Here is a 71,538-nt window from a genome sequence, read left to right on the forward strand (position 1 = left end):
ATAAAGTAAGATATAAATAAACGAACCTAAATGAATAATTGTGAGTTCCGGCGGATGCCAAAAAGGTGGTTTTCTTCAATTCTCTGTGCGCTCTCTCTACTGTTTTGAAGAAGAGAGTTTTGATACATTTATGCTCTGATTTTTTTCCCCTTTCTCTCTCTCTCTCTCTTTTCCCTGGGCCTTCTCTCTTCTCTCTGTTTTTTCTTTCCTCTAGACATAGCTCAGGAGGTTGGCCATTTTACTGGCAAACACAAAGCTTCAGAAGGCATAGACTCAACCAAATCAATTAGGTGAATTACGTTTTATTTCGAGTGCAAAAATCCACCATTCATTTCAACATGTAGCTTTTCATGCTTTCGTGACCTTGAGGTTGAATACAAATTCTTTACAGCTTCCTTATTTTAAAGCATGGCGCTGTTCTGATTTCTTTTTTTTTTAACTTGATAGATGAAAATCGAGACCAACTAAAAATGCTGAACGAGGAAGCCGTTGCTCCCTTCACAAAACGATTTGTCCTTGACCAGAAGATGCTCCTGGTGCCTTTCTGGCAACTTGATTGATAAGAGGTGGATAATAATAGAGCAAGGAAAACAAGGAGGTGGGGATATGGAGAAGCCAGTTGTAATCTGGGCTGCGCTGTCCTCTAGCTGTGCTGCATCGTGTGATAAGGTAAACTCTCTGTGTCGTGATTTTCCTACCGTGAAATGAGGGAGGGTTGGAGGGGCTGGCTGCCTGGGCGCCTCTCAGGTCTGACCCTTCTAGAGCCCGTCTACCAAATGCCACCCTCTCTCTGGTCACCCTTCTAAGGACTTAACTTCCCCCGAACAGATCCAGAGGTGCGGATTTGGGCACAAATAGTTTATTTGGGAGGTGATCCCAGGAAGCCTGGGGAAGGAGGAGAGAGACGGGGAAGAAAGCTGAAATAAAGGTGTGTGAGTGCGTGCTCAGTGCTGAGGGGAACTGGGGCACAGCTGAGCCCTGGGCCTCCCGGGGGGCTGTGAGAACACACCTCAGCATTGTCCCATGAGGGAGCAGGGTCTTTATTCATCACGTTTCACTCTTCATCGGTTGAGGTTACTCCGGGGGCGTCACCTCCACCTTCCGACCTGCCCCATTCTGAGCTGAGCGCTGGTCAGTAGTCAGAGAAAGCCTTTGGGCAGAGAGACTGAACATCAGCATATTGGGAACTGCTCACCTGGGCTGTAAGTGGCCCGACTGGTAGGAGGGGTCAAGGAGATGGCAGGTGGGCGGGGGAGGGGGGGCGTGCACCAATAACTCCCATGATGCTATCATTACTCCAGGCTTGGTGTGAGGAAACTGAAGTTCCGGGGGGGTGAATTAACTGCCCCAGATCACAGAGCCCTAAGTGGTAGAGTTGGGATTTGAACCTAGGTCTGTGTGACTTAGCCTGAGCTATTAACTCCGCGCTTTCATCCCGCCAAAGGCAGGGTTTAGCTCCAAGCTGCCCTCCGCCCCCCAGCTCACCCCTCTCCAATGTCTCCGTGATGAGTTCCAGGACACGGAGGGGCCAGTTCTGAACGCGGAGCTGGGACCCCAGGCAATCACGAAGCTTCCGCCTTCCACGTCGGTTAGCTGCATACATCGCTCCCAGACACCTCTCGGTCGATAAGGTTCAAGGCTCTCCAACGCTCTGAGCTTCAGTGTCCTCATCCGGACCGTGGGGGAAAGGATGAGACGGGCACCCCCCTCACAGGATCACGGAGACGTGCAGAAAAGTAGGATAGAGCAGCCTCCGGCAAATAACAAGGGCCTGGTCACTGTGAGCTTACTATTTCTATCTGACCTTACTTCTTGCCTTATGCTACCCTCCTCTGTGTGCAAGCCAGCAGAGGCCAGATAGTTCTGTTGAAAGAAGAAAGAAAGAAAGAAAGAAAGAAAGAAAGAAAGAAAGAAAGAAAGAAAGAGAAAAAGGGAGGGAGGGAGAGAGAAAGGAAGGAAAGAAAGGAGAGAGGGAGGGAGAAAGGAAGAAGGAAGAAAGGAAAGAAAGAAAAGCCAGATCGTCTCATGCCTCTGTTCAAAATTGGGCTATGACGTTCCCTTCCCCTTGGAGAAAAGCAAAACCTTGACAGTGGCCGTAGAGGCACCTTGCTGCGTGGTCTGAACACCCCCGTTCTTGATTTCTCTGCCCCTGCTCTGAGCACTCTCCCCGAGCTCCCTCCACAGATGCCTTTGGTGATTCTGAAGCTCAGGGCATTTGCACTGACTGTTCCCTCCTTCTGGAATGTTCTTCGTCCGCGGCCATGTGGCTCACTTCCTTGCTTCCTTCCAGTCTTTGTCAAGTGGCACCTTCTGCAGAAGGACCGGCTCAACTACATTTAAATTACAACAACCTCACATCCCCATCCCACTGCGGGGACTCAACCTTTCTGTCTTTAGTGAACGCCAGCAGACTGTGTTTGCTTTGTTACCTCCTGATTCCTTCACGGTGGATGGTCTGTCTCCCTCCTACAGAAGAGTGGTTCTCAACCAAGAGCGATTTTCGCCACCCGCACCCCCCGCCCCCAACTCCATACATTTAGCAACATCTGGAGATATTTTTAGTTGTCATGACTGGGGAGAGGTGCTCCTGGCTTCTAGTGGGTAGAGGTCAAGGGTGTCACTAAACACCCTCCAGTGCACAGGACAGCCCCCACAACAGCGAACTCTCCAGCTCTAAATGTCAGCAGCCCCGAGGCTGAAGAACTGTGATACAGAACGAAGCTTCGCAAAGGGCTCTGGGGCCGATTTTTTTTTTCTTTATTGCTATATCCTGACGTCCAGACCAGTATCTGGCGCACTGCAGTCGCTCAAGAGATATTTAGGGGGTGAATAATCCCTAGAAATGGTCCCTAGAGTGAAGACTTCCAGATTCATCGATATCTCAAAATTCCTCTTCAGACCGGTTGCAGGAACAAAACTGCACAGGCACTGGCCGGACGGCAAGAAAGATCTAGGTCCTTGTTTGGAAAGGAATCGTTTTCACCGGAAAGAAAGAAAGATGTCCCTCCAACAGCCCCACCCGGAACTCACACATTGTGTTCTAAGTTTAACACATCTTGTGTTCTCTCTGCTGAAACCCTTGGCCCCAGCCCATAATATCCCTGAATCCAGGAAACCATTATGACTGATCAGGGTCAAAGGTTGCACCCATTGTAACAGACTTCCTCCATCACAGTTTTAAATTTGGAAAACGTCCTTATTGCTATTGTGTAGAATGGCAGGTCTCAGATAACCTCAGAATTATTTTTATTTGTCTGCCATGACCCACCGTCACTAAAATAAAAAAAAAAAAAGTTTAAAAAAGTTGCAGAGCCGAGGGGGCTTTCCTCAGAACATAATGTTAGGAGACAAGGAATCAGATAAGAGCCAGCTGATATTTTCAGCCTTTAACTGAATAAAAGGAAGAAGTTGTCAGATTCCCAGAGGGACCCCAAAATGAAATTCCATTTCTTTTTTTTTTAAGATGACCAGGATAGGAAAAAAGATCAGAACCCTAAAAGAGGAGCGATTTTAAGTGACAATAAGCACTTAAAACTTTAAGGAGATTATTCTAATACCCTTGGAAATTTCTGGAATGTTCCACCCGTCTTTGACATCGAGAAAGGTCACGGGACCCACGGATATGTCTTGCCATATAACACTGGGGCATCAGAGAAATCTCTGGATTTGAGCAGGAAGCCAAGAGGAGGCAAGGGGCAGGTCGTAAGAGATGCCAAGTCTCGGAATTACATACAGCAATTAAATGGTAAGAGGAAGGTTGTGTTGGTCAACAGTGTAGAACAATGGGACATGTGGCCGTTTGGTGGGAGAAGGCACGAGACAAGAAGGAGTAGGTACAAGGTCTTTGGTGTATTACAAGTTCAAAAAAAGTTGGTCCGGTCCATCCTACAAATGCTCATGGGGCCCCACTCTGTTTAGGGTTCGGTGCTAGAGGCTGGCGGTTCGAAGACAAGAGGTGCAAACGCATGATGCCAAATGCAGGGCCATGGACGTGGGGAGGTTTACATCCTTGCACTGCCACTTACTTGCTAGAAGAGCCTGATCAAGCTACTTAATCCCACTCAGACTTGGCTTCCCCATCTGTAACATAGGATTGAACATCGTAGTTACCTACCTCACGGGGTTGCCACTTGGCAAGGGCCCCCCCGCACACGGAAAGTCTTCAACAACGAATGTCAGTATTATTAGAAGACAAGGTCCCTCCCCTTAAGTTGCTCGTAATCTAATGGGGTCTACGTCATCGTAATCAAAAGAGCCACCAACATGTATCGTGCATTCGCTCTATGCCAGTTTCTATACGAGATGCTTTACGAATATTACTCCATTGGACCCCACGCAACCCAGGAACGTGGGATAGACGTAAGTGCTGCTCAATAAAATGCCTGGTTCTCCTGCCGTTAGGGCAGTTGCACTTCCCCAGGTCTCTTGAGTTTGGGCTGGGCCATGTCACTAGCTCTGACCAATAAGTGTATGGGAAAAATTATGCCTGCTGCTGCCTGCCTGGAACATTCCATCGTCAGTGCCTGACCTGGATGCATAGGACCCTCCCCTTGCCACCACGAGGAGTGCCTCTCCAGTTGGTGGGTCCTTGGCCGCCATTGGAACTGAGCCCCAGTTGCCCATCCTTGCCCACTGTTACCTCCTGTACGGGCTCCCCGTCCCTTCCTTTCTCATTTGGTCACTTCCCCCCTCAGTGCTTCCTCGAATCATTTCCCCTGCCCCCCAAACCTTCTTCCATTCAAATTCCAGTTGCTTTGAGGATTACCCACTCTGAAACAGCAATCGTGACCCATTTGATCTGGCAAACCCCGCTTAGAATTATCTAGAGATGAGCTTACCTCACTGTCAGATCCACAAAGCGGGTGTCGACCTAGCCCGCGAATCCAGTTTATCTAGAAATACCTTCTGTTTTTGTCAATGTTCTTTGGTTCCTCGTGGTCCAAGGATGAGGATGATAGGAGAAGATGTGCCAAGAGCGTGTAGCATAAAGAAAAGATAAGCTCGCGTTGTTTGAGCTCTAAGTCCATTGAGATTTAGAGACTGGTAATTATTGGAGCATGACTTTGCCCCTCTTGACTCTTACACAACCGTATACGACAGTTATGCTCGTCCCCACGCCATAGGTCTGGAACTTGAGCACAGAAAGGTTAGGTGATCTGCCCGGTTTCCAGGACACCTGGCAGGTGTGGGGGACGAGATTCACTCCCCACCCTAAGTCTCAAGTTCATGCTCAAAACCACGACGCCATATAGGTAAAGAGATGTACGTAAAGCACAAGTGTGTAGGATATAGGGGGACTCTAACCAACACGAAGAAGCTGCTGATAGCACTGCATGTTAGAAAACCTACCCAAGGAAAATCACGCCTTCTCCTGAGGATTAAAACCCTCAGTCACCTGAAATAGACTGCCTCCCGCCACCCACCCCCACCCCCTGTCGCCGGTGTAGATAAAATGACCAAGCATAACCTCCAGAGCCAAGAAGATACTCAGTCCACATTAGTATGTGAACAGCAGGGTGGGAGAAAGACAGGAGCGGAGGAGAGGTCGCATTTCTTCCCTCCACGTATCACTTTGCCGCCATACAGGTCAGAGGGCCAGAATCTCTCCTCGCTGAGGTTGCCCAAGCCCCTTCCCCATCTCCTTCGCCATCAGTTCAGATCGATCTCAAATGTATCACTTCTTCCAAGGGGGGGGGTGGGAAATGGCAGCCCCAGAGAGCCACCAGTCCCACCTCCCGGACTAGACGATTGTCCCATGATTATTACACTAGACATGTGATGTGTTCCAAGACTGGGCCATAGGAAGGGAACATGAAAGACCCATAAGTAAGTAGTAGGGAGAGCTGGGTGCCCAGTGGGAAAGGCCAGAGTAAATTCTCTTTCTAAACTGTTTTTTTAAAGTGTTTATTTATTTTTGAGACAGAGAGACAGAGAGCGAGCACGAGAGGGGGCAGAGGCAGAGAGAGGGGGAGACACAGAACCCGAAGCAGGCTCCAGGCTCCGAGCTGTCAGCACAGAGCCCGCCGCGGGGCTCGAACTCACCAACGGCGAGATCGTGACCTGAGCTGAAGTCAGACCCTTAACCGACTGAGCCACCCAGGCGCCCCTGGACTAAATTCTTTTTCCTGTGTCCAACAGGCAGGTCTTTATACATTTGGGGAAACTTGGGCTAGAGAAACGTCTTTAAAAGTCAGGGAAGGCAACAGAATTCCCTACTGTCGCATCCTCTGTCCTGCGATCCTTATCTGTAGGCTCACAGACCATAGCGGATCTGTGGATGCTTTGTCCCCACCCCCTCACTGCCAGAGACCTCTTCTTGCGAGCCAGAGCCAGGTCAGTGTGCAGAGAATGAGGCTGTCTCTGTCCTTGCATGTCCCTGAGAGCAAGCAGCTACTTAAATTTTGTAGCCCGGGCACCTTGCTCCCCCCACCCTGGTCCCAGGGGCGCGAGTGCTTGTCTCTTCCCGTCTAGGGCTTTCTCTACCTGAAGGAGCGAGTCCAGCCTTGCACAGGGCACTAGAGACGTGTTAAGGAGCTGATGAGCCCAGGGCAGCCCTCGACCCCACAAATGTAAGACAGAAGGTAAACACCCCTGCCTCCCTGCTTTTCAGAGGGGACAGCTCGGAAGCGTGTACCATGCCACCTCCCAGAAGCCCCTCGTGTCAGGCTGCCCGACACAGACAATAAAAATACAGCGAGCCCAGTTTCCGATCTCAGATAGACAAGGAGTAACCGTGTAGGAACGTCCCGTGTAATATACGACGTACTTACACTGAGAAGTTACTTGTTTTTCTGACATTCACCTATAACGAGGCCAGCCCTACCTCGCGGCCAACCCTACCTCGCGGTTGTAACTCGCTTATTCCATGCCCTTAGTTCCCTACCAAAGCTACCTGGGATCACTTCCCAGTTAAACTATCTGTCCTCAAATCCTAGGTACTTCCGGGAAAACCCAGCCTAACCCAGAGACTTGAAGCCACCTGAGGGTAAAGCGTGGGAGTTTCTCTGTCCAATACCCTCTGCGATTTATCCGGGCAAGAGCTGAACTCATCGCCAGGTCACCCAAGGGTGGTGTTGGTTCAAGCCAGTATTTCGTCCACCATTGAAATTCTTCTATTCTCTGGACGGTGGGAAAAGGGATCTCAGAGGATGTCAGCTTCGCTGGTGGATCTCGGGGTGGAGGAAATGTGGTCGTGACGCATCAGGCTCCAGCACTGGTCCCCAAGCCCCTCGTCTTCCAGGGAACAATTCATGTCACAGGAGGAGACACCAAGGGTTAGAGGCGTGCTTGGCCGTGTGGAGATCTACACCCGATTTACTCCATCCTCGATTTACTCCACTCTAAACGAAGACCAAATTACATAACAAAGAGAAACACTTGGAATGCCATCCCAGTCTTCGTAGGACATTCCTTCGTGATGGCCAAGAAGGCAGGCTCCGAGCTCTGAGATTGAGTGGGAGGCTTCATCTGCCACTTCCCAGGCAGATGACTTCACCTTGCGGAGCCTCAGTTTCCCCATCTGTCCAACGCCACACAAGACAGTTGGAAGTTTATTCAGGGACGTGAGGTAGCTAAGATCGCTGTTGGCGGTGATCGTGGTGTTTTATCATACTACCCTGTTGTTGAATTTGTTTCGTACAACCCTGGGCCCCCTCGTAGCTTTAGGGGCTCTGTTTCCAAGGCAGAAATTGGAAGCAAAGCCTGTAATGTGTCCGAGGATTTAAAATCACTTCTCCTGGCAGGGGTCTGTGGCTCTGAACATTTTGCAAGGGTTCTCCTTCAGGAAGGAGTCCCAGAGCCGGGAGAAAGAGTGAACACCTTCTAGCAATTCGGGCAACCATATTTCCTGAGCCTGTAGCTGAGCTGTGAGTGTCCCTTTAGATGGAACTTGAGTCCCTCCCTTTCCCCAGGTAGTGCCCAATGAGGCTAATTCACCTGCCTGTTCCCTGTGGGCATTTGAGTTTGTGACTTCTGATCCAACACTGTTGTGTTTCCCCCCCAAATCCTCAAATAATGTACGTGGATGATGTTTTACGTAGTCCCAGCGTCCCAAGCAAACCCAGTGGGAGTCCTTGTTCAGCGGCACAGCTAAAGGCAATTTCGGGATGTGCAATGAGCTCCTATCAGAGGCGAATTGCACTTTTCCTTCTAGTAAATAAAAAGGAATCCTGACTTTTGAACAACAGAAATCAAGGATCTGTCTTGTCTCAACTCTTCTAAGAGTTTTAAAAATGCAAAGCCGCCCCCCGCGCAAATCATCTCAGACCAAGCGTTGTTTTTTTTTTCTTTTTTCTTTTTAAACCTAGCCTAAAAATTGATCAGATCTTTAGTATCAGGCCACTCCTAAATTACGGCAAAGTAAGGCTTTCAACTCATAGTGGCTTTTTGCACTCATTTTTTTTTTTTTTTTACCGAAATCACATCTTGTTTGGCAAAGACTTTTTATTTTTATTTCCTTGATTCATAGGACCTTAATGAAAGCAAAATTCAACTTTACATCGGTCTTGTGTGAATTAGGGACCGTGTAAACAGTACTTAACAGTTCTAATTGAAGGTCAGTAAATCCCCAAGAGATTAAATGAGTCCTGCAGGGAGCCGTGTAAATCTCCCTCCCTTTTATGGCAGACCAGTCAAGCCCCCAGCCTGCTTTGTGCAAGGCTTAATAATGCATCTAATCAAAACCATTTTGCACCCAAAGGGGTTAGGGGCATAAATCACAATTACTCTTGGTGCTAAACCCTTGGCCCAAAGAGGCCCAATGTTGCCGAATACCATCAGGAATGGACTTCTAGCATTAGATGTCTGGTGTGGGTTTCCAGGTCTGACTGTCCAGCCTGCTTCTCCAGGAGAATCCAGATGGAGGTATAAAATCTGAACATTTCAACCGATCCCCTGCTTTCTCTCCGCTTCCTTGTACTCTTTGCTAGCTATTGCCTGATAAATAATAATAATAATAATAAGCAAACAAAAATCATTGTCCTCATCTGGATATTAGATGCAGGTGCTAAGGCACCCGTTTTGACATTCCTGTTTAATGTCACTCTTCACTTTGGTTTACTTTCAGTGTCAATGCCTAGAGAGACCCTTGAAGTGCCATGATTTCATTTATCGTGCCCAAGTGTGCACCTCTTTCAAAGAAGATGGTATAAAGTCCCCAGAACCTGGCTGAAAGGGACCCACGCAAAGAGCAAAATGAAACTCAGAAGCGTCAAGAAGAGTGCCTTTGGACCTGCCTCGGAATGGCAACATGAGGACAATGTTATTCCCCAGCACAGCCGTAAGTTGCCGTTGTGGACGAATGAAATCATAGCAACAAAAGGTGGTCTGCGGTCTTGAGGACTGGAGCAACCAGGGTAAGAAAGTTTTCAAGCTTTCCCCCCAAATGCAGATCTGATCCTTGGATCACGCATCTCGAATCCACGTTTTTCTCTTTAGTCACACGTAATGAAACTGAGCGAAGAAACCTGGCGTTCAAGTCCTGGGTTTACCCCAACTCCAGAGGCCGCCCCCTGTCCTTTTAACGCACCGCTTCTTAGAGACACAGGACAAGGAAGATACTCCGAAAGACTCGTACAAAAGAGGAGTGACATTCAAACTGCTCAGGAACAGCTCTTCAAAGGCAGAGAGCAAAGCTGAGAGAGAAAGTTCTGGAATATGACTAACTAGTTCAGGGATGTCAACTCATTAGGATTCTGAATCTTCTCAAGGTTTGTTTCAGGGGTCAACAAATCACAGTGGCCCTTGGCATGATGCCTCTATGCCACCCTGCATGTAGCCATCAGCTGGGGCGTCAACTGGATGCTCTTATCCAATATGGTGACTTGTTGCCCTGCCCCCGGTCTCTCTGGCCGTGCAGAATAGGAGTTTTTGGCTCCTCCTCTTTGTGTCTAATCTGTAAGTTGCCTCAGATGTTCTTGGATGACCTAGATTTCCCTCCAAAATGGCTTCCCACGTGTCTTCTCTCCATCACGCAACTTGTCTTCAATGACCTTGGCAACAGCTTCTTCCCTCGATATTTTGAAACCTCCCTGGCATGTATAACCACGTCTCTCCTTCTCTCCTTTTTTCCCCTTCCTCCTTCAGCCCTATTGGAGCATCTTGCCTTTGAATCTTTTATCGGTGCGTTAATTAATCATTCTGGGTTTCAGGGGTAAGGCGCTCTCAGGCCACCTCAAGGAAAAGGGCGTTTCCTGTAAGGTGAATGGAAACTTTACAGCTCCCTACTAAAACCTAACAAAACTCTGATTTTGACCAAGTATCCACTCCAGCCCCATGTCCAGATGTGGAAGCCGCCGAGTCTAAGTTCATAAGCATCTTTTGTTACCCAGGGAGACAACATTATCTAAACTGGTCCAATCTAACTGGAGGGAGCTTTTCGCGCATGAGTGTAGAACAGTTTCTTCTGTCTCGAGGTCTAGGACCAGGTAGGACCAACGAAGCCAGTTACCTCAGAGCTGTTTGTCACCGTGTGGTGACAATGAATGGAACCAGCCGGCCTGAGGATGAAGCCACAAACGAGGATGACAGAGTGAAGGATCTCCCGAGTTGTAGAGTCATCAGGGACATCATTGAACTGTCCACTAATCCATGCCTGAATCCACCCTATGTCTGGATTTCCATGACATGCCTATACACTTTAATTACTGTCTAAGTTTCAGTCTGGACTTTCTGTTCCTCCCAGCCAAAAGCATCCTAGCTGATGTGTAACAACACTTATTTTCAGAACCGAGAACTGAGACGGATTTCGCAGCTCCGGAACTGACCACTCTCTCTGCCTCTTCCTCCCCCAGAACCTGCCAACCCCATTCCCCTCTCTTCCTCAACAGTTCTTTCCAGCAGTTTCTGTCCAAACCTCGTCTGTCACGAGCCACCTCCCCAGCCCCGGCCAACCTGCGCTTGGGTCGCTGTCAGACGCACATCTGTGTCAAAGACTGCCCGCTGCCCCCCAGTTGCCATCCCTCCACTCTATTTTTAGTAGCAGAATCCATCCAGTTTAACTGGGCACATGGCTACCTCCATAGAGACTATATTTTTCAATTTCCCTTGGATCTAAGCTCTGACCGTGTGACTGAGTTCTGGGCCAACAGCAAGTCAGCAGAAGTGATGGGTCATCTCTTTCAATGGGAGACTCTGTCTTCCGTGTCCCCTTTCTCCCACCCCACTGAACAGAATGGAGACATGATGGCAGGAACTGGACCAGTCGCCTTGGATCCCAAAGGCTCACAGGGACGAATGAGCTAGAAGGAATTCAGGACTAGGACTCCATCACTGGCAGATGATCATACCAAATCCACTGCTTAGGCTTAGGCCATTGCAAGAGGAAGAAACTTCCAGGTTCTCTTAGGCCACTATTATTTCACTCTTTGTTATAGCCACTGGGCCTGATCCTAATTAATACACCACGCTCCCACCGATTAGTACCAATCCCCGTGCAAGAAGCCACCTACGCTCACAGAAGGCCGCAGGCAGAGCGGTTTCAACGATAGGCTATTGGGTGCTAGCAATCCGGTCGACATACCCAATGCTGGAGGGACATGCCTTTCTTGCTCTGACTTCATTCCGTTTCTCTTTGCTTCTGTTCAGCTCTTCTCCAAGCCATGGGGATGCTTCCTCTTCTTTCCTTTTTTTCTATCCCTCCCACTAATTCGGAGCTATGCCCTCTTCCTTCACCGCCATGAACACCCCGGAGACCTAGATGAACCCGACCTCCCATGGAGCCCAGTCTCTAAAGTCAGAAAACCGAGTAAAAGTGTTCCAAGCCTCTAGTCCCGCCTTCATCAAACCCCCAGGGAGGAGACGACATCTTTAAAATTGTATTCTCAGGACCCTCCTCCACGCCGACGTTAGCCACACCAGGAAGTACCCTCCCTTCCCCCTTTCCAAACATCAATCCCTGGACCTCCACCTTCACAGATTTCCTGGCCTTCTCCCACTCCCCAAACTCGGGCGATTTTTGTTAGGGCGATTGAAAAGCCCCCGTGACTCTTTTCCTACCTTTTTGTCCCCCTCCATTTCACCCATTACCCAGATTCTCCACGGCAAAGGGGAGCCCGGGGTTTAACTCGGAAAGGGGAGGGGTGAACATCGTGAACAGCCGCGCACTGAGGGTTGCTGTCCCTTAAGGTATTCGCCTTAGATCGGGTGCTCTGAGGCCGCGATTTGCACGCAGAGGGGTCACTGGGGGCCCCTTGCAGGAATGACACCTGCAAGGCGGCAAGGATTGCACCAAGGTGGAACAGGCGGGCTGTGACGCATTGCAACAAAGGTCTCAGTCGGTCCTCCAGGGAGCTCGGGAGCTGGGACGGCTCATCAGAGCTGTGTTAAATCAACACGAAGGAGCTGGGCCTTTCCACACCCAAGTTGATCGGTCATTGGGTAGAGGCGTCCCCCCCGGGAGAGTGAGCAAGCAGCTCCCTTCAGCCAAGGGCAGGTTCCTGCAGAAAGGGCTCAGCTGTGAGCCCGAGACAGGGAATATCTCCGGAGCTGGGGCGGGCGAGGAGTGCACTGGTTCCCAAGGGTCGGACGCCTCGGCAGCCGCTCCCTTCACTTACGTGTTCAACACACACTTACTGTGTACCCGCTCTGTGCCGGACCCCGGGCACCGTCCCCTACCTTGCCCCTCTCCAGCCCCCTCCCCGCTGATGTCCCTTCTTCCGCCTTCCTCCCCATCTCCCTCTCCGACCCCCACACTCCGCCCGGAGCCAAAGCTGCAAGAATTGGCTGGCTCTTTAATTGCTTCGCTCTCCTCCGTGACATCGATTGGAGGTGACATTTCCCGGGCACGGAGCTGCATCCCTGTGGCTGCATATTCCCCCTGTCACAGGAGATCATCGAAGCTGTCACCAGCGGAAAGCTAGAAGCCATCGGAGGGGCAGGGGGCGCAGAGATCCCGGGGAGCATTCAAAGGGTTGGTGAAACACACTTCCCAGAGCGGGTCCCAGAGGCACTTTCTGCCCCGCTGATCTCTGCCTCGGGAGAGTTGACAGGATCTGACATTTCAGGGGTTACCCGACTGAGCTGCACCAACTGGGTCTTTCACCCAAAGCAAGGGGAAAGGGCCGGATCCTGGGTGGCAAGCCGGTCCCTGAGGAAGGAACAGAGCAACACGAGCAGGGAGAGAGGAAATCAAGCCGAGAGGATTCCAAGTGGCGTCGGGGGGGGCGGGGGGAGGGGGCACACAGACTTGGATCTGAGCTCCAGCGCCGACCTTCGGAGATGCCTCAGTTTCCCCAGCCGTAATGTGGGGAGAATACTGTCCACCTCCAGGGGTGGTTGTGGGGGTTCAATATAAACAATAAATGTGCCGATGGGGGTTAAATGTGCAGGGGTTGAATATACATATACGTGTAAATATGTATTTGCATATGCATATACATATACGCGTAAATATGTATTTGCACATGCATATACATATTTACGTGTGTGTGTACGTACAGGTATAAACATATATTTCTGCTTACGGGAACTAAATCTAAATAATATGTATACATATAAATCAATCGCCCAAACTGTAGGGGTATTTCCTGATTCGTCCAGCTCCCCTGGGTATCTGCAGCCAATCCAGCAGCTTCTTTACCAAAAGACGTCCCAGAAATGAGCACTTCGCCTGTCTCCACTGCCACCCAGCCACCATCATCGGCCGCCCGGACAACTTTGACAGGCTCCCCACTGGTCTTTCTGCTTCCCCACGGCAGCCAAGACTCTCTCGCAAAACATAAATCAGGGCATGTTGATCCCTACCCACCCCGCCCTGGGTAAACACCTGTCAGGAGGCTCCCGCTGTGCTTGGAAAGAAAAGACCCTCCCTGCTCTGGCCTGACCCCTCTCCAACTTCTCCCTTGCTCACTAAACCTCAGCCCCCCCCCCCCCCGGCTGCCTTTTGTCCTTGAACACGCCGAGCTCATTCCCGGCTCAGAGCCTTTGCCCTTGCGGGTCCCTGTGCCTAGAATGCCCTTCTCCCGGTCTCACCTGACAGATGTCAGGTCTCTGCTCAGAAGTCAGCTCCTCGGGGCGCCTGGGTGGCTCAGTCAGCTGAGCATCTGACTTCGCGGTTTGTGAGCTCGAGCCCCACCTCAGGGTCGCTGCTGTCTGCACAGAGGCCGCTTTGGAGCCTCTGTCTCCCTCTCTCTCTGCCCCTCCCCGGCTTGCTCTCTCGCTCTCAAAAATAAACATTAAAAAAACCCAAACAGGTCAGCTCCTCAAGGTGGGCATCTGTCCACAATACCACCCTTGGCTAAACTCTCTCTCTCTCTCTCTCTTTTTCCTCCTCCCTCTCTCCCTCCTGCTCTGTCTCTCTCGTGCATACACAGAGATCTCATCATCTCACCCCCTTGCCATCAGCATTTTCTTATTCATGCCGTGGCTCCCGGAGTCTCCCCGTCTCATTTATTGTACCCCCAGCGCCTGGCCCGTGCTTGGGACTTGACAAAAGTTTGTCGTGCGATGGAAGGATGCGTGCGCTTGGCCCGTGGCGGGCAGACTACGTCCCCTTCGTGACCTCGCAGGAGGAAGAGGCAGCCTGCTAGTCTGGCACCAAAGCCCGAGGTGCCTGTCGCGGCCGGTGTCGGTACCGCCCCCGCTAACAGCCACGACACCCGCAGGTGACAGTGTCTGCTCCCGCCCTCCACAGCTGCCGCGGCTGCCCTTGAAGCTGCTCTTCGGACGGACGAAGGCCAAACGGGGGCTGTGGGAATGTCCCCACCCGCCTCAACTGCAGCTGGTCACCGACGACTCATGGGCTCGCAGAGCTCGAAGGGCCCAAGAGACGGCCTTGGCCTTCAGAACCTCTCCCTCTTCCAATGGGCGTGTGCCCCCCCCCCCCCCGGGGAAGTCAGCCTCGTCCCTGGTTCTTCCCAGGCTGGAACTCCCACGCTGGATCCATGGCCCACGGCCCCGGGCATGCTCCTCGCCTGACTGGCTTTGCGAGGACTGAAATACCAGTCCCCATGGGGATGATTCTGTGACCCCCTCCCACAGATCCCCCCCACGAGCCCTGCTCCGTGCACGTCTTTCTCGAGCTTTCAGGGACTGCTTCTCTCTCGGCTCCGGGATGGCAGGGAGGTGTCTGTCTCACGCCCTCTGGGACCCTCAGCGCCCACACCGCGCGTGGCACATAGTGAGCGCCCCGAAACACGTGGTGGGTGAAAACCAACGCGAACCTGCCTTCCCACGGGCAATGCCGGACTCTCAGACCGTTCATCGGCTCCCGGGTGCGAGACAGGTCTCCACCGACCGTCAAGCCTCGCTTTCTCCCACGCCACGTTTCCTTAGCACCTCCAGCCGCGGCTGGGTTTTATTAATAATAAGAACAGCCTATGATTTATGGGGCACCATGGAACCCAAGCCGGCTAGTGGGCTTAAGCCTTGCGCGTAAAAATCAAGCCTGCTACCTGAAAGCCAGCGGCTCGGCCAGAAAGGAAAAGTGAACCATCGGACGCTCGCGGACCAAGCCCCTTGGGTTTTCTCCTGCCAGTGGGTCCCGTCCACCTCGCAGGTTCTTCCTGTGCCGCGGCTGCCCTCCTCCCCGGTCTATGCTCCCGGGCTGGCCAAGGACCGGGCTCAGGAGCCCACGGGCGTTCCCGTAAGTCAGAGAATCAGCCCCCGGGGGCTAGAGAGACAGGCTGCAGATCAACGAGATGAGATATCACTGTTGGCTTTCGGGGGTGCTTTGTCCGGCCCGTGTCATCCTTGCAGGAAATTGGAGCTCGTTGCAGACATGCGAACCTCACGTTTGTGCAGAAAAATCTTTCTCTGTTCTCTCGGGACACACAGAGCTCCCGCAACATCGGGCCAGCACCCCCGGCCCGCAGCAACTTGCAGGAGCTGAGTGGTGGCTGCGTCCTTTTGAGGGGCAAGGGCCCCCGGTTCTCCCGCTTAGTTCTCCCCGGGATAAGAAGGCCACCCAGGCCTTCTTCACACGCCTGCAGGAGCCGTCTGGCTCAGAAGAGCTAACCACCCATGCATCCGCCAACTCGCCACGGCACAGGTGGAGACAGCGAGCTCTAGAGAGGAACGCTGTCCGAGATGGCTCAGGGGGGAAAGTCACACCCAAGCCTGGAGCCAACCCAGCCCGCTGGCCTTCAAACCGGGCCCCCTTCTAGTCTGTGGTGCTGCCCCCCGCCCCCCCCCCCCCCCATAAAGCCACTGTATTAATTTTCAGGGGCTGATGTAACAAAACTAGGTGGCTTAAAAACAAGAGAAATGTCTTCTCCGAGTTCTGGAAGCCAGAAGTCCAAAATCAAGGTGTGGGTGGGGTTTGCTTGCCTTGCTCAGCTGCCAGCCTAGGATAAGTTTCGGTTGGCGGACAGGGTGATCCGAGACCCTGGGCTACACAGGAAGCTGCAGGGCAAACGCCAGGGTTCCCGAATAGCCCTGGCCGTGACCTCCACAGGGAAAGGCCCCTGAGCACGAAAACGCAGGAACAGCCACCACAAACTTTGACATTACCGGCAAGAAGCATGGTGATCATGGTAGGAACAGGCGTTACGTGGTAACGCACAGGCATTATGCCACCGAAGCCTCGCGAAAACACGGTGAGAAGAGTGGCTTCATCACGTTCGGTATGACGATGAGGAAACTGGAGCCTCGGAGAGGTGAAGCCACTTGATTAAGGCCACACAGCAAGCAAGCGGTAGAACCAGGTTCTGACCCAGCTTCGTCGGACACTACACCCACGGTTTGCCCCAGCACCGGACCTCAGTAAGGACCTTAGCAGGACGCAGTTGTGATGGACTCAATCCCGCCATCTGGAGCATCCCCTGAAAGGTTCCCCGTATCCGATTCCTCTCCTTGAAAAACAGTTCCTGCCAAGGAGGACATAGTGCCGACTGGTGCATTTCCTAACCTTCCAGAGACTCAAAAACACCGGGAGGGCTTCAATTCCACTGGTGACAAAGAAATCGTACAGGCGTGTGCGGGGCCTTCAGGAATCTAGGTCAGGTGACACTCGCGAATTTGTTGCCTGCCTGCAATCTTCCATGTTCAAGGAGAGACCAGGGGCCATTCTCAGATTTGCTGGCAATCTTCACCCGCTGAACCTCTCCAAAGTTTGCAGGATCCCCCCGCCCCCCCCCCGCCCCCCGCCCCGCCAAAGTATCTACGTTCTTCAAAGCTTCTTTTTTTTCTGCCACCAAGGAGCCACGACCCATCAACAGCTCTCATCCTCATGAATTCTTTATTGGATTTTTTGGGTAGATGTGATAAAAAGCACACTTACCCGCCAAAATACATAAATAGAAGGATAAAGACGGCCAAGGAATTTGGAGGTAGGGGCTGGGCTTGTGAGTGTTTATATCGTCACATGTTAAAGAACAGCTTAAAAAAAATTTTTTTTTAACATTTATTTATTTTTGAGACAGAGAGAGACAGAGCATGAACGGGGGAGGGTCAGAGAGAGGGAGACACAGAATCTGAAGCAGGCTCCAGGCTCTGAGCTGTCAGCACAGAGCCTGACGCGGGGCTTGAACTCACGGACCGCGAGATCGTGACCTGAGCCGAAGTCGGCCGCTTAACCGACTGAGCCACCCAGGCGCCCCAAAGAACAGTTTAAAGCTACAAACGATATAAATTGTGGTACTAACATAAAGAAAATAGACAAATCAGTCAATAAATTAGAAAGCCCGATGGCTTGATGAATGTTAGGACACTTGATTACGTATTTGGTCACACTACTGGGAAAAATTAGTAATACCCTTAACAGAGAAGCTAACACATATACATGCTTTTTTGGTGCCAGGCACGAAGCATTATATGAATTAACTCAGCCCTGTCGCTCGCCTTGTGAACTGGTACTGTTATATTCCCAGGAGAGAGAGGAGGAAACTGAGGCACAGAGAGGTTAAGTGACTTGTCCAGGGTCAAACAGCTAAAGAGATGAAAACAGGTTACGTGAAGAATCTCAGGTGGAACGAGTGTCTGATCTACGAACGGAGAAGACCTTCCCAAGCATAAAGATAGGGGCAGGAACGAAAATGCAGAAAATTAATGAAGGTGACTTCATGGAGAAATCGAAACCCGTTGAATCACCCACAAAAATGAAAACACCTGGAAGGGGGTGACAATTGACAGAACTGGAGGGAAAAAAAAAAGTCTAACTTATGAGAGCAAAGGCTTCACGTATAATGGTTCATGTATAATGAACTCTTAGAAATTAATCAAAAACGTAGACACTCTAGCAGAAAGAGTGCGTCAACAACCAATTCATAAAAACAAAACCACACAAAGCGAGTAAGCATACAGCTAAAGAAATTCAGAGAAAGTAGAGACAGAATTTATATTTTTCTCAAGGTTGATGAAGATTTAAAGAGTTGGGATTGGCTAACACTGGGGAGAAGCAGTGAGTAGGGCATTCTCATGGACTTCTTCCAGAAGCGCGAATTGGTGTAACCTCATGGAAACAATTTATCACACGTATCCAAAATATTTCCATTAGCCAGGTAATGAATTCCTCTCCCGGCACTTTAACCTGAGGAAATAATCAGAGACGCACAGAGATTTACGTCTAAAGTGATCATTGCACAATAATAGGAAAACCAGAAATGACTTAAATAGCCAACAATGGAAAATCCATGAAATCAAATTAGGGCTAGTCTTACAATGGAATAGTTTGCTAAGGTCATGTGTTTGAAAACAATTTCAGGATCAGAAAAATTATAGGAGACTATGTTGCCAAATGAAAAAAAGCAGTGTGTATGGTATAATCTTAATCCCATAATTGTGTGTGTATGTGTGTGTGTGTGTGTGTCCGTCCAAAGACAAATGAAAAGGATACAAAGCAAATGTTTAACAAGGTAACAGTGATTATCCTCTAAGAGGTGGAATTAGGTGTTATCTAGTCTTTTCCAGTGGCTGTAACCAAATACTGGGCAGCTTACACAACAGATATTTATGTCTCACAGTTCCGGAAGCTGGGAGTCCAAGATCAAGGTGCCAGAAGATTCCGTGTCTGGTGAGACCCCACTTCTAGTTCATAGATGGCCACCTGCTTGCTGTGCCCTCACATGGCAGAAAGAGACAAGGGAACTTGCCGAGGTGTCTTTAATAAGGGCACTAATCCCATCATGAAGGCTCCACCCTCCTGACCTAATCACCTTCCAAAAGTTCCACTTCCAAATGCCGTCACCTTGGGGGTTAAGTTTCAACATATGAATTTCAAGGGCACACAAATATTCTATCAATAGCAGCCATTTAATCTTTTTTTTTTAAATGTTTTTAAGTTGATTTATTTTGAGAGAGAGAAAGAGCAAGGGAGGGGCAGAGAGAGAGAGAGAGGGAGAGAGAGAATCCCAAGTAGGTTCCGCACTGTAAGCACAGAGCCCAACTCAGGGCTCGAACTCACGAACCTGTGAGATCATGACCTGAGCCGGAAATCAAGGGTTGGGGGCATAACCGACTGAGCCACCCAGGCGCTCCAGCCATTCAACCTTCTTTGCAGTTTTCTGCATTTTCCCAATTTTCTTCAACAAACATGGAGGTGCCTGTCATTTCTGCTGTTGACCTTGTGTTCCTAGCCCTCTGACCGCAAGGCACGTAGCAAGATTTTATTTTCTGGCCCTCCTCTGTGCTGGTAGGGCCATGTGACCAGTTCTGGCCAATGATTTTTGAGCATTGTGGCCCGAGGCACTTCCTGAGCTACAGCACTGAAATGCAGGTGTGAGACCAGTTATGTCTGGGATTGTGAACTCTCTGTCAGCCAGGGTCACACACGGAGTGACCATGACAAGCAGAGCCCTACTTGCTGATCCGGGACAGGTAGGTAGCGTAAATGAGAAATAAAAGTGTTCTTCTCCTTTTGCTTTTAAGCCCACTGAAGTTTGGGAATCGTTACCACGGCGTAACCTGGCTTACCCGAATTGGAAAAACAGCGTGTTGCTTTTCATGCCAAAAAACAACAACAACTGAGAATATTCCAAGAAGGAGGGGCGCCTGGGTGGCTCAGTCAGTTAAGCGACTGACTTCGGCTCAGGTCCACGATCTCGCGGTTCGTGAGTTCGAGCCCTGTGTTGGGTTCTGAGCTGACAGCTCGGAGCCTGGAACCTGCTTCGGATTCTGTGTCTCCCTCTCTCTCTGCCCCTCCCCACTCACCCTCTGTCTCTCTTTCTCAAAAATAAATAAACATTAAAACAAATTAAAAAAAAAAAGAATATTCCAAGAAGAAAAAAAATATGCACGTGCTATGTCAAAGACACTTCAGGATCTTGAAAAACATGAAAGTTGGCACGGCAGGAAAATGGCCCTTATCGCAGACTGAGACACAGTAAGTGTCTCAGGCAAAGCTGGACATAAAGTGAACCCTAGACCAGAGGTTCTATGGTCTACACAATTGGAATCCCCTGGGGGACTCAAAAAGTATTGTTGTCACCAGGGAGGACAACACGTCTAATGCCGAACCTATTGTAATTAATTTGGGAAACTATTACTATAGGTAATAATCATTCACGAAGAAAAAGAACATTCCCGTGGTTGACAACTTGCAATTACCTGGCTTAAAACCGTGAGTCTCAACTGGGAACCGGGGGCAATTCCCCCCAAAAGAAAGAAAAGAAAGATGACAACATCTAGAGACATTTGGGGGGGGGTCACAACTTGAGGAGGGGAGTAGGGTGCTGCTGATACGTAGAGGGGACAGATCGGGAATGCTCTAAACGTCCCACCGTGCACAGGACGGTCCCCCACAACAAAGAATTGTCTGCTCCAAAGTGGCAGTCGTGCCAAGGATAACAGACTCTGCCATAGAAGTTGGGATGGGGACAGATTCTTGAAGTGGAAAGTCATGTCAGAAGCTCAGGCACGGCTTTTGGGGTCCTGCCCTTGCACTCCTGCTATGCCTGCCAGCTGTGGGAGAGGAGGAAGCCCCTGGGGCTGGCCCTGGGTTGCACGGTCACTGCTTCCCTTAAACCTCCCCCTGGATCCAGATCATCGCACACCAGGTATGCACTTGAGATTGCCTTTCGACTTGGAGGAGCCATTCAAAAGTCTTGGCATCCGCCGGTGCTGAAAGTGTTTATAAGAGACTTCCTCGGGAAAGAAAGGTCATCCAGGGAAAACCAGAAACAGATTTCTTTTCTTTCTCTGGCTCACTTCCGCCAGGCACCTCCAAGAAGTTCACTAGCACCTTAGCCATGGAAGAGAAACATTTGAGAGAAGAGAAGAGGAAGAAGCTATTTACGCTACAAGAAAAACTGCTCCAAGGGTCAGCCCGGGTTGTGGTCTGGGGGGGAGAGGAGACAGGATTAAAGAACGGGGAAAAAAGAGAGGACAGAAAGAACAAAGGAGAGAGGGAGGGAAGGATAATAGATTGATAAATAAGTGAAAGGAGGGATGAGTGAGTGGTTAGATGGACAAATGTATAGGGGGGTTGGCGGGTAAGTAGATGTATGGGTGGGTTGGTAGATAGGCAGGTGAATGAATGGATGACTGCAAGGATGGATGGATGGATGGATGGATGGGTGGATGGATAGAAGGAATGAAGGACAGGTGAATAAGAGCATGGATATATAGGAAGGTGAACGGGAGGTGAGTGTGTGGGTGGGTAGATGATGGGTGGACGAGCGGATAGATGGATTGATTCATCTCAAAGACATTGTATCTCTGCCTAAGATGGCAGATGAGCGGTTCCTTAGCTGAATATGAAAGCTAGCACGTTTTTTTTTTTTGGTTCAGTCAGGGTTCCTGAACAGTGTCTTTCAATCTCGGCCACACATTAGAATCAGCTGGAGAACTTACAAAACTCCCGTGGCTCAGAGGCCAATCCCTACGTCGATTATGTCACAATCCCTGGGGACGACACCCACATCACTGCTTTTTTTAATCGTCCCATGATTCAAATGGCAGCCAAGCTCGAGAACCCGTGTTAAGTTCAAAAGGCAACGTAACTCGGCCAGACCCAAACACCTGCACTTGCTTATTTCTTGGCTGAGACCAGGCTCCCTTGGAGTTAATTTGCTTCGCTTTGGTGAATTCTGCGTATGTAGCCAGACGTGGGTGTCAAACTTGGGTTGGTATCTGCCCCCTTATCAAGACGCTGTGTGCCTTTTGTCCATCTGCAAAATGGAGCCCATGAAAGTAAAGGCATACACCCGATAGAATTTTTCAAGGAGCAAAGCAAACAATGCCTTGCATATTGTAAACACTTCTGTGTTTACCCTTATGGAGATAATAGCAATGCAATACCTCCCAATTCGTAGATACAAATAATAATCACTTACAGCAGGTATTATTCGTGTACTTTATGCCAGGCATTGTTCTAAGATCTTCACATTTCATATGTATTGCCTAATTCAGTCCTCGGAGAACCTCAGTGAGTTAGGTACTATGACTCTCCCCATTTCCCAGATGGATGGGGAAAGGTTGAGTCACTTGCGTTTTGCACACACAGCCAGTCCCGATGAAGCGGGGACCTGAGCCCAGGACGTGTGGCTGTTGGTCCGCGTTACTGGGCTCCTCCCTTCCTGGTGCCACCCGGCCCGAGCACTGAGAACTCATAGGGGTCTCCCCTGATTTCTCCAGATGGGCAGACAGAGGCTCAGAGGGGAGAAACGACGTCCCGAAGTCTCACGGCCAGTTACGGAGGGAGATGGGCCATTTGTCCAGCCCCAAATCCCCAGAAGTCTCCTGCTATGCAAGAGTGTGAGTGGCCTTTGAAGTGTCCCTCAGGTCTTTGAGGCCATTTCTGACTTTCAGAACTTTCATGAACCTTCATGTGCTTCTAAGAGGTCCTTTACCGCCCTCACTCACTTACAGGGATGTTTATGAAGCGCCTACCCTGCACCAGGAACTGTGCTAGGTGCCAGGGACGAATCATGAGCGGACCCGACATTCCTCCGGCCTTAAAAGAAGTTGCCAGGGCTCAGCAGGTCCCGGCAGGCATCTCGAGGCTGAGGTCTGGGCTGCAGGGCAGGCTGCTGAAGTGCGTGAAAATCCGGGAGCAGAGAGATGGCCCTTTGAAGCATCGGTGCTCCACTCTGGCCCAGACTCCCCGCATCACGATTTCACCCGCCCCACTCTGACCTTGGCAGATCCCCATCGCGGCCTCATGGTCGACCCACCTGCAGAGGGGAGAGGAAGAATTCTCTGGCATCTCCGTTTTCTCCTTTATGACATGTATGAGATCTCCTTCGTGAAACCGTGGAAACAGCATGCAAGGAAATGGGAAAAGCATCCCCCCTCACTGAACTACCAAACAGAATCCTGCGTTCGGGGGGCCTTCCGCGCCAACCTTTGTTTGGCGGGGCTGGGGAAGGGTCAGCCACAGCAGGTGTCCGAGTTTGACTGGCGATGCGTTTGCTCTAGATTTAGCAACGATCACTTCCCGCCCCGCACCTCCGCTTTCTCACTTTGGGACGGAGCCAGCGTCCCCTTCCCTCCTTGCAGGGCCGTTTGATACAGAGTGTGAAATAAACGCGTGTAAATCTAACGCCTGGGGCCCAGGGCGCAGGCTCTGTATTATTCCAATGACTCCCGCTTTTGGAGGTGCAGAGGAAAGCGGGGTCAAGGACCTAGGTCCCCCACTTACTAACCGTGAGACCCTGGGCTTAAAACACTTAACCTCCCGAAGCCCCCAACTCCTCATCCGTATCCTGGGGATGATAAGTAATAGTTGTTAGTATGGTAGTTATTAAACACCTACTTCATGGCAAGTCTGCTTCTGACTTAGATTTTGGGGGTGCAGAAGGTGTCACAGGGCTGGGCAAGGAAAGATCCCCACCACCCTCCTTTCCTTAAACCTTTGCCAGCCTGTGGCTGACCAGCCCGCGGAGACATCCTCACATCCGCCCCGGTGGGTTTTCGCTGGTGTAGGCGAGTGAGACCCACCCTTCCTCCTCCTCCTGCTCCTCCTCCCCCCCTCCTCTCCCCCCCCCCCCCCCCGCCCCGCGCTCCCCCTCCCTTCCCACTCCCAGAGACTTGGCTGGCTCCGAAGCTTCCAGACAGAGGAGCTAAACACGTTAGCCGACAGACTAGCAAGACACAAAAGGCGGCAGGAATCAAATAAAACAAAAACGCAGCCGAGTCACAGGTCAGTCCTGTATAAATATTTATGCTGAAGGAAAAGTTGGTGCCTGAGTAATGACCTTGTGGCTGGTATTAATAGAGATAATGTGTGTCTCTAGAACATGCCGCCAGAAAGGGAAAGGGGGCGGGCATGGGGAGGGGGCGAGAGCAAGAGCCGGGAGGTTATAAATCTTCATGCCAAGCCGAAGCCCCTGCTGACCTTTCTACCTTTATCTCCCGTCCCCTCCAGCGCCCCCCGCCCCCCCCCGCCCCTTCCCTGCATCTATATCTTCAAATCTATTTCCCCTCCTTCTCGGCCATCAGGGCTCCACACAGCCATCCACTCGGGCATCAGCCGTGGTCAGGGCTGATCCCTGTCATCCGAGTTGGTGCCTGGGCACCATGCGGGGTACGCCCTGGGTGTTTAATAGGGGTTCAAGAGAGCTGATCGAGCCTCGCCTCTGTTGCCGATTCCCGGCGCCACGTATGGGGCTGGTTTTATCTTTTGATGGTTTCCGGCCTCCTCCCTTCTCCGATCCAGCCAGCTATTGGTTGGCGCTCCCTCTCTCTCGGAGCTGAGCGGAACCTTCCAACTGCAAACCTGACGGGGCCCCTCCGTCTTGTGCCAAAGTTCTCTCTGTGGCTCCCGCGGTCTTGAGATCAGATCCCAGCTCCTTAACCCAGCATACTGGAAGCTTCCGGACCTGGCTCCCGCTCACCTTGTCAGCCTGCACCCCGCCCCCCAGCCCGTCCCTCCCCGGCTCCCCTCCCCAGCAATGCCGAATTGCTCACGGTTCCCAAGAAGCCCTGTTCTTTTCTCACGTCCAGGCCTTCCCGCTTGCTGCTTCCTTCCCTGTGCTATGACTTTTCTGCATCTCTGGATTGGGTTCCTTCCTCTGTGCCTTTGTATTCTTCTCTTAGGCGGCTCCCTTCCCCGGTTAGATGCCCCTTTTATCTCCTCCCATAACACCGCGCGCCTCTCACCGACACACCCCTTACCCTTTCAAGAGTCGCTGTCATCTGGCTTGTTGTCTCTCTCAGGCCCTTTGAGGGCCACGGGGGCAACCAAGTGACATCGCTACAGCCCCACAGGCGGCAACGCAGAGCCCAGCGTGTGGCAGGTGCTCAGAAAGTGTTCATCAGGTGAGTCACAGGGGTGGGACCGCGGGCTCCTTCTGCTTGAAAAATGAAGCGGGCTCAGACTCCCCCGTCTGGGACACATTCCTCTGCCTGAAACCATAATGGAAGAAGCAGCCATTCGAACGCTTGATCTTGACGGTCCTGGGCCGTGTAAGGTCTGGGCGACACAAGGGAAAAAGGAGCTAGGAGTCACCCGCCGCCTCTGTGTGCCTGGCCCTCAGCACGGGTGGTTCCCCCTTAATCTTCAAGGCGGCCCTGGAGTGTGGAAAGCATCACCCCCATTTTCCAGGCGAGGCATCTGAGGCTGGTAAGGGCCTAGAGTTGACCCGGCTTGGGGGGACACCAGGCCCAGGCTTTCTTTTACAGCCTCCTGCCTTGTTGGGGACCACCTCTGATTATCACCTACTAGAAGGGATCGTACCTTTTCTTTTTTCTGTCTCCTCTATCCCACCCATCCGGGTACCAAGCTGATGGTCAGATCTTGTCGTAGCTTTAGATACGGCCGCTACGAGTGGGCCAACTGACTTGGACGTGGGTTGAAAGACCAAAGCCAGGAACAGCTGAGTGAGGCCCGGAGGAAGGATACCTGGCCATCACAGAAGCTTCTGCGGAGAAGGCAGGGAGAGACATCGTCCACGGGTGTTCACAGCGTCATTCCACAACAGCCAAGAAGTGGAAACAACCCCAATGTCCATGTTGGCGGACGAATAAACAAAATGTGCTCTATCGATACGGCAGACCATGACTTACCCTGAGGAAGCAAGGAAATTCTGATACATGTTCCTTGGTTTGACCAACCTTGAAAACATCGTGACCCACATGGAAGAAAAAGGAGGAGAAAAGGAGGACCCGCCCTCTCTGCCTCATTGCCGGGACAGCCTTCTCCTGCTCTGACTGGAATCAGCAGCCCTCTTGGTCCCCAGGCCTCGGGCGTCTAACTGGAACCACACGGCCCCGCTCCCCGAGTTTCCAGCTTGCGGACGGCAGTCTGCAAGACCTCTCAGCGCCCCACAAACGCGGCAGCCAATTCCTTACGATAAATCATACGGAGAAGGGGCGATGGAGACTTTGTGCTTACTGGGTGCAGAGTTCCAGCCGGGATGACGGAAACCTTCTAGACACAGACGCTGCCGATGTTAACACCACGACGTGAACATCCCTCACGCCAAGTTTCAAGAGTGCTTTCCCCTTGAAAACAGCCCTCGTAAAGGACAAAACCCACAGCAAACTTTTTGCAAAATGTAACTTCGCCACCGCTTGTCCTTAAGGTAGACATATCTTCCGTGTTAATACCGTAGATTTATCTTACGAGTTAATAACACTCCAAGCATCCAAGAGCACGTTATCAATGGGTCACTGTTGCAACTCCCGGGACGTAAGGAGTTTGTGGCAGGAATCGTGCATAACGTGGCCCAGTTGTCAGGTGCGGGGAACACAGGGAAGCCTGACTCCTGACTGATTACAGATTCACACCGTCTCCACCCAAAAGTCACCATGACACCTGACGTCACCCATGGTGCCACCAACCCGGTTAGGGTTTTGCCTCCTCGCGATGCTTTCTGGCACCCGGCCTCGGGAGTTGTCCGATTCCGGGGACGTGGTGGGTAACGTGAGCGGCAGGGACATCCGGCTCCCACAATTCATCATCTGAACCGGCACAACAGACAGAGGCCTTTGTAGACGCTTATCTTACAAGGACACCTGGCCTCACGTGGTGTGGCCCGGCATCCACTTCAGTGGGGGCGGGGAGGGTCCTGTACCTGTGGAGTCAGCCCTTCACCATGGTGCCATCCACCCAGCTCCCCTGATGCTAGATTCCTTCTCCGTGAGGCTGGCAAAAGGCATGAGCTCACGGTCGACTTCCATCAGGGCTGGGGCTTCGGGAGACAGTAAGTAGGTCAACCCACTTCTTTTCAATAAAATTCCCCATGCCTTCTTTGCCCGCAGGGCACGCCAAAGGTGCCAAGCGCGGAGCTCAGAAAGCTCAACACTCTGACTTCCAAAATCGCCGTGTCGAGTCCTCTCACACCAGCTCAAAACAACAGGGAGGGGGAGGATGTACAGAAGTTACAAATGGAAGCAGAATCTCTTAGGACCCAAAGCAGTTTCTCAATTCCCATCTTGTCTCCCATCCGTTATTTTCCTCTTTTATCTTTCTCCTCCTCCCTTCCTTCCTCCCACCTTCCTCCCCCTCCTCCTCCTACTTCTCCTTCCCTTTCCCCTCTCTCCCCCTCCTTCTCCCTCTCCCTCTCTTTCTTCCCATCCTGTCCCCCTTTGCTGTGTCCACCCCCAATCTGCTTCATCACGCTCAGCTCTGGAACTTTCTGCCCTTCACTAGGTTGCCCCAGTTGGCTTCCACCTGCCCCAGCCTCCGCTCAGCCTCTGCCCCGCCCCACACTTGGCGCGGCGAGCCCAACTTCCCAAGAGATAAACCGGTGGACTCAGTCTCAACCCTGCTCATGGGCAAACCTACTGATTGGCTGCCCTTGATCAGGTGCTCACCTTTCATCCAATCAGTAACGGTAGAGGGAACGAAGGGCGTGGAGTCATGTGATGCCCAACATGGCCACCTACAGCGCAAGGACTCAGGCCGGGATGGTTTCCTGTAGAAGGGTGGCAGGCAGGGCGGGCATGCCCCCTATGTATCCGCTTTATAAGTGAGGACTGTGTCCCAGAGAACGGAAGTGACGTGGATAAGAACATGCCCGTTAAGCTGTAAAATAATATATATATTATTTATATGTAATAAATACATATATCTATTATTTACATATCTATTATTTATATGCAAGAAACATGTTATTTACATATAATAGACATTATATATTATTTACATATAATAAATATACATTATGTATTATTTATATATAATAATATCTATTATTTATATATAATAAATATCTATCCTTTATATATAGTAAATATCTATTACATACATTATTTACATATAATGAATAAATATATTATACATACAATGTCATTATTATCCCAGGTCACCTTGCTACTTATTAAAAGGATTTTATCTGGGGCGCCTGGGTGGCTCAGTCAGTTAAGTGTCCGACTTCGGCTCACGTCATGATCTCATGGTTCGTGAGTTCAAGCCCTGGGTCGGGCTCTGTGCTGACAGCTCAGAGCCTGGGAGCCAGCTTTGGATTCTGGGTCTCCCTCTCTCTCTGCCCCTCCCCCGCTCATTCCCAATCTCTCTCTCTCTCTCTCAAAAACCAATAAGCATTAAAAAAAAATTTTTTTAATACAAAGTGGCCCCGCGAGGTCGAGTGGCTAATATTTGGTTCCGAGCTCTAGCAGACATATTTTCCAAAGGGAGAGGGAAAGGAAAGGATGTTTTTCGAGGGCCAAGTACATGGCCGGCCCTGTACGATGTGGTGTCTCATTTAGTCCTCATAGCTCTGTGAGAGACTTGTTATCATTCCTTGTTCTATGAGATCACACAGTATAAGAAGCAGATATGTTAGGGTGTCCTGCGGGTATCCCCTCCTACCAGAGGGAGGCATGCCCGGACGCATCTTCCCTGCTTCCCTTGGGTGCTGGCGTTTGTGCCCCTCCCCCATCCTCGATTCTCCCGGCCCATATCCTGGGACCACGAATACCTCATGCTTTATGTTGTCACCATCGTCGCTGTGAAGGATCCAACTGTGCGGCTGATCTCTAATGTAAGGTTAATGCCTAATTCGCTCCTGTAACGTTTCTTTCCTGGATAATTCATGATAGGTCATTAACAACAGCCAGGGCGAACGGAGGGGCATGTTCATCACCATAAATCAGAGGCCTAAAAACATCATAGAAACAGGAAAATGTATGTATTATTCAGGTCAAACAAAGAGCCAGGTCTGCTTAAGGCTCCGCAATGCTCTTCTGATCCTGAGGTCAAGGGACCAAGCACACGACTGGAAGGAATTTTTGCTAAGAGCAGAAGCAGGCTGCTCCGGGCCAACCTGTTAAACTTCTGACTCCCAAGGTAGAAAAGCCCTTCTGACTACCAAGTGACGCGTATCTATCGCGTCAGTAAATAACTGCCATGTGTAGAGCATATACAGTGTCCCAAGCTCTGTGTGTGTGTGTGTGTGTGTGTGTGTGTGTGTGTGTTTTCCATGTATCAGTTAGCTATCGCTGCATAACAAACTACCCCCAAACCCAGTGGCTTTTTATGAGTCTAAGATCTAGCTGGTTGCTGCTGCTGACCTGGGCCAAGTTCATCTGATGTCAGCTGGGTCCTCCCATGCATCCGCGTGCAGCTGGTAGGTTGGCGAGGGGCCGCTACTGTCCCATGACCTCATTTACATATCTGGCTATTGATTGGTTGTTCGGGTACCGGGGGTGACCGGGCCACACGTCTCACAGCGAGGTCAGCGTCCCAAGAGTTAGATTAGAAGCATGCAAGACCTCTTGAGGCCTAGACTCGGAGCTGGCATGCTGTCACATCTATAGTATTTTAGGGGCCCCGAGTCATAAGCTCAGCTTAGATTCAGGGGCGGGTGAGTAAATCCACCTCTTGATAGAAGGAGCTTCAGAATCACTGCAAAGAGTGAAAGAAAGGTAGAGAATTGCATTTCTGCAAGTATTCTACCACCACCCATTTTTCCTTGTAACAAACCGCGTATGCCTTCTTCCAGCAAATATTTATTGAGCACCTACTGGGTGCCAGGCACTGTTCAAGGTGCTAAGAGCACAGGCAGCACACTAAAGAGAGTATCTACTCACGTGGAGCTTAATTTTTGTGGAAAGTAAGTGACAAACGGTAAACAAGTGAATCAACGCACACATAAGACACTTTTAGATGGTGTTAAACTCAGGCATGGAAATATAACTGAGTGACTGCTTAGTCATTGTTCAGAGGCGGTTTTTGACGGACTGGTCAGGGAGGATCTCTCTGAGGAGGTGCGGTCACACCTGAGATCTCAATGGTGAGAAGGAACCAGCTGTGTGCAACTGGGAGCAGAACATTCTAGCAGGAAGAAGAATGAGTGCCAAGGTCCTGAGGCAGGACGGCCTCAAGGAATAAAAAGGAAGTCCGTGTGGCTAGAGCGTAGTAACCAAAAGCAGAGATCTCCAGATGAAGTCCAGGAGGGAAGCAGATCTTTGGAGGGAAGCACAATGACGTGTGAGGAAAATAAAACTCACAAAAGGCAGTGCCTTGCCCAAAGAAGGTCATGAAGATAGCTAGCGAGAGGCAGAGCCGGGGTTCGAACGAGGGACCGTCGGAATTCAAAGTCACACTCTGCACTGCCCCAGCCTGCTTCCCAGGATGAAGACCGAGCTGGGACTTTTTCAGGTGGACAAATGAGACCTCGCCCGTCGGAGGATCTAATGACAACACCCCTGCTGGCGGCCGACGATGGCCAAAACTCAACACTTTGGCTCAGTCTGCTAACCTCACTTCCGGCTGGCTCTGCTCTACGGGGCTCCTCCAGGAGCCTTCGGACAAGCCCACGCACCAGAGAACCTCGTGACAAGCTGACCTACAACAGCATCCACAGGCGCCTGCCCAGAGGTGAGCATTGGCTCCATTGTTTCCAGATGATTCCGTTCTTCTCCCCATCTTGTTTTTTTTTTTGGGGGGGGGAGGGAGCACCTCCCTGCCCCCTAATCATACTCCACCAGAAACCTTTACAACCTTCATTGTTAGAAGCTCTGCCCAGGAGGGGGTGGGGGTGGGGAAGACAAGATGGACAGACTGATAAACCCTGCACAAGATCAAGAAGGTCCACTTCAAGAATTCGGCCATCTTACTTGCATGGACAAGCACATGCAAAGAGCGTGGTTTAAAATATGACATTCATTTATGCCACATATCTTTTATTTTTTAACGTTTATTTATTTTTGAGACAGAGAGAGTCAGAGCATGAACGGGGGAGGGTCAGAAAGAGAGGGAGACACAGAATCTGAAACAGGCTCCAGGCTCTGAGCTGTCAGCACAGAGCCCGACGCGGGACTCGAACTCACGGACCGTGAGATCGTGACCTGAGCCGAAGTCGGACGCTTCACCGACTGAGCCACCCAGGCGCCCCATATGCCAAATATCTTAATGGAGCACCTACCGTGGGTCAGGGACTGGTCTAGCAGTGGGGACAGAGCAGTAGGCTGGGCCCACATGCTTTGCCGAAGTCCCAAACGTAGGACACGCAAGGTGGTCATAAATGGGGGCGGCTGGTTCCTGCAGGTGGGGGGTAGGTGATCAGGGAAGGCTTCTCGAAAAGAGGCTCTATGGGTAGGAACTTGACAATGAGGCAGAGAAGCTCACAGCTACCTGCAAGAGGAACAGGAGTGCGCTCAGACTCTTCTACAACGTTAGCGAGACCAGTGTGGCTGAACCAGAGTGAGCAAAAGGGGAGTGGCCAGAAATGAGGTCAAAGAGGTCAGGGGAGCCAGAGTTTGCAGAGCCTCGTGGGCCACAGTAAGGGCTTTGGCCGTCACTCAGGGGGAGACAAGAGCCCTTGGAAGGTTCCGAGCAGAGGAAGGACACAGCGTCGCTTGTGTTTTCAAAGCGTCCGCTGGCTGCTATGATAAAAGCAGAGACTTCAGGGGCAGAGGCCAGGGAAAGCGAAGAGCCCTTTGAGGAAGCCTTCGCATTTCCTCAGGGGCGACACGATAGGGGCTCGGATTTGGGAGGAGCAGGTGGAAAGCGGTATCTGAGTGAGCAAGTCGGGTAGTCAGCAAATCCTGCACAATGAATAATTTAATCGCAACGACGGGGAGAGATGTGAGAGAGGCACAGGATGCTATAAAAATGTACAACGAGGAGACTGGCAGTCGGTTTCCTTGGGAGGACGCAGATTAGGCAGGGAAGGCTTCCCAGAAGAAGGGGCATACCAGCTGCCTATCGAAGGATGAGTCGAGCTAGTTAAGTGAAGACGCGGGGAGCCTCCCACAGAAGGGACAGCATGAGCCAAAGTCCTGGGGCAGGAAGGCGGTTTGGAGGTCGGCAACAACATGCTCTTCCTTCGGTGATGTGCCACCCTGTTTGTTTGCCCGTGAAATAATTAATGATTCAGACGCTTCATAGCAAAAGGCCCACGCTGGCTCCACACCGCTATGAGCACTGTTTTATTTCTTTTTTTCCTCCTCCCCCGGAGGCAGTTAAGGAGGCCCCGGACCTAGTAAACGAGTCGCGAGGACCGCTTGGACCGGCTAGGTTGGGGCGAGATTAATAACGACGGTGTGGCTTTGACCTGTCCAGAGTTGAGTCCCCTCACGGGGAAGGACCTGGCAAACACATCTTTGTCCCAAATCCCTGCCCCTGGAGACAGCCAAGCTGCTTTATTGAGCTTAGCAGGTGTGGGGGAGATGGCAGGATGGCCCCTCGAAGGGGGAATCAAGATTAAGCACATAAGCTGGCCTTTTAAAAGCTTAGCGGGCCTTTCCAATTGGATCTCAAATGGACCACACTTGAGAAATTAAATAAACAGCATTTGTCAAGGGCTTTTGTGGGCTCCCAGCTGTATTTATTTATAGGTCGGTCTGTTATTTATGGGTGCTCGTGCTCCATATAAAAGCTTTGTCAGAGAAAAGTGGTAGGAGGGGGTGGAGGGCTTTAATGCTTACCGGGACACTTACGTATTCGCTCCAAGGAGCTCAAACAATGAGCCTTGCCTGCTTTCATCCCACAGAAGCTGGTGCTCGAACCCATCAGGGCGGCCTTCCTGGAAACGCTGGACCCCTGGGTGCCGCCGCCCCCCACCCCGCCCCGCCCCCAACCGGTCAGAGGTCCCCCCGGAGACCCGCGAGGCCCAGTTCCCAGAGAAAAGTTGAAAATCTGAGGTCGGTCACGTCTTTGATTCATTGTGACTTCTGACTCAGAGCTGGGAAGCCCCAAGAGCGAAGAAGCCCCGGGAAACACTACCAGCGGCTCCTTGCACGAAGAGAGCGCCCGAGAGGCGTTGCTCAACGAATCGCGAGTGACCGTACGCTGTCCCCATAGTCATGAAACTGAACAATGAGGTAGACCTCAAAGAAGTCACACGGGGTCTCTCGGGGCGGGGGGGGGGGGGGGGGAGGGGGCGGAAAAAAAGTTGGCCATGCCTGTCTGGGGCCTGCGCTGTTCGCAGCTCGAGCTTGGTGTGTGTATATATATATTTTTTTTCTTTTTTTTTTTTTTTCTAAAAATCCATCCAAAGGAGAATTCCAAGCACAAAGGCAAAAAAAGAGGGAAGGAGAGGAGAGGGAGGAAGGGAGGGAGGAGGGGAGGGGAGGGGAGAGAGGAAAGGATAAAAACTTCACGCAAAAAAAAAAAAAATGAGGTGCAACATTGTTTGCGACAGTGAAGAATTAAAAAAAAAAAAATGGGCTATTAACCCGGGAGGACTGATTGACTTCCCTACACCCCAGCACTGGTGAGTTACTACACGTTTGTTCAGAAGAGTCTACACATCGATACAGAAGTGGCTGTGTTAAAATGCTACAGGAAAAGGCAGGAGGCAATATTACCTTTGTAGTATTATTAAAATCATGCGATGGTTTTTAACTATCAGAGATAAAAACCTCAAACGAAAGCCTTCTAAAATGTTAAGAGTGGTTATGTTTGGATACAAGAACCGTCATTTTTAAAGATTTCTTCTGTTTCTCCAGGCCCCTGGGTGGCTCAGTCGGTTGAGCATCCGACTTCGGCTCAGGTCATGATCTCACGGCCGGTGAGCTCGAGCCCCGCGTCAAGCTCTGTTTTGACAGCTCAGAGCCTCGAACCTGCTTCGGATTCTGTGTCTCCCTCTCTCTTTCTCTCTGCCCCTCCCCAGCTCATGCTCTCTCTCTCTCTCTCTCTCTCTCCTTCAACAATAAATACACATTAAAAAAATGTTCTGTTTTTCTAAATTTCCCACTTTTTGGTAAAATTACATGCCAATTTGGTGATCAAAAAATCATACTTGCTCAATTCGTCATTTACTAAATAAATAGTATTTTCCTGCCACAAGAAAAGCCTCTTTTATTTTTTTAAAGTTTATTTATTTTGAGAGAGAGAGAGAGAGAGCACAAGCCAGGGTGGGAGGGGGCAGAGAGACAGGGAGAGAGAGAATCCCAAGCTGTCAGCGCACAGCACAACTCGGGGCTCGATCCCCCGAAACCGCGAGACCATGACCTGAGCCAAAACCAAGCGTCGGATGCTTAATCGACCGAGCCACCCAGGCGCCCCAAGAAAAGCCTCTTTTAAAGGCCTCCCAAGGAGAGGTAATCCACTAGGTGTTTTCCATTGGTGCTGTTATGAAAAGCGTCGACATGTTGCATAGTCCTTCATAACCCTTTTAGCATCTCGGAAGCAAAAGAGATGTCCACAAGGTATGAAAAAACGTCAGAAGCGCAAAGTTATCTTTTCAATAAACAGAAACAGGGCTGCTTTTTCCATGTCTCTTTCCCCCTTGCCCTATTTGTATACATCACCCTCCTGGCCACGCACAACCTTCACAAGCTTGCTGATGGCCGAAATATTTAAGCAAGAAGATAGTATGTATGTCAGGCACTGGGCTAAGTGCTTTATACCCATGGGTCATTTACACTCCCCCTCTGTCCAGTGAGGTCGGCGCTCTTTCCCCATTTTACAGACGAGAAGACAGACCAGTAAGTCGTCGTGACCCCTCGTGGCACGCTCACCTTGGAGCTGGCCCCGGGTCTCATCCCATCCTTGCGCCAACTCCCCGGCTGGTCCACGACCGTGCCCATTTCCCAGAGGAGAACGCTGAGGCTCTGAAGCGTCAGACGTCGAACCAGGCTCGCTCCGCTCCTTGGTAGAGGCACGTCTCTCATTTAACACTTTCTCCGCCCCCGGCCCCGAACCCCCAAGTCCTATGGGCACGTGTTGACACTTTGCAACTGGTTTCCGCCCCCCTCCCTTAAAACGGGGGAGCATCTTCTGATACGTACCTTGGCTGCTTCTCGCTGTCCCCCAGGCCCGCGCCCTGGCCTCCCGGAGAACAGCCAAGGACGAGGAAGAGCAAATCATGTCAAGGGCACGGAGAATGACCTCGAGGGGGGCAAAGCCGGAACGCTCACCCGCGTGGCTTAGACCGGCGGGGCCCAGGCCTGAAGATCACCTGCCACCGAGCCGGAGAAGAGCTTTGGAGCAGCGCGAGCTCGAGGGACGTGGGCATCGCTCGCTTTCCCGCTACCTCCCCGAAATAATGGCCGCTGTCTGACCAGCGGCCCTCACCATACTTCGGCCCTCGGCGCACGCGGGTGGGAAGCCATAAAGAGAAATCGCCAAGGAGGCAGAGAAAAGTTGGTGCCCCCAATCGCGTCTGGGCGGAAAAGCTGTTCTTCATCCAGAACGTCACAGAACGTCAGCCCTGCCCTCCGAGGCCTCGGGGAAGCCGAAAGTGTGGCGTTAGGGGCGCATCACGTGCAGCGGGGGGTTTGCCTGCCTGCCTCATGGGGACCCCCTACCTCGGACAGTAGATGTCCTTACCGTAAGGGCAGAACCATAGCAAGCTGGGCTCTTTGGGGGAGAAAAGGAAAGTGGGGAGCCAGGGACACATCTGTGAGTCATTTGAAGTGAGCACATACTCTCTGGGCATGGAGGGTGGAGGGGGGCTGGGGCAGTTGGTTTCCATTAAGCTTGGTAGCTTGAGAATTCCCCGCGTGTGGATGCGTGCCGGCCCCAGGCCCGTCCAGGGGGCCAGAGCGTCAGAGCCCCCGATGCTGCCTGGAAACGTCCCTCCTCCTCCTCCCCACCCCCGCCCCGGCCACTGTCGCAGGGGGACCCCAGTGTCTCCCCTGGGCCTGGAGACGGAGAAGCAGCCAGGAGGCCTGGGGACGCCGGGCCCTCCCATCCACCCCATTTTCCAAGACCCCTAATTAGGTATTTACATGACAGGCCAATTATGGCCCTGAAAGAGTGGTTACAGGCCATGGGGTAATTAGTGACATTTTTAAAATACATTTTCAACCGCACAAAACCATGTTTACACAATGTCAAGGAACTGGCTTCAGACCGCAGAAGTGAAAAGAACCTTGCAAAGGCAGAAAGAGCTCGGCCGTGGACTGTGAAGGGCGCCCGCGTTCTCTCCGATGTGGGGGCTGATCCGAGCGAGGGTCATCTTCCCGACCCCTGGAATCCAGGGGACCCACTGCGTGCGGGCGCTTCCCTGGGAGCTGGGCTTACAGGACGGACCGCAGACCAGTCTCTTGCCTGGAGGAGCCCACGGCTCTGAGCCGTACTGTGGCCGCGACCACGTGGCTGTCCTCGTCACTTGGCAATTCATTCAACAAACGCCGATGAGACCACCTCCCGTGCGCCCAGGGGAGGCAAAAGGAGCCTCCTGAGGACCTTGCGGTTCTGGATTCTTTTGGGAGTCTTTCTGTCACTGGCATCTCCTTGCCGCCACGTGCCGAGCGCCGCTCAAGGCTCAGGGAACCCGCGATCCGACGCAGATCTGGATGCTTCCCAGGCTCACGGTCGTTGAGCGGCTTTGGGGGTATGATTAGCAGTTTGTCCGCGGGTTCGTTCATTCGCTCGCCCGTTCACGATCGGGCCGAGTTCCTCCTCTCTGCGACAGAGACAAAGCTGACCGTGGAGGACTTGGAAATACACATGGGAGGTCTGGTCCCTGGGCTCAGGGAAAGTGGGTCCGTGGTGTCAGCAGAGTGGCTGAGTCCTGTGCTGGGGAAGCCGAGAGGGGAGTTCGGCTCTGCCTGGGAGGCAGCCCTGAGTGGGGCTGAGTCTCAAACAGCGATTCGTAGGTGGTCAGGCGAAGAGGGGTTAACCGGTCCCTGGGCAGAGCGTGAGCAGAGGCACAGAGGCGAGAAAGATGGGGTCGGGAGGGGGGCCGGAAGGACCTGGTCAGAGTGGCAAGAGACGAGCTGGAGAGGTGAGTGGATCCAGGCCACGGGGGGATGGGAAGGGCCCGGTGCTGGGCCACAAAGTCGCTCCTGGAATCTCCCAAAGGAGTGGGGATGGCGGTGGGGCACTGCCGGGAGGGCACGGAAAGCCACGGGTCACCTCGCAAACCGAGGAGTGTCTGGGCAAAGTGTCGTGGTCAGCACAGAGGCTGATGCGGGGCTTGAACTCATGATCCACGAGATCATGACCTGAACCGAAGTCGGACGCTTAACCGACTGAGCCACCGAGATGCACCCCCCCCCCACCCCGACTTCAGTTTTTCCATCTGGAAAATGGGGCGCTCACCACCTGCTACATAGACCTGTAATTATGGTAGCAGAAGGTAATAACACCCTATTCATTTAGGTGATACTATCGACATTAACTATGATCACTAATGCTTTTCAGCCCTGTTTATCCTATTCTAAGTTTTTTATGTGTATATGACTCACTGGATCCTTATAGAAGCTCCGTGAAGTGTTCCACACGACTTGGCCCCGTTTTCCAGATGAGGAAAGTGCGGTCCAGAAAGGTAAGCGACTTGGCCAGGGACACAGATCTGAACCTCGGTCCCGTCTGACTCCAGATGGCTCACGCTCTTACATCCCTCCCTCACCACGCACCACGCAAATCCTCGCGTGAGGCCCAAGTCCCCAAATCTGTCCAACGTGCATACACAGCGTCACGTGTCACCCGCTGTTACTCCGTCTCCTCGACCACAGCTGTGCGGCCGCCTCCAGAGCAAACCTCAGCCTTGCCCAGGACCCCAGCCAGTCCCCGGCCTGAGATGCCTGCCCCACTCCTTCCCGCCCATGTAAACTCTTTGCGTTCTTGAAAGTTCCGTCCAAAGGCCGTCTCCCGCAGGGAAACTTCCCAGGGTCCCCGGGTCCCTCCTCACAACTGTCATGGCACCACTTACCTTCAACCCCACCGACACTTGCTTTCCTGTGGGGATCTCGTGTGCCTATATTTTACTTCCCTGCCTTGATTATGTCTCCCCATGTCTTACGTGGAGGAGACCCTCCTGAACTGCCAGCTAGCAAGGAGCTGTTCTGTGCCAGCTACGAGAAACAAGTCTGCAAACGCGACAGGCAGTGTCCCCGTCCTCATCAGAGAGACCGGGTCACGGACAAATAAACACGTAAGGACGTTTCACGTCGCGAGCATAAAAAGGAGGTGAATTAACTCCGTATAATGAACCGTGACTGGGGTAAGGGGGACCCTCTTTAAACAGGGTGTTTGGGGAGGCCTCTCTGACATGGCGATATATGAGCCGAAGCCTTCAACAATCAGAAGAGTCAGCCGTGGAAAGAACTTGAGAAAGGGAGTCCCAGACAGAAATGGCCGATACAAGGGTCCTGAGGCAGGGACGAATAGAGCCCTTCAGGAAAGAAGGGAGCCGTGGCTGCAGCATGGTGAACCTGAGAGGACGGAGGGGAGATAACGTCCAAGAGCCGGACGCAGGCCAGGGCATGAAGGCCCTAGAGACGTGCTCGAGCTTATTTTAAGGGGAGTTGGGTCCACAGATCCTTCCCCTTTGAGGCGGCTCATAAACTGAATGGCAGACGGTTGCAGGAACATGCCGGCCCTATCTCTTGTGAGCATCACCACCCCCTTCCCATCCTGTATCAATTAGGCCACTGACTCCATCGCTCCTGACTTCAAAGGGGGGGAAAATGGCAGAGAATTTACAAAGGACAATAAACCCAGCCCGTGGCAGGCTGCAAGCCCATAAACTTTTACCAGCTCTTCGGCTCCCCAGAATACATCACTCCCTGCCTCACCACCAAAGCACTGCCTTTATCCACAGCCAGCACAATAAAAAAAAAAAAAAAAAAAAAAAAAAAAAAAAAAAATTTCTTTTTTTTTTGGAATCACACACCACCTGGGAGGAGAATCCTGGAAATAACACTGGCCTCAATGAAGCGATCGCATTTGGAACGATCGAGGCCACTGGCCGGGCTGCTGGCTCAGAGTTGCAAGGTGCCGTTCCAACGCTCAAGGAGTCCCAACTGGACTCCTCAGCCGTTGTGTGGCCTGGGGCAAATCAGTGGCCCTTCGGGTCTCAGACTCCCCCATCTGGAGTGATGGGTTGGGGTCATCGCCGAGGGCCTCCCCATTCTACACACCCAGAAGTCTTTAAGTACCGCTCAAGGATTCCCTAGAACGCGCCGGGTAACACTGATCATTGGCACGCGCGTTGGAAACAGAGTGCTCGTGCACTTCAGGCGGCCTTACGAATCGGCACAGCTTTGTGCAAGACAGTTTGGCATCGTGTATAAAGAGCCTTTCAAGAGAAACAGCACACGCACTCGGGTCCAAGAAATGATCGCATCAGGGTGCAAAGACGCAGAGCAACGATCCTCCACTGAGAGCAATTTTGCTCCTCCCGTGTGAGGGGCGCTTGGAGAGATCCGGAGATAAATTTGCTTGTCCCAACAGGGGGAGGGGGTGCCGCTGGCACCCGGCTCGGGGGACGGGGGGGGGCTCGGTGGGGTTGGGTCCGTGTCTCCGCTTCCCTCGGGGCAGCCGGGCCCGGTGCTCTGTCACTCCAGTGGCGTGACCTCGCATAAATCAGCCGCCTCTCTGTGCCTCAGTTTCCCTCCCTGTCAAATGTGGGTAATAACAGGAATCCATTGCATAATACCAGGAAAGCATTTGGGGCTATGGCATACCGGACGTGTTCGGTAAATATTGGCTTCTATTATACTAACACTCGTTTACGGGCGCATTTATTTCATTCCGTAAATATTAACTGAACACAGTAAATAAACATGACACAACGTTCTCATGGCCCCTGCCTCTCTCCCGTGAAAAAGCCCAGATTTCTAAGTCCAAATGAATTAGCAACCAACTCCTGCCCTTCTGAAGTCGAGATTAAAGAGAGAGAGAGGCAAAGAAAGAGGAAAATTCTGTGCCCTCGCCGGCGCACAAGCCAAAACATACATCCCGCTGCACGGGCAGCCATAAATCCACCCCTGGGTGAGGGCTCTTCTCGGCTGGCATGGTGCACAACGGGGGCCCCCGTACAGCCTTCCTCCACAACTGGCTGTAAGTACCCGCTGGGTAATCATCAGACCAGCCCCCTTCCTTCCCTCAAATACCTCTCAGCTCGGCAAGCAGGGAACAGCATAAGCAAAAAAAAAAAAAAAAAAAAAAAAAAAGCTTCCTCCCTTGTCCCGTGAGCCTCCCGGCTTCCAGCTAGGCCAACCTCAGAAGGCCCCTGCCAAAAACGTTCCCCTGGGAAGAGAATGCCTCCCCGAGCTGAGTGTGCCAATGCCTTAAATTGTTTCATGTTTTTTGTCTCTATGAATTAGAAGCTGTTAAGAGAAGGCTGCCCAAGGAAACCAAGCACGAAATATATTTGGTTACAGATGGATGGGAGAGGTTTCTTTTTGCCTTTCTTCTTCTTCTTTTTTTTTTTTTCCAAGAGACTGAGCATGAACTGTTTTTGTTTTTGTTTTTCTCTTTGAAGTTGCTGATACATTTGAAACTGGGTTCTTGGATCCCAAAGGGTGTAAGGAGCACACCCTCCTGGGTGTGGAAGAGACGTCCCCTCTATAAATATCCTTGCTCGGGCAGCGGGGTTGGCCCAGAACCCCCTCACACACACATGGTCAAGGGCAGCCTCTGGAAGCATGGAAGGCTCCCCACCAGAGCCACCCCCGCACCACCAGTGCTCTCTACAGCCTTCTCACCAGCCCGGTCCCCACTGAAACATCGGGATTCTGAAGTTAGTGCCTCCGATACAAATCCTGAACCTTCCCCTCGCCACCCGGGCAAACCCTGTGTGCCTCGGTTTTCTCATCTGTCAAGTGGGGAGAATATGGGTACAACCCCATGGGGTTCTTGTTAGGATTAAATAAGGTAACGTTATGGCACAGGGCTTGGCAGCTATATGTGTCCAATAAATGGTACCTCCTGTTATGAGTCACTGATCTCCTCTGTGCCTAAGGCGGCACAGCCTGAAAACGGGGATCTTTGGGGAAACTGCCATGAAGCTGAATTTAATGACATTTTCCCTATCAGATACCAAATGCAGAGGGTCTATTTTTGTGCCCCCCGAACTGTGCTAAACGGTCCGCATCCATTACCCTGTCGGATCCTTGCAATAGTTTGGAACGCGCAGCATTATTTCAAAAACGAGGAAACTGAGGCTCGGATAAGATAAGGCACCGGTTCAAAATCTGTTTACTCCCAAATCTGTCTGGTTAGAAAACGGTATCCTTTCAAATGCGCCTCCCTCTTGGGATGAGAGTACCCAGCTCACCGGAGGTCTGACTTAACTCTCTTTCCGTGTCCTCCGAACGACTTTGAGTCTCTTGAGCTTCTGGGTATGAAGGCTGAGAAGGTCAAAATAGCAGCATGTGATAATAAAGAATAGGCATGCACCATGAGCTACCCTATTAGAGCCTGGCTTCTGTCTCTTGTGGAAATTTGGTGACGATGTGTCTCTCTCCCAGACTCTCATCAACGTGGTAACGTTGGTCAAGCCAACTGTCTGGGGGTGTATTGACCTGCCCAAAGAACTGCCTCCACCATCACCACCAGCACCCCCAGAAGGCCTTCTCTGAACAAAGCCTCAATTTTGGAGACAAGAAAGAGTTGAGGGGAGAAGAAGGGCCATTGGATGTATCGGCAAACGTCACGCCGATGAAACGCAAAGGCCGACCCCACACATAACGCCCTGAAGTAGGAAGTTTTCCTTCCAACGCAAAACTTCCTTTACGTCACCTGGGCCAGAGTCATAGTCAAACCAGACGTAAGTTAAAGGTAAGAAGAAGTAACAGATGTCGCCCAGCAGGACAGTCACTGCGGGAAGGACATGGGTCTTAGAGTCAGGCGGTCATGGGTTTGGACCTCACTCTCCCACTTACCAGCGGAATGCCCCTGGGGAAAGCACCTAAACCTCTCCGATCTTCGGTTTCCTCATCCATCAAATATGGAGAACGTTGCTTACCTTCAGGTTGGTCGTGAGCGTGAATTGCAATCATGCATTTATAGGGGCCGCCACCGTGAGGATCTCAGTAAGTATATCATCACGTTATTAAACCCCAGACCACTACAGAGACTTACTCCCTACACATTCACCCTGAACACTTATTAGATGCAAGGTGGCGGCTGACCATCTCAGAGTCAGCAGGGAGGAAGTTAGTTCCAGAGAAATAAGACATTTGGATAGTTTAAAATGAAAAAAAAAAAAGAAGAAAGAAAGAGAAATAGAAAGAGAGAAAGAAGGAAAGAAAGAAAAAAAGAGAGAAAGAAAGAAAGAAAGAAAGAAAGAAAGAAAGAAAGAAAGAAAAACACTGTGAATTACAGCGCGGTCAGCCACACAGAGGACATTCACCTCATTAGAGAGGTCACCTGCCAAGAAGAAGGACCTGTTTGGTGTGGCAGAGGGAGACGGAGCTCACAGTGTAACCCAGGTGAGCTGACAAGCCCAAACAGATTCACGTGATTCAGGACCTGCTTCTTGTCATATTTCTTGTAGATTTATCTTTCTGTCTTTGGGTCAAAAAGGAAACCCTTGCAGAGAACTGGGTTCTCGTTTTCCTAAATGGTCCCCATCTAGCATGGTGCTGATCTTCGTGTAACCAAGGCTCAGCCCGGAGTTCCCACACAGGTGGGTATAGACCAAGAAGGTGGACGGACCGAGTTTGATCCGCTTTCCTCTCTGCCTCTCCCAAAAAAGACCATTCAGTGGCGTTGAAAGGGTTTTGCTCCCTGGGGGTTGAGTGTACCTGGAAAGGGAGGCAGAAATTGCCTAGGGAAGATAACTAGAGGACCCCTAAATCTTCACTAGTCAACGACTAACCGAAAAGGAATGAAAAGGTCACTAGCTGTTCACATAGGAAAAGGTATTCAAAATCAAGGACTGCCCTGGATTCTAAGATTCTGTTCTTTCCATACTTACCGTTTTGAAAAGATTCCCTCTTTTGCAATAGAACCTGAGTGATTGATGGCTGCCCGCCTTTTCTCTCCTTCTCCTGCCAGCTAAAAGGTTGCAGGCAATTCAGGTGCCTGCTGTCCACCACCCCTTGGCCTCTGGAGAACAGGCCTCCATTTGCTGGGCAGTTGGAGGAGAGAGTGGGAGGGGGCCTTTCTGATGCTGAATCAGAGAAAGGGAGGGAAACGCTGCCGCCGGGAAGAAGGACAGAAAATGGGAAGGACGGAGGGGACGAGACGTTAAGCGATCTGTGTGGCACCGAGCTGGGATGCAGTGGGGGAAGGAAGGAGGCTGAAAGTCTGGGCTTACGCTTCTTTAAAAGCAGCTTCAACTCGAGACTGAAACTTTTTTGTTTTTAATTTATTTTATTTTATTTTATTTTAGAGAGGGAAAGAGCACACGCAGGGGAGAGGGGCGCACAGAGAGAGAGAGAGAGAGAGTCTCCAGCAGGCTCCATGCTGACCATGCTCAATCCCATGACCAGTCAACTGACTGCACCACCCACGCACCCCAGGACCGAAACTCTTGAGCCACAGTCTTGATCGAGGGACGCATTTACCAGCTAACAGCTATTGCAGACGGGGATGTTTAAAATATTACTTAATTTGGCAAAAGGTACAGTTGGCAACCTTCTGCCAGTCTCCCGGTGCCTTGTAGAATCACATCGTTTGTGACATTCCAAAGTTGATGAAGCGTTGCTTGGGCACGTGGAGTTGATCTTTCTCCAAGCGTTGTTCTTTTTTTGTCTGGGTAGGAGGGGGTCTCTTCCTGAAAGAAAATAAGAGAATAAGCCACCTTCTGAATGTCATTAAAATAAACAACCTTTTAGTGATTTTTTAAAAGCTGATTATTGACTTATGAAAGTCTATATGATGCCAGATTTGGGGGGGGGGGTAGTGGGAAGGGAAATGAACGTTTAGTGTTTGGGAGTAACTTCCACGGGGCAGGCACAGGCTGACTCACTTTGTGCCTCACTTGGGGGGCGGGAAAGAAAGTAATGAGTCTTTTCATAAAGGGGAAATTGCAGTTGATGGCATAGGAAGGGAGGAGAGGAAGGAATCGAGAATGATTCCCAGATTTTTGCCCTAAACTACTGAATTGGCCGTGGGGCATTCCTTAAGCTAAGGAAAGTCACAGTAAGAGAAAAAGAGAGGGCTGGGGGGACTCTAATAGACTGCCCCTTTAGGAGAGCTCCCAGGGCCTGAGGGACATCCAAGTGCCAATGGCCAAAACTCTAGGATTTCAAGTCCAGGATAGACACAGAGCAGGAGCCTTGGATTTCAACATCAACCGTATAGACAGGCCCAGCGAATACTGAACTCTGTACGGAGCCCCGCCCACCATCTCACTACCCTCTGGTCTTGTCCACCTTCAAGGCTTTCCTATGGAAATGGAACCCCCTCCCCCCCCCCAAGGGCAGCTACTCTCAACCTCTTGTCCTGTAAGTCTCGGTAGACGATCTTGAGAGTGACAGTGACCGTGATCAATAGCTCTCCAGGACCTATGGCTTTCCCAGCAGCCTTACCTACTAGATCCCACTTCTGTAATAGGAGTCTTTGGGTTGCAAATGACAGAGAGCTAATTCAAATGACCTGAAGCAAAAATGGACTGCCCTGCGTGATGGGTTTGCCCGGTTCCTACGGGGAGCAGAAGCCAGGGCAGAATTAACACAGTCAGGAGACGTCCCAGGGAGATACCGGTGAAAGATAAAGGAAGAGGGGCAGGAGTAGACCAGGAGAGCCTTCAGACTGTGTGATATGCTGGGCTGGTACCCGGGAGAGGAGAGAGGGAAGGAAACAGGATTGAGCAGAAAAGTCTCAGACCGCACTGCAGCTCCAATCAAGCCTCAGTGAGGCCAGTGGAAAGCCCCAGAGTGAAGAGAAACGGCCCTGCTTTGGGCCCACACCATGCTCGGTCCTCGGCTGGAGCACCCCGGGCACGGTGTGGCTTCTGAGTAAACACAGGCAGATCCTAAGTTGTAGATGTCGAAGGCTTCCAACCGTGATACTCACAGGGGAGATACTTGAGCGACACATCTCTGTGGTGCCCCGAGTAACCAAGAGAGAAGCTTTAGGCATAGCCCGCTCTGAAATGCCATTGGAATGTGCCCTTAGATTCCTGTCTGTCTTTCTCTCTCTCTGTCCGTCTGTCTCTCATCCCTCCTATCTTCTGTCCTCTCTGTTGACTCCACGTTTCTTCTGGGCCTCATCGACGTAAAACCAAAGATGGCTGTCAACAACATCAGGCTTAGATTATTTGTAGAGAAGCTTCCAATTTCTAAGGAAGGGAGACCCACTGCATCCCAGCATCCACCCTCATTGCCACAAAGGGCTCACGTGTTCGCCCTGAACCAACCCACTAACACCAAGGGGCCGGAGATGCCCTTGATAGCCAGGCTGAGTAAGGAAGGGGAGAAGGGGACCTCTGAGTTCCAGTCCCACCAGAATGACACGGAGCAGAGAATGGCAGTCCAGAAGGCAGGAGAGTCAATAAAAGTAATAGATGTCCACCATCACCTTTGGGGCAAGTGCGAAATCGGGAGAAAAGGTAAATTCTGCATCTGGGAGGGAGCCCATACAGCAGGCCAGGGGAGCACCATTTCATTCTGCGGAACGCTAGTTAGAGGTTAGTTTGGTCAAGATCACTAAGGTTCGAGTTTGTTGGGCATTGGCTTCGATGGAAGGGGAAGAATAAAACGCTCAAAATAAAACTGAGTACATTCCCTCTGAGAAAAGTAAGTAGACGTCAGTGGCAAATCTCAGGAGTCTCAACTTTAACCTTCAGCGGTGGCGGCCGCCATTTGCAAATGACACGTGTTCCCGATCAAGGCCATGGAGGGTAGAATTCTCACCCCGGATCTGCCACCTTCCAGCCGCACGGTCTAGGCTTGCGACCTGCTTGTTTCTTTATCTCAAAATGCAAAGGGGGGAGGGAGCCTTTATTTTATTTAAAAAAAAAAAAAAAAAAAAAGGTCACCGTAAGAATTAATTAAGACCGTGAAAGCACCTAGCACAGTGCCCGGAACTTTGGTGCCTGAAAGAGTCCATGCGCTTCAGCTAATGTGGGCTTTCTGCCCTCTGGTACCAGGAAGCCATGCCAGCAAGCCTGAAAAAGCCTTTGCTTCATAATCCAATAATCCCATGGAGCCCTAGGAGGGGAAGGGAAAGTGTTCCAAGCCCAACGGGCTATTTTTGGGAGGTGAAACATCATCCCATTATTTGCAGAAGAGAAAGGGGACAGGGCAGAGAGTGGTTCTTCATGTTAACCTATGCCTACAGTTAATAGCGCCTTGGGGAAGGTTCCATTAGGCAGAGAGATGTTTCAACATCCTAGAACACAAAGCACCTTTACAGTCGTCCTTGATTTATTGCATCTCTGGGGCTGTCTTCTAACGCCAACCACAATCCGTTTAGGTCTGCCCGAGTTTCTGCTTATGTAGATTCAAGGGCATGGCCACAGCCCGGAGTGGAGGGAGGGACCCGGGGACTCTTTTGAGAGTCTGTTCTTAGCCTGGCCCCACTTTTGAGAGCAAGGAGACGCTCCAGATTCCTTTGGAGTTTGTTTCCTGAATCTTTTGGAATCTCACCTGGCTAATCTAGATATTGTTTTCGGGCAGTGATTTCAGAAACGAAAGCACAGATACAGATGAGATCTCAGTGTTGGGGAGCACGGCGTGTGCCCCGGCTGGCTGGCAGGAGGTAGCGAAGCCCGGCCTTTCTCTGTGGTCTGACGAAATAAAGCGAATGGCGGAGAAGAGAGCTCCCTTGGTAAGTATGGGTGGGAGGATCCTGCTGTTGACTTGGGCAGGTGGGAAGTGAGTGCTTTGCTGGCCACACGCAGATCCTGCACAGACGCCTGACGGCTCAACTCAACTTCACGGCCACCCTGGGTGCCGGAAGGAAGGGGCGGCTCTGTTGATGAGAAGAGGTCAGGTCACAACGGCATTGTCTCAGCTTGCAGCATTGAAACACATAATTAGAGGGGCACCCGGGTGGCTCAGTCGGTCAAGCATCCGACTCTTGGTTTCGGCTCAGGTCACGATCTCGCAGTTTCGTGGGTTCGAGACCCACCTCGGGCTCTGTGCTGGTAGCACAGAGCCTGCTTGGGATTCTCTCTCCCTCTCTGTCTTCCCCTTCCCCACTCGTGCTGTCTCTGTCTCTCTCCAATAAATAAAACTTAAAACAATGCACAATTAGACTAATTCCTACGATTATGGAGTGGGTAATATGTGTTAGACTACCTATCTCATGTAATCCAAGCAGATCAAATAAAGACACTGCACAGAAAGGCAAACACAGAAGCAAAACGACCCATCAACTCCAGGCCTCGTTGTGTTCCCGAGAGAAGGGACAGCTCGCGTCACAAGAAAATATGCACCAGAATGTTCGTAACGTCTTTATTTACAATGGCCAAACGCCCGGAATGGTACAAACTCCTATCAAAAGAAGAATGGATGGACGCATGGCGTTATATTCATGCAGTGGAAAACCGTGTCGAAACACGAAACAAAACTATTGCTGCACACAACTACACAGATGAAACCACCAATATTACCTTGCGTGAAATAAGCCACACACAAGCGTCTACTCTGTTTGACCCCATGTACGTGAATTTCGAGGACAGACAAAACTAATTGATGGAAGACAGAAGTCAGAGTACTGATTGCCTCTTGGTGGGAATTTGGATTGGGAAGCAGCACGTGGGAACATTATGGGGTGCTATCTCCTGATCTGGGTGGGGGTTACACACACACACACACACACACACGTGATAAAAATGTTACTAATATATGTGTGTGTGTGATATGTATATTACACATCTATATCAGTAATCACTGAATATTAATGCACTGCCAGCAGCTTACTCTTCCTGTGCGATACCTAAATAAACTTGCAAAGAACGAAGGAAAGGGAGACAGGGATGGTGGGGGAAACAAAGACCCGCACAGATACCCACAGCTAGTAAACGGCAGACATGGAATTTGACCTCAGATCTGCCTGGATTCGGAGAACACTTTAAACTACTGGGCTATCCCGCCTCATAGCTGGGTTTCTGTTGACTATTGAATAAACATCTGTTGATGGATGGGTGTCTGTTTATGGAAACGTAGCCGCATTAGCTCACCGGCATTCAAGATTTAGATCCCGGTGAATTCCCTCTGACCTCTCCTCTCGTGCCTCTCAATGCCTCTCGTGGTTCTCGACGAGGAAAATTTAGCTCCAGCAAGGCTATAATGAGCTTGCACTGCAGGCTGAAGTTTCGTGGTGAATCTAGCCTCCTGTTCCTGGGCCGTCATCAAGGGAATGTGGACAAGAAGAACAGAGACAGGTATTGATCCTTGTTCATTACTTAAATGCATATGGCGGCAGGCAGCTCTGCTCAATAAAACCCTGACAGAGACGCCTTAGGCCTGAGTGATGGCCCCAGGAACACCCAGCTCCTCAAGGGGCCTGAGACTCAGTTTCTCCAGCGAAACAATGGGAGTGTTGGTAGCCAAACCGGATGGCTTGGGAGGCTATTATGGTTACACTCCCAAGTGTTTGCCAGGTATTTGGATAGTTCTGTATTCGTGGAGAGGGAGTAAGTTTTCTCCTGCTAAGTTTAACTTAAAAACGGAGTATCGAAAATACCGTGGGATTGTTAGAATTTTAGCCTGCTCATAGAAGTAACACCGAGGGTAGGAATTCTCACCCCAGAGGCTGACTTCGTGTTCATCCTTGCTTTGCTGCCTGTCAACACGGCGAGTTGGGGCAAATGCTTTGCCTCGGTTTCCACTTCTGAAACTGGAGACAGTATTCACATACAACTCACGGGGCTGTTGTAAGCATGAAGTGAGTTCCAATGGGTATCCCAGTGCTTGATACAGACTGCTCTTTCAATGAGTAAGTTATCACGCTAGAGCCAACGGTGATTTGCTAACGATGACAACGATGTTCAGGACGGCTCGTATTTTACACGGAGTCACCTTTCAGCAGTTCAACTAACCAGGTAAAAGAAACCCTTGAGATTTATATCACACTTAAGTAAAAGTCAACTCTAAGACACCTTATGATGGCTTTTGATACACCACCTAATCTTTCTGGTTCTTTGTTTTCCCACCTACTCACCCATGACCAAGCGCGGGCTTTTCCTCCGTTACCTTCCCCGGGGTTATGCTGGGATTTAACCCTCATTACTGGCCTGACATCCAAGAGAGGAGGAAAGTGGGTCACGCTTCTGGGGTCAGGTCGGAGCACCTATCGCCCCAGGGCTCTGAGTCCATAGAAGCTGAACAGATGCAATGAGGGTTCCAGCTTCACCGCCATGTTGAAGAAGTTGGGGGAACGAGAGGTGGTTCATCGATGCAAGTGTGAGATGTCTACAGCATCTTGCAGCCTGCAGAACTTTCAGGCACTTCCTAGAAAGGGGCCGGCCGACTCTTCAAGCCGTGGGGGTTCAAAGTCTAGAGAGCCAAAGTCTTCAGGGGCATCCTTCTAGATGTCCCTAGATGATACGTCAGAATCCTAGACCTTCCCAACCATGGCATTATCGGAAAAAATTGGCCACGGCTGAGCACGTAAACCTTTCTGGGGCTCTGTGACTGTATCAGACTCTCAGTCTGATCTCCAGCTGTGTTCTCTCAAAGACTGCAGGAAATACAGCCCTCCTTGTAAGGTACCAAAGGGGCTCCTTGACCCTCACACTTAACCTTCAACTGCTTCTTAGTGGCCATCAGATTCTCATTATTCCTCTTCAGAGCATCAATAAAGCTTAGCAACAACCAGCCGACCCCACTGTCCTTGAAAGCATTGCCCTTCCGTATCTTTCAAGTCTCCAAATTATTGCCCTTAAAGTGAGGTCTCCTCCACTCGTATGTTTTCCTTGGTCACCGCATGTGAAATCTCCAGCACCTGGGCTTCCACCTTGCATCAGCGGCTGTCGGTGACCCCTCATCCCGCTTGGGAGGGAGTCCTCTTTGTCCACTGGACTGTGAGGGGGCCGAGCCCCAATCCCCTTCATGCCCTCTGCTTTCTCGCATCACTCTTGGTTCCAGCTGCGTTCATCCGGCTCCTCCAAAACCACAGACGCTAAGACAGGAGTAGACCTGTGAGAGATTCCCCCAGAGAAAGGTCTGTGAACAATGAAGAAGAGGGAGCAAAAAAAAGCAGGGAGCGTCTTCAGACCATGATGGAGGTCCAACATCCATGGAAAGAGAGAACCTCTCCCCACCCCACCCCCCCCAAAAAAGCAGAATAAGGTAGGAAAAGTCTCAAGCTGCAGCTCCGTTCCAAAATGTTTGGGCCAGGCCAATGAGAAGTCTTCACGTCAAAGGTGCCTGTTACAGGAGTCGCAGGAATAGACCTGCATCACTTTCCCTTGAAAGGGGGGTTACTGGCTGGGACGGTCCAGGGGAAGCATAGTCCCCACGCAAACGTGGTGTTGGATTCAGAGGCAAGGCAGCTGGGGCCTTCAGTCAATAATACACCAGTAGCAGGAGATCTGAGTGGTGCATTTTCGAAGCCACCAGACTGATAAACCCCAACTAACCCAAAATACCTACTCTGGGTCCAAAAACGTGCTACACTGAGGGTGTAGTGGTGATTCAGACACACGTGGTTTCTGTTCTCGAGACCTCATGGGAAATAGGAACGTGCACACGTAACCCATGAAAATGTGTGTGACGTGTGTAATCGTACATCAAGATATAATTTTATGCATTGGCTATCAACATATTGTCCTGTGTGAGATGATATATCTTATATGCCTATATTAAAATATAACTGTCAGCCAAGATAAACGTTCAAAGGGAAAGAGGCACAGTTTTGTGGATGTAGAAAACAAAGTCATCTGACGTAGGACATAGGGTCAAGGGACATCTCCCCAGAGTGGCGAGCCTTACACTAAGGTCAGAAGGATGAACAGGAGTACATGGGACAGGAGGGGGAGAAAGTTCCGGACAGACGGAACAGCGTGTGCCAAATACGTGTGGTGGGAGGAGAAGGGCACCTTCAAGGAGAAGAAACTCTTCTCCTTGTAGGTCCTTGTAGGCTCCTTGGAACAGTGGTCACGGACAAGACCCAGCAGGGTAAACACTGCGAAGGGCCTCCATTTTTGTCCTAAGCACCACGGAAAACCATCGGCGGCTTCTACTTGAGCGGTGCCGTGTCAAGATGTCACCACCGCTTTCAAAAGGCAGCTGTGTCTATGGAGCGGAGCAAGAACGAGAATGGGGCACAGCACACATGGAGTCAAATGGGAGGCCGCCGCAGGAGGCACATGGTGGTAACTGGGACTAAGAGGGCAGCGGAGACAGACAAAAGAACGCGATTCCAGAATGTGTCGTTCCCTGACGCAAGGACACCAGGGAACAAACAGACTCTTGCTATGGTTTTGGTGCCTTTGAGACACCCATGTGGAGACGCGTAGAGGCATCTGGTTATAGTCCCTGGAGCTCGAAGCAGCTGCCTGGGAGACAGATATAAATTTGAGAACCACTGGTATAGAGAAGGCACCGAAACCACGGGAGTGGATGAAGTCACCTCAGGAGAAAACACAGGGACTGAGCCCGGACGACCTCCGATACCTAATGGCTGGGTTGAGGCGGGCGGCAGTGTGAGGGGGATGGAGAAGCCATAGCGGGAGAGGTAGGGTAAAAACTGGGAGACTGGTGGGAAGTCATGAAATGATTCAGACCAAGTGAGAAGTTGTAGCAGGGGGGGAGCGTGTTTGTGTCAAATGCTAACATGAGAAAAAAGAAATTATCCATTGGAAGGCCCGGTATGATTAGCACACCCATGGTCCTTAGTATCAGGGAGGTGGTCCCTTAGTATCAGGGAGGTGTTCAAGGACCACACGGAGATGGGTGTGGGTGGAGAGGCGGGGAGGTAAGCCAGGCTGGAGAGAAGAAAGAGTGGGAGGTGAGAAAAGGCAGACGATGAATCCAGAAAACTCAACCCGAAAGTTGTCATTGAAAGGCGACTCCCAACCTTTGATTGTCTGGTCCGAGGAAGCTTGCGTCATACCCTTCCACGTGTGGTTCTGAAAAAGAAAAGAAGCGTCTCTGTACATCTTTCTATCTAACTTTGAGGCTTGAACTTCCCTTTCTGATGAGTTCAAGCCTAACGGAGCACAGAGCTTTGAAGGGGTAAATCTCAAGTGCTAACATACATCCACACACATTCACACACACACACACACACACACACACACACACGCACACACGCACATTTTAAGATGCTTATATACAAGCTCATAATTCTCCCTGGACACCAGATAGCTCTTTATAGGCTCCATTTTGATGACCTAAGTATACTACAAATTAAACAGCAACATAAGGATTAAATTTCCCTCGAAGTACCACAGCTTTGAGGAAAAATAAGAGGAAGGCAAGCAATGTCTGCACGATCACGTTGTGGTTTTGCCTTTGCCTTCATGATTCCAAAACTTGGCGAACGCAGGCTTACACAGCATGTCAAACCCATATGACATCAACCATCACACCCCACCAGCACCCCGCCCCGCAGCATCTTCTCCGGGCTGTCGTCCGTGGGCACAAAGGAAGTGGGATGACAAATCCACGTTCTCACGTATTCATGAGTGGAAGCAGGGACCTGCAGACCGGCCGGAGTCTCAGACGAGCGGATTCAGACACAGCCCCCTTTGTTTTAATCTGACGGCCGTGTATTCACGGCGATCGGGGAGGGACCGGGACCGAATAAGGACAGTACGATCTCGCAGTTGCCTAGCTCCTTTTCATTACGCCAGGGCGACGGACAGCTGCTGCGCCAGCTCGGCTGGCATCCGCTTGCCCCTTCAGCGGGAACGCACCTCTCCCCCAGTCCCTGCAGTTAGAGAGCCTGGTTTTCGCAGCGCAGCCCAGTAGACCGTGATTGGTTCGGGCATCGGCAAGTGACAATAGACAGCAAGTCACAGAAGTGATGCTAAGCCTTTTGTTGGGTCTACTGGGAAAAGAGGGGCTCCCTTTCTGGTGTAATGCAAGCGGGGTGCACAGTATATACGCCTGCTGCTGTTGGAGCCACATTGTCAGCTTCATATGGAGGGAAAACCTTCCTGAGGACGGAGCCCACGTCCAAGGAAGCAGGAGTGAAGGGTAAACAGTATGAAACTCAGCCTCAACTCTATCATCTGAGTCTTTGGGTTCAAATCCAAATCTACCAACGGATTTGGTACCAAATCAAATTCCAATCTACCAACGGATTTTTTTTTTCCCCAGTACCTAACGCCTACGAGTTCCTTTTCACTTTATCCTCCTGCGTTGGGATTCTGTGGCTTTCCGCTGAGAGTCCTGATTGACCCAGTCTGTTTCGAGGTGCCTGCGCTATAACGAGACGGCGATTATTCGTGGAAACCATTTCCGTCTTCGCTTTCCCCGTGGATGAACTGCAGTACGGATGGATTCTTTGCATCTGGGCCGTGCTTCCTGTTTCACAGCATGCCTCCCCCAGGGGTGGATCTTCAGAGTGGCCATCCTATTTGGTCCAGCCCGCATCTGCCCGACATCTGTTCCGACTGGTCCATCTCCATGCTACACGGATTGATAAATATTTGAGCTGTCACCTAGGTGATCGCATTTATGCCACAAACCAAAGCGGGGACAGACCAAAGCCAAGAAAGCCAAGTGCGCTTTTACAGATCGCCGAGATAAGACTGAAGTGACTTCTCGAAGCGAATCAGCGGCCGGACCCGGGTCTGAAGTTGGGACTCGTGTTCCCGGAGCTCTCTGCATCTCGCTGTGTTTTCCACAGAACGTAAAAACACACGACAGTTTCCCCTTATGATTGATCAGAAACCGAGCGAAGGGGTTACAGCAAACCTCAGGAGGTCGGTTTCATCACCCTCGTCGTTTCGCGTCGAAGGAAGCGGACACTCGGTGGGGTTAAGTTCATTTCGCTGGGGAGTGGCGAAAACAGGACTTGAACTCAGATCTGCCTTCCCTCAAACACTGTGTGGTCTCTAGCTCCAAGAGTCTAGCTGCGGACACAAACCTTTGTTAATCGAGCTACAGACTGAGGTCTGTCCCTTGCCAAAGCGGTGCTCTTTACCATGATTGTCACTTAGGCCATGGCTCCGCACACCTGGGCTCCAGCAAATCGTATTCCTGCTGACGTGGCTGATGCAAAACACGGCCAAGCCTCCAGGAGCGCCTGGTGGACTGTGTTTCCGTCCCACCCCATTACCAGATGGCAGCAACCACCAAAACGCAAGAACCGAGAAGTTAATTCCTATGTTAATCACACACCCCAAAATACCTACCGTCAGGATAGAGGACTCATCACGTCCAGGGTCTGTGGTCTATATGTCTGGAGCATCAAATACATTTCTGGAATTGAAGGGGAGGGAAGAGACCTCTCAGGTCATGATTAGGGTGAAACCCCTAGCTTTTCAAGATCCACAAGCCCTCCCGGGATCGTGGACTTTCTTGCAATTTTCAGAGACATCTAGAACTCTGCTTCTCGGTCCCGTCTCTACGTAAGTCACTGCCCCGGCATGTTCTGTTTAGAACAGAGGTTTAGAACCAAAGTCGCTACATGCACCTAATGTCATATTTTTAAATACATCTCCGAAAAGTTGGATGATGACCAGACGTTCTCCCATACTGGCGCAAGAAGCCCGTGTTTATTTAACTGATACATAATAAGCCCATTTGCTTTTACCTTTAACCTCTTAAAACCCTCTGTGGTTTTCATAGATTTCCTTTTCACGTGTGCCGTGATACCCACTTCTGTTTTCATTCTACATAAAAGCCGTATACTTTCCGTCAAGCCTGGTTTTTTTTTTTCTTTTTTTCAGTAAGAATCCACTTCAGAGTATTGCAAAGCTAAGTAGAATCTCTCCCCGAAAGCTAAGGAAGGTTCCCCCCCCCCTCTTTATTTGGATCTGTATGATAGGATCGTTGTAAAATACGATGGAGGTGTGAACCTCGGAGACATTTATTTGAAGAACAAAGGCTCCTGTGGCTCAGCTTCCAGTGCCCATCACCGTATTAGCCAAGACAGGATGGATTTTGCCACAGTAACAAAACGCCAGTTTCAGGGCCTTAAAACAGCAAAGCTCTGTTTCTTATTCACAGTATATCTTTATCACAGGTCAGCTGAGGGCTTTGCCCCTCATGACCTCACTCTGGTACCCGATTGACAAAGCAGCCAACATCCAGAACCTGGTGAGAGAAAGAAAGATGTGGTAAATCGCATCCTGGCTTTAAAACTTCCACGCAGAAGTGACGAATCCTTCCTACTTACATTCTGTGGCCAAAGTCAGTCATTTGACCATGGCTATTCCCAACGCTTATTCCAAATCAGGGTCCAGAAAACCTGACCTCCGTGATCACCACCCCTCGCCACCAGGGAGGAAGGTGCGCATGACCATGACCACAACTCACCTTTATTGAGCGCTTACTGTATGCGCATAGGAGTTTAGACAGTTTGCACAGATCAGCTCCTTTAAGCGTCAAGACTACTCTTTGAGGGGCGCCTGGGTGGCTCAGTCGGTTAAGCGTCCGACTTCAGCTCAGGTCACGAGCTCGAGGTCCGCGAGTTCGAGCCCCGCGTCGGGCTCTGGGCTGATGGCTCAGAGCCCGGAACCTGCTTCCGATTCTGTGTCTCCCTCTCTCTCTGCCCCTCCCCCATTCATGCTCTGTCTCTCTCTGTCCCAAAAATAAATAAACGTTAAAAAAAATTTTTTTTTAAAAGACTACTCTTTGAGATTGGCAACTTCATCCCACTTTAAAGATGAGGAAACTGTGCAGGATGTGGATCACTTGCCCAAAGTCAACTACCTAGTCAAAGACCCTACTGAGACTTGAATGATGGTAGGTAGCCTGGCTGTAGACCCTAACGGTTCCGCAAGGCTTCCCACTGCTACCTTTGCTACTACGACAAATACCCCTCTCTTAGCTGCGTTCTCCTCATCCTTGACTTTCACCATCCCTGCGGGGGTTTCCTGAAAAAAATAAATAAATAAATAAAGCAAAACTTCCCCCGCCCCACCCTTGTGCAGAGATTATACATTATCTGGTTCAATGGACACCAAGAAATGACCAACAAGATGAAAAGACAACTTACAGAATGAGAGAAAATATTTGCAAACGACCTATCTGATGAGAGAATATCCAACGTAGATGAGAAACTCCTACAACTTAGTAGCAAAACTAAGTGAATAAGTGAATAAATAAATAAATAAATAAATCCCAATTATGAAATGGACCAGAATAGACATTTTTTTTTCCCCCCGAAGAAGACCAACAAATGACCCACAGGTATATGAAAAAGGTGCTCCACGCCGCTCATCACTGGGAAAATGCAATATCGGCAATATCAAAACCACAGTGAGATATCATCTCACATCTGTTAGGACGGCTGTTATCAAGAGACAGAAGGTAATACGTGCTGGCGAGGATGCGGAGAGAAGAGAACCCTCGCGCACGGTTGGTGGGAATGCAAACTGGCACAGCCACTGGGGAAAACAGTACGGAGGTTCCTCAAAACATTGCAAATAGAACTACCCTATGATCCAGCAACCCCACTTCTGGGTATATCGTGGAAGGAAATGAAATCCCTATCCCAAAGAGGTGTCTGACTGCCTGTGTGCATTACAGCATTATTCGCGATGGCTAAGACATGGAAGCAACCTCAGCAGCATGTCAAGGGATGAATGGATAAAGAAAATATGGGGTACACATAAAACAGAATATTGTTCAGCCTTAAAAAAGAAGAAAATCCATGGGGCACCTGGGTGGCTCAGTCGGTTAAGTGTCCGACTTCGGCTCAGGTCAGGATCTCGCAGTTCATGAGATTGAGCCCTGCGTTGGGCTCTGTGCTGATGGCTCAGAGCCTGGAACCTGTTTCAGATTCTGTGTCTCCCTCTCTCTCTGCCCCTCCCCGGCTCACGTTCTGTCTCTGTCTCTGTCTCTCTCTCTCTCAAAAATAAACATTGACACATTTTTTTAAAGCAAAAAAATGAAGAAGAAAATTCTGCTATTTGCAATTACATGTATGAACCTGGAAAGTATTCTTCTAAGTGGAATAAGTCACACAAAGAAAATTATTGCATGATCTCACTTATATGCAGAATCTAAAAATTTTTTTTCAAAATTAAAAAAAGTTGAATTCATATTGAGTAGAATGGTGGCTACAGGGACTTGGAGTCAGGGAAATAGGGAGACACTGGTAAAATGTACAAACTTTTAGCTATGAGATGAATTGGGTCTGAGAATCTAGCATATGACATGATCACTATAGCTGATAACGCTGTGTCATAGAACTGAAATCTGCTAAGAGTAGAACTTACATGTTCCCACCACAAAGAAAAAAAAAAAGAAAAGGAAGTAAATATATGAGCTGATGAATGTGTTTGTTAACTCAACAGTGGGGATCCTTTCACAATGCATCCATGCATCACACCATTGCATTGTATACTTTAAATATATTACAATTTTGTCAGTTATATTGCAACAATGCAGGGAAAAAAAAGACTATTTGTAAGTCCAAATTTTTATACCCATCTCTTTTGGCTAAGGTAAGAGAAATAAGCTATCTCAGCCAGCCATCCAGATGGAAAGTCAGAAACCGAAGCATTACTCTTGGTACTTCCCTCTTTCTTACCGCCACCGCCCCCATCCTCCACTACCAAGTGTTTGCGATTTTCCTCATCTACGTTTCCCACATCCATCTGCTTCTTCCCAGCCTCACATCTGCTCAGTTCAAGCCACCATGCTTTTCTGCCCGGACCGTTGCAATGGCTTCCATTTCTGTTCCAGTCGATTCCCCACCCTGCAGTGTGAGTGATCACATCTGATCATGTCACCCCTTTAGTGTGATTATGTGATAAATGTCTGTCTGAGCCCCTGGATCCAACAGCATCTGAAGCCAGACACCCTTGCATGTGTCAGTTTCCTGCCCCTTGCAACTAATTCATCTGTCTGATACTTACATCTTTCTCCTACCGTTCTGGACATCCCGTGGTTATCTGTGTACCCCTAGTGGCTTAGCCAATGCTCAGCACATATTAGACTGTTTACCAAAGGGAACTGATTTGGGTGACATTCAGAGTCTTGTTCTAGGTAGAAACGGGGACTTGAAAAGGAAAGGCCTTAGCTTTGTGCTTGAAAAACCCACAAAACGTCACCACTCAAAGACGCAAATGTCAAACCTAATGGTTGACAACAAAGTTATGTCCCCAGTCCTCCTCTTCTCCAAGCAGTTCCCAAGAACTGTTTCGGGAGTTTTTCTCACTCCCTTAAATGTGGTTTTATTCACTTACTTCCCAACCCCCAAGAAAGCCTCTCATGTCCTGGGCCTCTTTCATTCTCAAGTCCAGCCTTGGAAAAAAAAAAAAAACGTGCACGTAGAAAATCCTATAATTACTGGATCTGATTTTCGTTTGAACTTTTCCTCTCTGACATCACTGCAAAGTTCTTTACGAAGGGCAGCCAGCGAGGCCCCAACGCATGCCTGTGATAGAGAATCTGCTGGTGTGTGCACGTGCGGACAGATGTGTGTGTGTGTGAGTGTGTCAGAGAAGGCACACAGGGCGTGTGGGTGCCTGTATGTGTTGGAGCGTGTACGTGAGTAAGGGGCGCATAAGTGAACGCACGATGCAGAGACGGATGTGTGTGCTGTGCATGTGTTAGTAGCGTATGTACGTGAGTAAGTGGTAGGAGGCTGTGAGTGAATGGAGGGGGCACATGTGTCTGTGAGTACACGTGAGCGCGTGCGGGTATACACAGGCGCGTGTCCATCAGCGGGAACTTTACAAGCCGGGGTGGTAGCTGAAAGGATGTACTGAGCACCAGGCAAGACAGCAAGGAAGAGAGGACCCAGAGAGGAAAACCAGGGCGGCGAGGACAAGCATAAAGTCACCAGGGGTCTCATCACGGGGACCAGAGGTAGAGGGAGACGCGGGCTCTCCAGGAAGGAGGAGCTTACGTGGGAAAGCATCGTTGTGAGTGGTTGAGGGTGGGCTTGGCCCCCAGGTGAGTCCCCAGCAAATCACTCAAGACAGAGAACGATGCGATGTGCCACGATCAGAACAGGATGTTGACTTTGGTCGGAAGACCCTGGACATTTTGTAGGGACAAGTGGGCCCGGAGGGCCAGCGGGCAGGGTGTTCCAGGGAACAGCCCCCGTCTTATTCAGAACATAATGATGAAGACAGGGACTCCAGGGCTGGGCTTCGTGGCTTTGACTCTAGGCATCATCTTCGGTAAGGTAACCTATTTTCCCCTGCCTCTGTTTCCTTCCCTGTCAGATGGAGAGTGTGGTGGAATTTGTCTCCTGGGACTGTTCATGATGACGGTTAAATGAGGGAATACATATAAAGAGCTTAGAAGAACATCTGGCTATAGGAGTGTTCGTTATCATCAACCTTTCTGTAGCCATCATCCGTACCTCTGAGCGTTAAGTGGAGCATGGGCTATAAAGGTGACAGGCATCTTACCTATGTTTGCTGAATGAATGGATGGATGCATGCATGAATGAATGAATGAATGAATCAAGTCGTTTTGCATTAATAAACGAGACTTCCCTTCCCGAGGCCTTGACACATACCGTTTCCTCTGCCCAGAGCGCTAGCAATCTTTTCCTTTTTCATGTTTATTTTTACTTTTGAGAGAGAGAGAGAGTGAGAGGGGCAGGGAGAGAGGGAGACAGAGGATCCGAAGCGGGCTCTGCACTGTCAGCAAAGAGCCCGACATGGGACTCGAACTCACGAACTGTGAGATCATGACCTGAGCCGAAGCCGGACGCTTAACCGACTGAGCCACCTGGGCGCCCCGCTGCTCGCAATCTTTTTCTGGCTCCTGGCAACCCTCTCCTGGCCCCGCTACCTCTTACCCATCCTCCTGGCGTGCAGTGAAACTTCATCTGCTCCAGGGAGCCTGCCTTGACCTCCCCCAGCCTCCCAGACACACATGTTCCGTGGATCCCAGCTTACTTATTCAAAGCGATGTCCATACTTACTCGATGTCCACCTTCGCTACTTGGCTGGACAGCCACGAGGTCAGGCACTTTCTCTTTTCTGTTCGCTTCAATAAACCCGGTACCTGGTGCACGGCAGATGCTGATTGCCTATGTGATGAAGGAATGAAGGAAGGAGTGATGGAGCCGTGCTACGCAGATGTTAATATGCACACGAATCAACCAGGGGGTGTGTTAAAATGCCGGGACTCCGAAGCTCTAACTGGCTCTAGGGGATGCTCGTGTTTCTGGCCCACATATCACACTCTGAGTAACAGGGTCCGATAGTATCAACTTGTTCGGGAATTTAGAATACGTAATTATTCTGATGTCATACAAACACGGATATTAGTCACGCCTGTGTTTAATCTGATTCACGTAAAGATGATGTTGTCAAGAATTACTCTATAAATCTTAAAGGAGGTATGAATGATGGTCTTTGTTTTCGGGACTTTTCCTCCTGAACCCTTCCGTCTCAGCAAAGGATCCACGTGATGGTCGAAAAGCCAAACTGCTGGTGAATGAATGAGGCACAGAGGAAAATATGAATATCCGCTGTTTACCACCACGGTATTTGAACTAGAAGTGACCATGACCACGACCCTGACCTGTTACTTCTTCCTGCTTGAAGAAGTTTTTTTTTTAATTTTCTTTTTAACGTTTACTTATTTTTGACAGAGAGAGAGAGAGAGACAGAGCGTGAGCGGGGAGGGGCAGAGAGAGAGGGAGACACAGAATCTGAAGCAGGATCCAGGCTCCGAGGTGTTGGCACAGAGCCCGACGTGGGGCTCAAACTCACAAACCGCGAGATCATGACCTGAGCCGAAGTCGGATGCTTAACCGACTGAGCCACCCAGGCGCCCCCTGCTTGAAGAAGCTTTTGACAAACATGGATATACATGGAGTAGAATGCAAAGTTCACACATATTTTAAAAATACACGGTTTTGATGACAAATAGAAAAGAGCAGCTCCAGGTCTGTCTGAGATTGTTGCCACACTTCTCTGATGCACGTGGAGTTCCTTGAGCAGAAAAGTTTGAGAACCCCCGCCCACCCGGGATCTCAACCCTGGGACGAACCACAGCCCAACAACCCGGGGCGAGTCTTCGAAATCAGTAAACCGGTCCGTACGGTGTTTCGGATCGCCAGGAAGAACTTTCTTCCCCCAAAACACCTCTTTCGACCCCAGGTTCCTGCAGGGCTAAAAGGTGTACCGGAAGGGACATTGGCTTTTGACCGTCTGCCCAATCTGATTTCCCTTTGGTGGATTGTCCCCGTGTGTTGCCAGATCTACCTGGTAGGACTACCCCACTGCCCTCTCCTGGCCTGGGTCCCCAGCCCTCTCTTCAGCCCTCTGAGCATCCCCGATAAGCCCACTGCCGTCTGGAACAAGCCAGAGTTGGCTCTCTGTTGTTTCCAAGGCTCCCAGGCAATACAGTCTGATCAATACGTTCTCTTTGCTTTGTGCAAATGCATCAGTTCCCAATAAATACAACAAAAAGAAACCAAGTAAGCAAAAGTTAACAACAACCTAATCATTTACGATCGTATGAGATCCGTTAAGTGAATTATGGGGTATTCATAAAATGGAGTATTATGTAGCCATTAAAATTAATGCAGAAACCTTGCAAACGTAACGTTGAACATAAGACGCTCTTACCCAGCACAGTACGTATGATGTGAGTCTATTCACGCACAGTAGAAAACAGGCAAAAGTAATCTGTGGTGTTGAGAACAGGATACACCATTCTTGTTGGGGGTGGTCAAGACTGGGGAAGGGTCTGGGATGTTCTGTTTCTCTGATCTGGGTATTGTTTCCAAGTATTGATTCATTTTGTGAAAATTCACTGAATTCCACTTTAGGATATGTGCATTCCTTCTGTATGTATGTTATCGTCCAATAAACAAAAATTTAATGATTAAAAAGCAGTTATAGAATTTTGCTGCGTAGACCCCAGACAACCACATGGAGGGAGAGAGGGAGAACAGACACCAAAGTCTATTGGCATTTTGTGTTTTAACTAGGAGTCTCTAGGAACTGAGACCTTCCAGGCTGAGACCAGACCTTCTCCATATCCAGGATCCGGCGCAGTGCTGGGTTCGCAGTCAGTGCTGACAAGTGTTTGCTGAGTGACTGAGGGAATTAAAACAGCAGAGTCAGATTCTTTGAAACACTGAGCTCCTAGATCAACACTTGCCTGAAGCCATCCCTACTGCCAAGCTTTCAATTACTATTACATTCCCTTTCGTGTGAAATCCAGCTTAAGTTGGGCTTACCTGAAAGATTACAAACAGCGGCTGCTCCTTAATCGCTGGGTGCTTTAGTTTCCCCATTCGTCATCCTGGTACGAACACACGAGGAAGACACGAACTTAAACGCATAGACATTAGAGTCCAGAGACCTAAACCCAAATCGGCGCTCCATCACCAGCTAGCTGCAAGACCTCGGGTGAGACACGTCATTGCCCTGAGCCTCAGTTTCTTCATCTGTCAAATGGGGACGGTGTCCGCTTGATAAAGCTGGGAGCTCGTTAAATGAGATAATAATGGCAAAGCTCTTCACACAGAATCCACCCTATAGCAGCGCTCATTCCAAGGTGACCACATACAGAGCTCATTTCCACAGCCCGTCTCGAAAACATTCCACACCCGTCAAATGACTTAAGGTCAGCGGCGCCCGGGTGGCCCAGTTGGCTGAGCGTCCGACTTCAGCTCGGGTCATATCTCGCGCTTTGTGAGTTCGAGCCCCACATCGTGCTCTGTGCTGATAACTCAGAGCCTGGAGCCTGCTTCGGATGCTGTGTGTCTCTCTCCGTCCCTCCCCCGCTCATTCTCTCTCTCTCTCTCTCCCTCTCAAAAATAAGTAAACATTACAAAAAAAAAATTTTAATGACTTAAGGTTACATGGAAGTATTTCTTGATGCCCTTGTCCACCCTTTATCATTAGCAAGATAAACTGATTTCCAGCAACCAGAGTAGAACACAGGCCAAAGGGAAGCGAGACTGTTCTGCAAGATCAACCCAGGAAGGAACATGTGCACAAGTGGAAGACGCAGCCTTTGAGGAGGGAGACGAAGGCAGAACGAAAGAGGAGTGTTTTCAAGCTTTAAATGAACGCGTTTTCCCCCGACTCGACTCAGACAGAAGAGTGCAGTCAGATATAATCAACGGCTGACGAAGAGCAAAATATTTGTTCCGGTAAACACACTCATCTCTCCAAAGTCACTGGAAACGTTTTCTGCTTTCTAAAGAAGCTCTTATGAACTCAGAGCCACAAAGAATCACCTGGCGAGTGGCTATTCCAAGAGGCAGCTCAGTGCTTCCGAGAAAGGCCGCCCAAGCCCTGAATCGTCAGAGCCCATGGCCCTGGCCCCGGGCCCCGGGCTGCTGGGTGGCAGAAGGGTGGCCTCAGAGGACCTTGGTACCCATTGCCATTTAATGTGCAAATCAGCATGAGCCACAGATGGGGCTCCTCCGACCAAGGAAGGTGTGGGGATGGGGCAGGGTGGTGAACCGGGGTCTCCCTTTGGACGGAAGGAAGGGGACACTTGCTGTGTCTTTTTCAACGTTTTCTGCAAAAATGTCCAGCTGCAGTCATGGGGCCCGGACAGTGCGAGGGTCTAGGTCCCCGCTGCCCAGGAGAGAAACAACACAAATCACGCTCATAATTTTAAATTTTCTAGTAGCCACATTAAAAAGCAAAGAAAGAGGGGGGCTCAGTCGGTTAAGCGTCCGAATCTTGATTTCGGCACAGTTTCGTGAGTTCGAGCCCCACATCGCGCTCTGCTCAGATCCTGCTTGGGATTCCCTCTCTCTCTGCCCCTCCCCAGCTCCCGCTCTCTCTCTGTCTCTCTCAAAATACATAAATAAACCTTTAAAAATTATTTTAAAACAAACACACGCCAAAAAAAACCCAGGCGACCTTAATTTTGATATTTTTACGTAACTCTGCACGCCCTCAATACGATCATTTTCAACCTGTAATCAATGTAACAGCGGTTAATGAGATAGTTTACATCCTCTTCTCCCTAAACCTTTAAAACCCAGCATGGACGTCATTTATACTTAGAGCACACAGACTTTTGATCTGAACGGCCTCCCGGATGAGCAGTTACCACGTTGGAAAGCAAAGCTCCAGCCGATGCCGGTTCAGACATCAGCCGCAGGACTTAGATTTCATTTTCCTGTGAGCCATAAAAGGTCTGAGTTGCAGAGGAGAGGTACCCTTCAAAAAACTGAGAGGGGAGAGGGGGGAGGTTCTATCTTTCTGTCTCTGTCTTTATGCACGCGATTGCTTAATGTTTATTTGTTTTTGAGAGAGACAGAAAGACAGAGCACGAGCGGGGAAGGGGCAGAGAGAGAGAGGGAGACATAGAATCCGAAGCAGGTTCCAGGCTCCGGGCGGTCAGCACAGAGCCCGACGCAGGGCTCAAACTCACAAACCGCGAGATCGTGACCTGAGCCGAAGTCGGACGCTCAACTGACTGAGCCCCTCGGGCGCCCCATCTCTGTCTCTCTGAAAATTCGCTTTTTTTTTCTGATTCCCAGAGAATGTTATATAGGATATAAACAGAAACTGAGGGAGGTAGGGGACATCCCACCTAGATGAGCTGTTGGGAGAAAACTTCCCTGAACACAAGTTATCTAAGGAGACGCCTGCAGGGGTAGCCATGAGAAGCCACTTGTCCTGTGGGCGGGAGAAGACTGTTCCAGGCTGAGGGAACAGAATGTGCAAAGGCCTGAGGCAGCAAAGAACTGGGTAAGTCCCAGCAGCTGAGAGGCGGGAACCACCACCTGGAGGGCCATGGTGTGAGATGAGGAAGAAAGGAGAAGAGCAGGGGCAATGAAATGACGGGCAGATAAATATAACTCCACTGGACCGACGGTTTCTCCTTAGGACCAAATCCCATGGGGAATACCTAAGGGACCATTGATACAGAAGACCTTATGAGTCGGTGCCTCATTCACGCTGTAATTTGGAAAAAAATGGAAAGCGACACAAAGGAACTGAAAATACAGACTTAGCGTGCAACTCTCGGGGATTGGGCATGAACATTTTTCTTTTCACTTTTAGATACAGAGAAGGAAAAGCCTGAGCAGCGGCGACAGGTAGCACGGAGACAGTTGAGAAAAAAGCCATAAGCCGTTGATTAGGTCCCCCCTTTCCAATTGCACGACACTATCTCCCCTAAGCCCTTCCTTTAAGTGAACTTTTCATAATGAGCGTGCCCTTGAAGGCTTCTGTGACAGTGGAGCCTTGCGACCTTGTAGCCCGATTGAATATGTCATCCCTGATTATTCTGTCGCGGGCACTGGGTCCCATCAAACACTCTCAGCCTACCTCTCGCTACCCCCAATGTCTTTATCCTTCTCTGTCTTTCTTTGTGCTTCTCAAACTTAAATGTGCATCCAAAAACCAGGGAATGTATTTTTTTTAATACAGATTCCCAGCCAATCCCCCCAATAATTTCTGGTGTGCTTTTCCTGGCGTGGAGCCCGGAAACCTTCTTTTCACCAAGCACCCCCTTTCCAGATGGTTGAGATGCGCGTGCAGGGCGGCCACTGTTTCCTGAAACGTTGACCTAAAGCGGCACTGCCCCACGGCCCTTTCTGTGATCAGGGAAAAGCTCCGTATCCCTGTGCAGATACCCCCCGTGGGATACCCGTTTCCCACACACCGGATATGAGGCTAGTGGCACTGAGAAAGTGAATTGTTCATTTCAATTAATTTTCATGTAAACAGCCACATACAAGTAATGGTAGAGTGAGCCCTTCTTCATTAATAAAATTCAGGGCAGCGAACTCCTAGTTAAGGAAGTTCTTTATAGACTCTTTAAAGAACTCTTTATAGACTTGTGTGCACGATAGCTCCCCCCTCCCCCACAATTAAATCGGTTTGGAGATACATGCACACGCACGCACACACTCACACACACACACACACACACAGAAACAGAGAGGGAGACAGAGAGGTTTGTTTCTTTACGAGAGCTTACCAGTAATTATCATGTACTTTGAGGCCCATCAAAGACTCTCTTGCTCAATATTTACCGTCCCCGGAACACCAGCCAGATCCAGCTCTCAGCATACGATAAAAGTCAACTAAGGCAAGGCACAGATGCCCCAAAACACTCTCCGCAAAGAAAAACTCAGCTTTTCTCATCTCGTGCTTCATACGCACGGCTCCCTCGTGGCTCCCAGCTGCCCAGAGCTCACAGAGGCCACTGGAAAGTAGCTCAAAGAGGAAGAAGGCCACACGGCTCGAGGGTCAGAGTGGAGTCACTTACTGTAGGACCTTGAGCAAGACCCTCTCAACCAGGGGCCTCAGCTTCCCCATCTACAAATGGAGGCACTTTGGCTAACTGAGCTCAAGGTTTCTTTGAATTTTAAAAATCTTACTGAAAATAACCCACTTTATCCAAATGTACCGGGCTGGCCATGATGTAATTACCCATTTGTTACATGAATAAAGCAAGTTCCCTGTTTGGGGAATATACGTGCATGTATACACATACATAGTTATCATACGTGGGTATGCGCACACCATAGATGATAATGTAGAAAGAGAACCACATAAAGAAAAATTCCAGAAGCATACACACCAGGGCGTCACCAAGGGTTACCAAAAGTCTCAGCCTCCGGGATGTACATGATCAACATCTACAGGTCTTGGCAACCTAGGACTCCTTCTTCAGATAACCGCCCCTAATTTCCGCTCTCCCTCTTTCAGTGCAGGAGACTTGGTTGGGTAGATTTCACCTGCCCTCCCGAGCGCCAGTGATGGGCACGTGACCCAGGCTTGGCCAGTCAGAGATCAGCATCCCCCAAGCTGGCCAGGTGGATCAGGACCCAAGCCAGCCAATCAGAGTCAACCCGGGACCAAGAAGAACTAAGACCAAGAAGCATTCTTTCTTTCCTTGGGAAGGAGGTGAGTCTGGAGGTGCCCTGGGGCCATCTTGAGGCCGGAAGGGCGAGGCCGCCTAAGACCAACCCAGTGCAGAGAACACAACGGAGAACTTAGGAGAAACAGAAGCTGATGGTCTGCTTTGATGCTCTGGGCCCAGCTGCGTGGGCAGATCTGTCTACCCTGGACTTTGAAGACTAGTAAGTCAATAGATTCCTCTCTCACTCTGAGGCCACGTGGGGTTGGCAGTGACCTGCAGTCTTCGTTAATGCTGGCTGTTGGCGAAGAGGGTGACCTCTGCTTTGTATTTCGGAGGCTTCCATTTCCGTTAGTTTTTTTTTTTTTCTTCTTCACAATGAGTATGAATTTACACATAAAAAAAATACTTGGATGTCCTTGGTCTTAAAAATAAACATAACTCACATGTGTCAAGGTCTTGCTGTGGACCCAAGGCTAAACTAAGCACTTGCCATGCCTTATCTCACTAGTGACCCTCTCCCTGGAAGACAGGCCCCTCTGCTGTGACCATTTTCGAGATGGAAAGACTGAGGCCGGAAGGAGCTGGGCCATTGCTCAAGGTCCCGCAGCTAATAAACATGGAAGACTCCACCGGGCCCCACATCTGATGGTTGTCTAAAGACCCAGTTTAATCCTTTGCGGATTCACGTTTAGTGGGGAGAATATTTGACACAAAAGGATTCCCTTTTTAAAATTTATTTTTAATGTTTATTTATTTTTGAGAGACAGGACACCAGTGGGGAAGGAACAGAGAGAGCGGGAGACACAGAATCCGAAGCAGGCTCCAGGTTCCCAGCTGTCAGCGCAGAGCCCGAGCCGGGGCTCGATCTCATGAACCGTGAGATGATGATGACCTGGGCCGAGATCAAGAGTCGGACGCTCAGCCGACTGAGCCACCCAGGCGCCCCAAAGAGATTCTTAATAAAGCTCTGTCTCGTGCACTAGAACAACGCTCCTAGAGGAGGCTGGCTCATTACTGAAGGCACAGCGCCTACCGCCATGCCTGGCACAGAGGGGCTCAACAAACATTTGCCGACTGGGCGCATGAATAAGATAGAATATTGGAGACCCGGAGAGGCCCAGGTATGCGAAACACCCATTTCAGGCCAACATCTGAAGCATTCCTTCCAACTTCATCGGGGATGTATCTTAACAGCTCAGACATGCTTTCCAGTTGAAAACATTCATTTAATTAGCAGGCATTTTCCAAAACGGATGTGCCTTTCTCAATCACTGTGTCTGCGGCGGACATTTGTTGAAAAGGTGCCCCCCTCCCCCAAACATCAAAGCTTATGCTCCGCAGACCTTTCTCCCCCAATTACTTCCATTGGAGAAGGACGGCCGGGCAGACAGGAAATCGGCCGCAACACGCAAGATGTTTTCCCTTTGTGAAAAAAGATGCTTGTGGGAGAAGGTCCTTTTTGGGGAGGGGGGAGAAAATCCACGTCCTTTTTCAAGCTGTGTCTTTCAAAATCTGTTTCTTTTGTCGGCACAGGGCTGTTGGCTGTGAACTGCCAAAGATCATTGCTCGTGGACATCTCGCTTCCCTTCCCCGAAACAGCCCCAAGGATCATCTGTGAGGTACTATTTCCTTGGGTCTGCTTTATTTCCTCCTGAGTTTTGCAGCTCCTGGCCCTGGTGCTCTGTTTGGTTTGACCATTTACTGTTCAGCTGGCACAGAGATTCTGTGCCTTCTTCTCTCGGGTCCCCGCAGCTTGGAGCCTGGGGTGGCACGGGCTGTGAAGCAAGCTTGGCATCTGTATTTTGGAAAAAATGACGTTCCTCGAGAACACACGGTTCTCCAAACCCACTGAGGCGTAGCTGGAGTCGGTGGGGTCAACACTTTGCCCTAAACTCTTCCCTAGCTCCCCACGGCCATCTGGATAATGCGTGGCTCACAGGCCAAGTAACTTAACTGCAGTTTCCAGAATCCTGCTTCCTCCCATCCCTCCTTTGGATGTACTCTTCTCTCTCCCTGAAACGTCCTCTGGGTCCCACCTCCTTCATTCGGCTAATTCTCCTCAGTAGCGGGCACTGGATGTCACCTCCTCCAGGAAGCCTGCCCTGCTCCACTCCTTCAGCCCCCACTGGAAGAACTAAAGTCAGTGCCCTCCCCGGCACAGTAACAGCCTACCCCATCCAGCACTGGTGGCCCTATTATAAATGCCCTTTTATTTCTCCATCACCCTCACCCATCCTGAATGCCTTATGTGAGTCTCAAGAGCCTGCCATATAAACAGGACCTCAATGAATCGTTGAGGGAACAGGACGAATACATGAATGGGGTAGGGCCAGGGAGGCAGCTTAGCATCCGCGTAGAAAGCGCACTAGAGGAAGTACGGGTAGAATGAAGCTTCCTCATTAAAGTGGTTGACTGCAGAGTGCGGAACATGATCCTGAAAGCAGTCACGTGCCAACGCTCAACCCCAAGCCGGGGTCCACGGAAGACCAAATGGCCTCCATCGTGGCCTCAACAGGGACATCAGCTCATACCCACCGGGCCATACGGGGCCAACAGAACTGCTCAGAGTTCTGCAAACAAACTGCCTTTGCACCACTGCCTGAGCCAACAGAGTTAGCTTCCAAGAGAAGCCACTTGGAAAGAGCCTTCAAGGTCATGGGCGAGGTCGGCGTGAGAAAAGAAGGCCAAGAAGGTACGAGAGTAGAGATTCTTGGAAGGAGCGCTTACTTTCCTTGGCTTTGGGTTCTGGTTGTTTCTGCCCAGCAACTGCCCAAGAGCCAGAGCTGAGTAAAAAATACGCAGTGGCAATCAGGTGGCAAAGACGTAAAAACTGGGATAGTCTTTTCCCTCCAAATTTCCGAGTCCCAGGAAACCTCTATGGCCCGTGGCGCTTACCAGGTACACGGGCTTTGGTGTCTTTCTTCTCTCTGGGAGCTGCGGTACCCCACCCGCATGGCGTCTCTTTCGGGCAGTAAGTTTCCACTTCTGGTTTGTCAGTATCTCAAACCGCGCTGTTCCCTGGGCCATCACTCTCAGGAAAGTGCAAGGGACTTCTGGCTCAGTGGGTTTTCCTGCTTAACGGAAAGAACACTTTCTTGCCTCAAAATGTATGCTTGAAAAGCACACTTAGGTATCTCAGTCGATTCTGCCTCCGAACCTTCCAGCCTGTGCGATCTCCAGCAGGTGACCTAACCCCTGAGAGGCTGATCTGTAACATGGGATAATAACAGACCCCTCAGACGCATTTTCGAGAAGACCAAATGAGGTGAATATACCCCAAGCACCGAGCGTGGCCCCCCACCCCCCGGCCTCAACAAAGTACGTATCACCAGCAGTTATCATCCCTGCATTGGAGTAAATGAACAAAAATAGATGTTTCTCTCTTACGGAAATGTATAGAGCCCCAGCCAATGCTCACCAAGACAAATAACTGGTCTACGGTGACTCCAGGATGTATGGGGAAGCAGTTGTGTTTTTTCTGTTGTTAATACATTCCTGAGAGCCATTGTTTCCTGGTTATTTGTCTCTTTGGCTCTGATTGGCCAAGTTCCAATTTCTTGAGGTTTTTACTGCATTTGGAAGCTGTGTTATGAAAACCTTGGAGCCTCCATGAAAATGAAAACTTCCTGTTCTTCCCCTTTCTCCCCAGAGTATGGTAGCCAGATACCCCCTCGGACCTGGAGGACGGTCCAACTTCAAATGCTCTGTAACAGTGATTTCCTGAACATCAGTTGTCCCTCAAATTACAGTATTGGGGGACCTACCTGGTACTTCCTTGCCTTGCTTCTCACCCCGAGTGGTGGTCAAGAAACATCCTTTGATAATTCATGCCTCCCCTTTGGGATTCGTCCTTGGTATATCTTGCTTTTCCTTGCCTTTTTCACCAAAACTTTTGGTTTGAGAAAAACCCAAACGCCTTTCATTACCACAGAGTATGGGAAGGGGTGGTAAGGACACCGCTAACCAAAGAATCCACTTTTTCCACCCCCCCCCCAAATGTCTGCTAGGATTTGGATAATCCTCCGAAGTCACAGTCTTGTTTTCTGCTTAGTGCTGGCAAGCCAAAAAGACCGCCACACCGAGATAAATGGCTCTTTTCTAGCTCTGGCAAGCTTCGCAAAAACAAGCCAGCCCCACAGCCTCCAAAGACAGCTCCTGGGCTGGATTAATTTCCTCCTTCTCGAGGTCTCTTGATGGTGTTGTTGACTGTCCAGAATCAGCCCCAGAGTGCCCTTGTCCAAAAGACCAAGAACAGCACCCAAATCCGTCCCAGCCAAGGTTACCAGGGGTAGAGTGCCATCTGCTGGCCAAGTGTGCAAGACAGCTTCCTCCTTCGCCCACGCTACTAAATGTTCCCCCATTTCAAAAGTGCCAAAAGGATTTGATGGTAGCTTCAGGCATGGGAACAAATGGTTATTACTATTAATATCTTATTATTTGTAATAGGCATTTAGAAATAAAGACTCCTTCTCTTTAACCTTTTTCTTTAAGCATTTAAAGGCAAAAGCAGAAATCTGGGAAAGATTGGTTCTGCTTATAATTGCTTTTATTATTGTGGACGTGGTTGTTACAGTGAATGATAATAATAAAGTCTTGGGAACTTTGGTTTTACACACTCGTAATCAGGACCCCTAAATCAGCATATCACAATTTGCAAAGGGATTTACGATCCCAGGCAAGTTTACAAGAGCTTAACACAACAAAGGCAAAAAAAAAAAAAAAAAAAGGAAAAAATAAAACTGAAATGAATGAGCCCATTTTCAAAGGAGCAAGAATACAGCTGATGAACGTATATTTGGGGGATTA

The 71,538-nt window shown here is 50.3% G+C and overlaps 2 long non-coding RNA genes across 2 annotated transcripts; one reads left to right on the top strand and one right to left on the bottom strand.

Moving 5' to 3' along the window:
- The first annotated feature begins 2,949 nt into the window (after positions 1-2,949).
- LOC122232585 lies at positions 2,950-10,631 on the top strand. The gene is made up of 3 exons (XR_006209931.1): positions 2,950-3,745; positions 6,936-7,567; positions 9,065-10,631. It is a non-coding gene; the product is annotated as an uncharacterized LOC122232585 (long non-coding RNA).
- Positions 10,632-43,349: 32,718 nt separating this feature from the next.
- LOC122232692 lies at positions 43,350-55,392 on the bottom strand. Its single transcript, XR_006210086.1, has 3 exons — positions 54,150-55,392; positions 51,863-51,914; positions 43,350-43,664 (listed from the first exon to the last, which is right to left on the bottom strand). It is a non-coding gene; the product is annotated as an uncharacterized LOC122232692 (long non-coding RNA).
- Positions 55,393-71,538: the final 16,146 nt, after the last annotated feature.

This window comes from Panthera tigris, chromosome D3, assembly GCF_018350195.1.
Source record: "Panthera tigris isolate Pti1 chromosome D3, P.tigris_Pti1_mat1.1, whole genome shotgun sequence".
Classification (NCBI taxonomy): Eukaryota; Metazoa; Chordata; class Mammalia; order Carnivora; family Felidae; genus Panthera; species Panthera tigris.